The 72089-nt window shown below is 44.8% G+C and overlaps 2 protein-coding genes across 3 annotated transcripts in view; both read left to right on the top strand.

The window, feature by feature from the left end:
- The window catches only part of Eef1e1 (eukaryotic translation elongation factor 1 epsilon 1), a 10790-nt gene extending 3984 nt beyond the window's left edge, over window positions 1-6806 (top strand). The window contains exon 4 of the mRNA XM_032884834.1: window positions 6126-6806. Within this exon, the coding sequence (XP_032740725.1) occupies window positions 6126-6266 (141 nt within the window). The 3' untranslated portion in view covers window positions 6267-6806. The remainder of the gene's footprint in view (window positions 1-6125) is intronic.
- A 12680-nt stretch (window positions 6807-19486) lies between these two features.
- Bloc1s5 (biogenesis of lysosomal organelles complex 1 subunit 5) lies at window positions 19487-46714 on the top strand. 2 transcript variants are annotated; one of them, XM_032884855.1, is made up of 6 exons: window positions 19502-19669; window positions 25322-25404; window positions 31940-32069; window positions 35290-35348; window positions 35922-36053; window positions 45385-46714. In XM_032884855.1, the coding sequence occupies exons 1-6, from the start codon at window positions 19558-19560 to the stop codon at window positions 45562-45564; spliced, it is 696 nt and encodes a 231-aa protein (XP_032740746.1). In that variant the 5' UTR covers window positions 19502-19557; the 3' UTR covers window positions 45565-46714. The 2 variants fall into 2 exon arrangements, with proteins under 2 accessions (XP_032740747.1, XP_032740746.1); XM_032884856.1 differs by lacking the exon at window positions 35922-36053 and having other exon boundaries at window positions 19487-19669.
- The last annotated feature ends 25375 nt before the right edge of the window (window positions 46715-72089 follow it).

Here is a 72089-nt window from a genome sequence, read left to right as displayed (position 1 = left end):
TCCTGTGCTGTTCTCTGGAGAGTTGGTGTATCCTGTCTCTGACTCATTCTGTCAAATCTAACTCTGATTCATCATTTTGTCTGCACCTCAGTTAGAGGTCACTTTCAACATGGCTGCTTTCTTCTACAAACCATTGTTTTGGATACTGTGTATTAAAGACATGTTTGTATTCTAACCAGAGGGATTAAAAGTGTGCCATTTCAGCCAGATCATAAACCCAGAAGGTGTTTGGATGTGATCCCTTGCTTTAGCAGCCATTTTGCTGAATTAAAATTCCTCTACAAGAAAGGAATTTTCTAGTCTCTTACCTCATCTCCCTTCAGTGCCAGTCCTTTCTGGGTCATCTCCCAAACTCTGTGCTCTGTGGGGGGGTCTCTCTTTCTCTCTCTCTCATCTCTCATTCCTTTAAGGACTTGGCTAGTCTCTACACTTTTCAAATACATGTCGTCCAAGTTTTATTACAAGTAGACACCCCGTATTTTCTTCTCGTGGTTCTTTATTATGTACAAGTGTCAGCGCCTTGCTCCTTGCACTATTCCTAGGTGAGCACTGTTCGCTAAGTTATAAGTCGTATCTTACAACTAAGTGGGAGGCTGAAGTCCTAAGCTCAGTCAGTGTGTCATGCCTTAGACTTTTCTCTCGGCCCACTCCTCACACCACCACCTCCTCCTTCCACTGTGAAAGACGACCATAACATGTTTCTGTATTCTCCGCTTTGTGTGTAGAAAAGCCCTTTATAAGCCATAAGCTCCCAGAGTAAGAAGCAGTGCCGCTAGATTCTGCCCTCTGCGTAGCAGGTTCCATATTACCAAACTGAGGCAACCACAGAGCAGAGATTCTAGAACAATTCACATCTGCACGGAACACGCGCAGACCTCCCCTGCCCTTCCCTCCACTGAGCGTAACATGCACTTTCTCCAGCATTTGCATGGTACTGGGTAGCCAGCCTCCTGCAGACATGTGGAGTCGTTACCTTAAGCCATGCTTCCCAGTTTGGATTTACCTGATTTTATTAAGTTATTCCTCAAGTTGGGTGTGGCAGCATACACCTATAATCCCAGAGCTTGGAAGGCCGAGGCCCAATGGTTGCCACAAGTTCAAGGCTAGCCAGAACTATATAATGAGATATGGACAAAGGAGGCTTTTTTTTTCCCTCAAGAGGATGCAGTCAGGCTTTCATAACACCAAATATATGCAACATGGAGTGGCCTAGTTGATCAGCTTAGCACAGCACTCCCTATTATACACATAAAACTGTCCAGAGCCTCCTGTGCATGCCCACTATTCTGTATTTGAGAGTCATAAAAGGAGTATAAACCTTAATTTTCAAGGAACTACTTATCTCATTGGATAGACTGTTTTACATAAAAATAACAAATTCGAGAAATAGAACCAGTACTGGTTTCTGCTCAGAATATAATTTAATTACTTAAAGGGTCAGGTAATGCAGGAAAAAGACTCATGACACTTGTGGACAGAGTACGATTGTCCTTGACCAGCTAAAGAATTTGTCACTGCTATATTTCTATATCAGCTGTCAGTATTTCTAACACAGAATGGCCATATCATTCATTCCTCACCAAACAGCAGCATGCCTGCTGTGGAGGAAAACTTCTCATCGCTCTGCTAGAACAGTGAAATGTAGTGGGTGAGTGGTCCTGAGCTTCAGGGACATGGGACTTTACACAAAGCCAAGAAATGGGGAAGTGGGTGTCTTATTTCTTAGTCCCTGCCTGGTTTATCCAGGTGCAAGCTTTGGGATTAGCAGGATTCAGTATCCTGTACCATGTGCGTTCCTGTTGCGGCTGCAGTACTGTGGTTTTGGTTGTGTTCTTCGGTATAGTTGAGTGTGTTTGTTTACATGCGAAGAAGGCTTCCTTGGAGCCGAGACGTCCATCACAGCTGCCTCTTTTATCCCATTCTAGGTTTAGTCTGCCTTAGCTTTTTGAACATAGAATGGTGACATGGCACAACTTCCCTCATTTCAGAGGAGAAAAGCCTCCAAGGTAAAGAGGGTTTGCTGCTCAGGTGTCTAAGCATCCCCTGGAGGCAGACACGCCTACCGTCTTTGAGCTTGGGCAGCCTGACTTGACCTGGACAAGGCTGGGATATTTTGGTGTTACTTAATATTGAAAGCTTGATGCTGGGAGAAATGTGAGGTGGCTCTCAGTAAGCCAGTGATTGTCTGCAGGGCTCTAGGGACTGGCTTCCTGTCATTAAGAAGGAGGATTTCTCCTAATCCAAACCCAAGGTGACAGTAAGTGTATGGAACTCTTAGGTGTTTGTGTTCTCTCTGCTGGCTCAATGCAGATCAGAGAGAACCTGTACAACATTCTCTGCTGGAGCAGGCAGTACAGTCATCATTCTGTAGTGCGAAATGCTCGGCTCCGGCTGCACTTGCTTAACTGAGTCAGGCAGCTTGGAAGACCGTGGCTTTCAGGATACTGTTTCCCCAGGTTCTGAGTATTAAAGTCAGGGTTTTCTTAGCCGTTACCCCTTTATACCTACTTACATTTTCTACTCAGGAGTATGTGCCTTCTATACATGTAGTGACTGTTGTGATTAAAATAGTTTTTTTGGGTGTTTTTTTTGTTTTTGTTTGTTTTTCTGTGTAGTCCTGGCTGTCCTAGAACTTGTTCTGCAGACAGGATGGCCTTGAACCCAGAGACCTGCCTGCTTCCTGCCCCAAGTGCTGGAATCAAGGCATGCACACCATCCCTTAGCTTATATTTATCATTTTCAAAGCAACATTGGATAGAATAGTTCCTAAATTTCTTTGTTGGTTTGAGTTTGTACAAGTCAAAGTGCGAATCTTCTCCCAACTGAAGAACAGGCAGGGTGTCCACAGGCAGAAAAGCCTTCTTAAGGAGTAGACCTCCTAAACTGAAACCTTCCAAGTGACAGGGTTGTAGCATGGTGTTAAGTGACATTGGTGTTGACTGGATCTGAATAGACACAGGCATGAGAAAGGTGACTGCCAGGTAGTAGGTTTGTGTACAGAGACGTGAGGTCTGGCTTAGCCACCTGCTTGTGTCTGTCGGCTTTTCCACCTTCGCTCACTTGAGCAGTGTACTGATGCTCACCAGTCCTGCATTCCTTCTGATGTTGTTAAATCCTTACTGTGTGATCAGCACAGGAACCTTTGAGTCATGAAGTCACCCTTAGCTTGTTCCTGTTGGAAGCCCAGAGTTACAGCTATGGCTGGGAAGTTCTGAGATCAGGTCTGCAGTGCTCATTACTGTTTGTGTTGATTCCAACACTAGCACTATGACTGCTTTCCACTGAGTCCAGGGAGACTGGACCTTGAGAGTGTTAGAATCCTTTTTAATGCTGTGGCTGGCCCGTAAGATTGTTTGAGCGGAAATGCATTTGGTCTGAGCCTGCAGCACCAGTGGAACATGGGGTCTTTGAAAAGGAGAAGGGCAAGAGAGACGGCTGTGAAACAGCCCCAGTCACCGACCATCCCGACTGTTCTTAGATGGCCTAGTGCCAGTGGAAGGATGAAGCCAGCACTAGTGCCAGGCTGCAGAGAGTGAACTGGAGTGTTTCCCACACGCCTTGCTGGAAAGTAAGCAAGTCAGAATGTTATCTGTTTGGCTTTAAGGTTCGAAGTAAGTACTGAGTTCCAACATAAACAAAAGTGAGTAAGTAGGAGAACGAGCCGGCACCACCAGACAGACACTGGTGTCTAGACCATGAGAAGCAGGAAGCAGCACTAGTGTTGTCTTCCTCCTTGGAAAAAAAGGTAAAATAAAATAACAGAGAGGATGCTGGAAAGCCAGTGATAATGGAACAGCCATTCTGACAGCATCACGTCAGAATCATTTTTGAAAATAGTTTGGTAAAGAGAAATATCTCTGACTTAGTTTGTCGATAGTAACTTTATGTGCACAGTGTTATAATAGGTAATAGTGTTAAATAGGTAATATGCATGTTCAGTCATCATTTTCTTAGACTCAGGCCTAACCTGTCAGAGGACATTAGCTTAAGACAATGAGAATACTGTGCAATAGACCACTGTCCAGAAACTGTTGGATCATTTTGGGAAACATGAGGAGATTGAGAAGCTATTAGAATAAACATCATTTTATCCTTCGGTTGGACTGTAGCCCTTGGAGACTGCAAGTGTGACGCTGTAGGTTGGAGGATGTTTATTTTGGTTTATGCCCTCAGTTGTTCTTTTGAATAATAGGCCTGCTAGCCACAAACACCAGTTCTGTGTGTCAGCAAGTGCTTCACAGTAGAGATCTGAACCAGACCTGCTGCTTCTTACCTGGTCCAGAATCTCAGTGTGCAGGCCGAAGACAAATGATTATTCCTGCCTTAGTGTTTGGAAATGTGGTGCTCTATATTTTAGTTCATCCTGAAAAATAACTCCAGGGAAATCGCTAAGTCGAGTGTTGTAATGAAATAGTTCTAAAATCCTAAGGTCATTGTTCTTTGATTTTACAGTCAGATCTGGGAAGGGAACCCAGGACTGGCTAGACAGGAGGGCAGCCACTGAGCTACACCCCATCCCTAAGCGCTTATAAAACCTTGCATTTGGGGGGTTAGAGGCAACTCGGTGCAAAGTGCTTTCCTGCCGTGTCAACTCCATGTCTACACCAACCATACAGCAGCGAAAAGAGCAAACAAAACCCAGTCTTCTCTCGAGGTCTGTGGTGATATCTATTAACAGAGTAAAAAAAAATTAATCTACCAAGTATTTTCTGAGTGCAAACTAAGTCCCACAAGTGACTGCCCCATCTCTGTGTGAATGTGTAAGATGCTGCTTTTATTTCAGACCTAAGAGTCAGGACTGTGTGGAACCTAAATTCCCGTATAATGAAAGTGTGCCTTACACGAAAAAGACTTTCTTGCTCAGTCTTCTGGAGTGATACTTAGGGAATATAACCTCCATGTGACGAATTTGTCCCGATGGTGTGGGCAAGTGATAGGTCTCTCTGACCCACTTCCCAGGTGCCGGGCTGTGGTGCGAGAAGCTCACGTGCGCAGGTAATAGAGCGATGAGACTGGGCAGCTTAAGTCAGCTGAGTGACACATACGATGTGTGCTCCTTTATCGTCGGTGTTTTGTTCTGGAAGTTAGTGCACACTAGATGACCGTCACTTGCTGGGTCCTGTGACTTAGCAGGTGTGGCCTACGGGCACACCTACCCACAGCCCTCACTCAAGTGACGGTAGGCATGCAGACCTCCTTGGGTGTGGGCCTGTGGGTCCCAAGCTGGCTGTGTTTCTGTTTTCTTTGTGTTATAGAGACTGAGTGCCCTTTCAATGAATGTTTAATTAGCCACAGGTGAAGGGTCTAAACCACACACGGGAGATGACAGTTTCCAGTTAATTCCCTGCCTGGCTTCCGCTTTACTGAACAACTTAATCCTAAACTTTGCCTTAGAGAAAATCTTGGGTCACCACCTTCTTTGGAATCTGATCCCAGGAGAATGCTAGGTGCCTCTCTTTGCATCCGAGACACTAAGTGCTGTGAATCTCTGCTGTGCCCTCAGAGAGGGGTGTCGTGGATTCAGTCAGCTGACTTTTCTAAGTCACTGTCACTAGGCAGAGCCTTTTCTTCTATTAAACTGTAAGCACTTAAAACTAAGCAGGTCACTTTGAGGGCTGTGTTTCTCTCTGAATTTGAGAAGTAGCAATTGTCTGTTTCTCCTCTCTTTGTCTCTCTCTTTCTCTGTATACATAGTTTTTCATTTTCTATTAACAATGTCCCCTTGTTAAGTATGTTAGATGTCAAAAACTCTTCATTTTGGAGGTTTACTAAGAAGCCAGAGAATGAATCATATTTTAGTTTTTTGAAAACTCTTATCTCTCGCTTTCTTTTTTCAGTAAAGTGAAAACCCCTTTGGGCCTTTGAATTGTATATTAATGTCAATTTTTATATTTGTGGAAAGCTTGATATTTTCTTAGAAAGCACATCTGGTTCTGAGCTGCGCACTAAAATATTAAGCAAATATATTGCTATCACAACTGTCTGCAGCTTTCACTTTAGTATAAATATGTTGGCTTTGAAGACGGGGATTAGGTGTTTTTAATTTCTGTCAGTCACCTCCTAGTGCTGACAGCTCTGCTCATGTACAGTGGATATGATATGTTGTGTTTTTAATCTCTACTTAGGTTGACCTGACAGTTCAAGAAAAGGAGAAGTATCTCAATGTGTCTCGCTGGTTTTGCCACATTCAACATTACCCAGACATCAGGCAGCATCTGTCTAGTGTTGTCTTCATCAAGAACAGACTCTACGCCAACTCCCACTAGGAGCCCCGCTGGGCAGCGGCAGGATAGAAGTGAAGGGGAAAGTGTTCTGGACCATGGTACTAATGTGAACTGATATGACGTCATTGTCCCTTGTGAAAGTGTAAGCTCGAGTCTGAGTGTTTACTTGTCCCTTAGTTGAGGCTTTGTAATTTTTAATGTAAAAGTTCAGCTGTTATCCAAGCAAATCACGATCAAATTACAAATCTCGCTTTTTATGAGCGAAGTTGATTTTAATAACAGTTGCAAATCAATGGCTCAACTTTAAAAAAACATTGCTGTTGGTGTCACATCTGGCTGTTCACTTTTTCATGTTTTTAAAATTCATTTTTCTCTTAGGTATTTATTGTAGTTTATTTACTAGAACCTACAACAAATTTTGTTGAGGAATCAGAAAGGGAAGATAGATATATTTGTTCTCAAAATATTTATGTGAGCTAGTAAATGTGGTTTTAAAAATCACCTTTTGTTTGTTATCTTTCCTGTAGTCAGTGTTTACTGAGCCCCCCACTGCTAGGGAATTAAATGTGTTTGTTCCTCTTACGCCAATGCCTCCTTTCTCTTGTTGGGCGATTGAGTGATGCAGTGACCTAAGAAATGAGGCTTCACCGTCTCATCTCAACCAAAAGCCAGCGAGCACGGAGTCTGCCATTGCAGCGTCAAGAGGAGCGGGGCCCTGTTAACCACAGCTCTGCTCGTGCTATAATTCTCACCGCTTTAATACCAAGAGATTATTGACAGTTAAAGAGCTCACCTTTCCAAATGAGAGGGCAACTCAGACATGCCTTGGTGAGGTCATGGTAAGGTCAGGGTGGCTGAATGAGAAGGACCCCAGATTCAAGGCCAGCCTAGACACGAGGAAACTTGGACTTAAAACAATGAAGGGCCAGGGTGTGACTCAGTGATAGAGTGCTTGCCTAGCATGCATTAGTTCCTGTGTTCAGTCACCAGCACCAGGAGAGGCAAAGACAGGAGGGATCCTAGGTGGTATGATTCAGGGAGAGAGCAAGAGACTTGGAAATATAAGTATTTTAAAGTTTCAAAGAATGAGTGAAATGGTTGTATACGTTAGCAATTATACTACAGGGATTATAGCTCGGTAAAGTACCTAAATCAGATTGAGAAGAGCACTTACTGGGTTAGCAGTGACACTGGCTAAGTCGGTGAGATTAGATTCCTCCCAGAGGTCCCTGGTCTTCACCTTTGATGGTAATCATAAAAACTGCACATCGGTCCCCACTGCCATCCCTGAGATGCCAGCCTGCTCAGCATGTGAATCCTCTGGCATAAGACAAAAGGCAGCAGAACATCATCTAATTATGGAAAAAAACAAATTCACTTCACTTTTACGGTTCAGCCCAGTCCTTGTTTCCTTCAAGATGTTGAGCAGGATTCCATTGTGCTTAACTTTGCTCCTGAGACATCTGTGAGATGCTTGAAAATCTTGACCACTCAGATGTGTGCCGTTGTTTTTGAGAAGTGGATGCTTCTTTCCCACCTCTCCTGTCTCTGATGCCCCCACATCTGTTCCCTGGCTGCAGAGTGCTTGCCACAGGTGTATTTAACAATCGGCCGTGGATGGGCTTCAAGACTTGGACACAGCATACAGCACATTCTTGGTTTCAGAGACTGTGACAACCTGTGGCCAGGCCCCTGAGGCAGGGCACACAAAGTGTTCTTTTCGGGGCTTCCTAACCCCACCATTCTCTGGAAGTAAGTACTTAGTATTAAATAGAACCTAGACCTGCCTGCTGTGTTCTGGGCCCCTCTACTGGGAACTTCATGTTAACGCATACTGACGTACAGAGCAAGGAGGGCAGACTGCCACTTGCTAAACAGCACCTCAGACAGAAATGTAATAAATGAGAATTGTATGACCTTTCCGGGTGGTGACAACCTGCCCGCCACATTGTTCACTGATTCTCTTGCCCTGATGGGTTAGTTTCATGCCTCCATTCCACAGGCAAACAGAGACAGATAAACTCCAATTAGGAAAGCATTGCGCTTCAGTCAGGAGCCCATGACTTTTATTCATTCATTAAAACAAGTACTAGTTTAAAATAAGGAAGTGATACCAAAAAGGGCCATTTGTTCATAGTCATGAGCTGACTTCCCTGCTAAACACGTCATCCAGTTAATGGATTACTTCAGTAAGGTTTTTACAGATAGCTGTTTCCCACCCTCTATCTGCTAAGAAGGCCCACTTAATGACTGAAACGACAGGTCGTACCAAGCTCTACATATACTCTGCTTTTTCCTATATATGCATGTGTTTGATGAAAATTATAAATTAGATAAGGTAAAAAACCAATAAATGATAGAATAACATTGAACAATTACAACCATGTATTTCTGCCACAACCGGTAATCTGGCAACCAGCGTAGTTACTAAGTGACTAACGGGAAGGTAGAATATACAGTGTGGATACACTGGACAATGGTAATTGGCAGGGCAAAGTTAGGGCAGAAGTTCGTTGTGCTGCTCCAAATCATTCACAGTGTAACTAGTCAATTGTTTATTTCTTCTGATTTCCACTTACATCTTTGGAGTACACTTGATAGTGGGTAACTGGAACCATAGAAAACGAAATCTCCCGTGAAGTGAAACTGCTTTATACGGGAAATTTTACTTTTCATTCCCTGATTTCACCTCTTCATGCCTGTAGTTAGGGTCAGAAACAGGCACCATATGTTTTCTACAAGGACCAAGGCAAGAAGGTGACGGCAGAGTGAGTGGAAACATGGTGTTCACTGCCCTTACAAGGGAATCTAATTTATGAGATCCTTCCTTGAAGTCTGTCCAGAATAGCTTCAAGATACGATGATAAAATTTTAAACAGATCTAGGATTAGGAAAGTATAGAACTGCCCTGTAATCAGCTATACATTCATCACTCCAAGAGATAAAGCACACGCTGTTTGACAGGTAGTCACATTAGAATCACTGTGAACTGTGTATGCAGCCGTCTCAGTTATATTTTTCCTTAACATTTGACTTTTCCTTTAAAAAAAAAAAAGACTAATGTTAGAAGAACTTTAATATTAATCTCTCTTTGGCAGAGATGTGGTGAGTTAATGGATTAGATTTTTTACCCCAGAGAGCAGTATTTCTTCTTTCGCTCCATAATTAGATAATCTGCTGCTACGCATTACCAGGGCACTAAATTTCAAATTCTCTGTACACCTGAACAGGCTGCGCCAGATCCGGCCATCTTAATTTTAGTCTTGATTTATGGAGGCTGAATTGCATTCCTAGCCCTTCCTGGAGCCCTGGGTAAATTTTATTGCAAAAGCAGTGGGAGAAACGTTCCCATCATAGATCTCTCTTGCTGGGCAGACTTTTAGACACAAGGGACCCTGCGTCCGCTGTTCTGTGTCTTGTCTGGATTGATAACACTGTGACACTCAGCTCTAGGGTTACACACAGCATATCACAGATGAGACGGAGAATTTATTTTTACAATAATGATTACTCGTAGAGCCCGGATTCCTGCAGGCTCTGCCTCTATTCCCAATTCTGCCCGTGAATAAAACTAATTCCCACTGCTTTGTAATTTACCCAAACTCCTCTTTCACTGAGCAGACGGAGGCACAAAGATGGGGTCAGGAGATGCTAAAGTTGACCAGTTTTTGCTGCTATGTCTCAAGTCCCCACCTCTGTGACCATACTTCCTTTGAGAATATTCTGATTTTTAAGATGTTTGCTTCCTTGTGAGGGAATAGAAGCCCTGAGTCTTTTCCAGCTCAAAGAGTTGATTTGATAGCTCCTTCGTGCCGTCGCTTCCAGTTGGACAAAGCCAGGTCCCTAGGGCTTGCCCGTTGTATTATGGATCCTGCAGATTTGGCTTGCCGTTCCTACTGAGTGTCATCTGTCCTTGCAGTCTTGCCATGGATAAAATTTATTCTCCCTCACATCATCTGCTTGAGAAGTCTGTGCCTGGCAGGCCTGTCTGTCCACATTAAGTTTGAGCTATGGTAGCCACACAACTAATCTGACAAGGCATAGCTTTAAATAATAAGGCTCCAGGCTTGCATTGACCAAGTCGAGAAACTTCTGACCCCCGGATTGCAAATTCCAAAGCTCGTCTGGTGCGTTCTCAGTACTAGACTGTTCCTGTGATGTGAGCTAACTGCGTGGTCCCACTTCTGCCCTTCTACAGTACTGTGTTTAAAGGTCCTTAGCGGCTTTGACTTGCACAGTGGCCTCTCCTGTTCCTCTTTGCAGCATTTGAACCTCGTTTGTTAGATAACAACTCCATAGAGCAATGTCCTTCATCCACGGAGAATAGGTTCTGAGCCTTCTAGTGGACGCCTGGAACCCTAGATAGTGCGTGCGTGCGTGCGTGCGTGCGTGCGTGTGCGTGCGTGCGTGCGCGCGCATGTATTAGCGCATTAGCTTTCCATTACAGAGAACAAAAGCCCCAGGATCCTTAACTCAGAGGATAGATTTTACTGCGCTTCACAGCTTCAGGAGTTCCTGTGCCTTAGCATCAAGGGTAGGAGCGTGTGTGTCCAGCTGCTCGCCTCATGGCCAGAGGGGTGGGAGTGGGGTAGTGAAGAAAAGAAGGAAGGAGAGGCTGACATCCCAAAGCTTATTTCAAGGTCATACCCCCAATGACCTAACGACCCTTCCCTAAGGCCGTCCATTTAAAGGATCCACCTCCTGGTAGCACCAAGCTGAGACCCAGGTGCTTAGTGACACACAGGTATTTGAGGGACATTCCAAACCCCAAAATAGCAATACCATGTAGACTAGGGTTTCCCTTTAATACAGATACATACCTGTCTTAGGGTTTCATTGCTGTGAAGTAACACCATGACCACGGCAAATCTTAGCAAGGAAATCATTTCACTGGGGCTGGATTACAGTTTCAGAGGTTTGGGCCATTATCACCTTGGGAAGCAAGGCAGCATGCAGGAAGACAGGGTTCTGCATCTTGATCTAAAGGAAGCCAGAAGGAGTTTGTCTTCCCTAGCCAGCCAAGAGGAGACTCTCACACTGGCAAGACTTGAGCATAAGTAGGAGATCTCAAAGACCTACTTTCACAGTGACACATTTCCTCTAACAAGGCTAGACTTCCTTCAATAAGGCCACACCTCCTTATAGTGCCACTTCCATGGGCCAAGCATATTCAGACCCCCACCATACCTGTATTACAGTCCACGTTATAAATTAGACATTAGTTATTTTTTGGTTGCTGTAATAAAATACCATGACCAAAGTTTTATTTTAGCTTATGGTTCCAGAGAAATAAAGTCTTCATGGTGGGAAAGGCACAAAAGCAGGAACAGAGAGCTGGCTGATCACATTTTATCTGCATTCAGGAAGCAGAAAGCAGAAAATGGAGTGGGGCTTTAAACACATGCACGCACACACACAGCCCAAATCTGACTTTTCTCCAACAAGACCACATCTCCTAAATATTCCATAACCTTACCAAATGACATCACCAACTGGGGCCAAGTATTTAAATTCATGAGCCCATGGGTCTACTCAAATCATCATAGCCATGGCAAGAAATTAATAACAATTAAAAATGTTTAAATATTGTAATTAATTTGAATCATGAGCTATTTATCTGTGGGACTTTCAACTTTATATTTTCTGCAGCTGGCTTCACTGAAACAGTGGAATAGCCACAGGTAAAGAAAACACTGGTCAGCCCTCACTACCAGATGCATAGGGAATGAGTAACAGACTTGGCACTCTGCAGTGGGTCTCTGACTTTGACAGGCTCAGAAACCACCTGAGGCTTCTTCTAATGGATTTCTAGGTTCTTGTTCAGGTTTTCTATTTATGAGATCTAGAGCAGGGGCTGAGACTCCGTCTATCCAAGTGATATTGGCGGGATAACTATCCTATGAGAACCTCTTCCAGCCGTGAGAATGGTCAGACTTCAAGGGAGGCCACCCAAAATTCAAGCCTTCCTCTTTATGTCTGGTGGAGCTAAGCTTTATTTTTTTTCCAGTGTCATTGGGATGATTTTGTGGCTTTGTTCCTATGGAGCAACTGTCACAGGAGCTTCTACACAACTCATGTAGCATCCTCTGGATCTATGGGATTGCTGCCACCACAAAGCCTGGTGACGCTTGTTCACAGCATGGTCCTCCACAGCACGCTGACATTCACACTGAGCGTGCCATATGTGTTTCCTAAACTTCGGGAAGTTAATACATCCAAATGTATAGGCTCTAAGACCAAAGATCCTCTCATCCTCTCCCTTGCGTGTACACACACGCACACAAATGCAACGAAATAAAATGTATATTGACATATATATATATATATATATATATATATATATATATCCATTAATCCAGAAACACACACTCCTGTATTGAACCCTTGGTCCCCAGGTGATGCTGCTCTTTTTGGGGAGGGGAACTTTAGCAAGTGGGGTTTGGCTGAGGAAGGTGCACCTTTGAAGAAAGTGTGCACAGCCCCACTCCCTTCCTTGCTTGCTGCCTATCTCCTGTCTGCCGTGATGTGAGCTGCTCTACTGTGTGCTCAAATTAAAAACTTCTGCAAAGTGAAAGGTACAGAGGCTTATGCAGGCCTTGAGTGTCCCAGAGAACAGTACAAGTCTATGACATAATAAAGTCTGACCTGGGGCTGGAGAGATGGCTCAGTGGTTAAGAGCACTGACTGCTCTTCCAGAGGTCCTAAGTTCAATTCCCAGCCACCACATGTTGGCTCAGAGTCACCTGTAATGAGATCTGATGCCCTCTTCTCGTGTGTCTGAAGACAGCTACAGTGTACTTATATATAATAAACAAATCTTTTTAAAAATAATAAAGTCTGACCTGATGCTCATAGGTCAGGCTGATCATGAGTGTCAATGCATCAGAATTGCAGGAAAGCAGGATGTTCTCATTGAGTGTTGTCTCCACGGGCAGATTGCTCTGTGAAAGAAGGAAGAGGTGGGGTCAGCCTTGGTCACCACTCTTCAACTCTTGACACTGTATTGACACTATACTGGCTGGTTTTGTGTATCAACTTGACACAAGAGAAAGGAGCCTCAGCTGAGGAAAGGCCTCCATGAGACCCATCTGTAAGACATTTTCTCAACTAGCGGGGAGGGCCCAGCCCATTGTGGGTGGTGCCGTCTCTGGGCTGATAGCCTTGGGTTCTACAAGAAAGCAACTGAGCAAGCCAGGGGAAACAAGCCAGTAAGTAACATCCCTCCAAGGCCTCTGCATCAGCTCCTGCTTCCTGACCTGCTTGAGTTCCAGTCCTGACTCCCTTTGGTGATGAACAGCAATGTGGAAGTGTAAGCTGAATAAACCCTTTCCTCCCCAACTTGCTTCTTGGTCCTGATGTTTGTGCAGGAGTAGAAACCTTGACTTAGACAAGCATATAGTGGGTGTTCAATACATATTTATTATGAATTTTTAATAAAAACATGAGTTTATATAGCCCTTTAAAGTAAATGTGTTTACTCTCCATTCTTCCATTGTCTCCTTCCCCATCATTCACCCACTTCTCACCCACAAACAACGTACACACAGACAATTGCTGAAGTAGTTGTTTCTGCCACATAAAAGTCACAGCCATCTGGCCTTTTTGTAAAGTGAGAAAACTGATGCCTATTTCAAAGGAGTGCTAGAGGATGAAATGAATTCATATTTGTAGGGTGCTTACCTCAATAGTTGGCAGGTAGCAAATGCTGTGTAAGTGTTTGCTCAGTGGTGACCCAATTCTGCCCCTCACTGTCCACCATTAGCAATGACTTCAGAGGTAGAAACACACCTTCCACGTGTTTTAGACAGAAGCCACGGACTCCAGGGTTCCTTAGCCATGTGTGGATTTACTATTTCACTAAAATAACTATGTAACTCAGGAACATGCTATATTTACACTGAGTTTTATTATAAAATTGCACCAGATTAGCAGCCACAGGAAGAGACACATAAGGAGACTTGGAAGAGTCCCAAACATGCAACTAGGGCATCCTCAGGAAAGCATCTTCCTCTAGGCGCATGGATGTACGTGTGCAAACAAGAAGTCCACAGAGCACCAGTGTCTAGGGGGTTTGGGGCACCTTACAAAGGCGCAGGCAACCAAATCATTGCTTATGTTATTGAACACAACCCCCTCCCCAGTGTGCCCTGTTCAGAAATGGAGCAAAGTATGTGGCTCAAAGTCCCAGCCTTCTAATCATGTGGCCAGTCCTTGTTAATTGTCCTGTGAGCCCACCTATGGCTAGCTTGCTAGCATAAATTCAGATGGGTCCTGGGTCTATAATAAAGACACTCCCATCACTTGAAAAGTTCCGGAGGTTGGGGATTTAGCTCAGTGGTAGAGCACTTGCCTAGCAAGCGCAAGCCCCTGGGTTCAGTCCCCAGCTCCGGAAAAAAAAAAAAAAAGAAAGAAAGAAAGAAAGAAAGAAAGAAAGAAAGAAAGAAAGAAAGAAAAGAAGTTCCAGAGACTTATGGAGCTATCTCCAGAAAAGGAGACACATCCCACAATTTTTTAAAATTAATTTTATGCCTGCTGATGATACCTGCATGGAAGTTCTGTGTACCACATTCATGCTTGGTGCCTAAGGAGGACAAGAAGAGGTGTCAGATCTCTTATGACTGGAGTTACAGACAGCTGTGAGTTGCCACGTGAGTACTGGGAATTGAAACCAGATCCTTTAGAGGAGTGGCCAGTGCTAACTGCTGAGACATCTCTCTAGGCCTCCAGCCAAATTCTTTACTGTACAACTTAGTTGGGGAATGAATAGGTAGAGGGAACAAAGAAAGCATCCCAGAGAGAGGGAAGGTTAACAAGAAATGTGGAGAAATGGCACAGTAGGAAGACTTCCCTGCTCCTACCTCATTGCTTTGAGATTTTTCTAGTGACTTGAGAGTTGAGACCACTATTTAGTCCTTGGCTCCTCTCTCTCTCTCTCTCTCTCTCTCTCTCTCTCTCTCTCTCTCTCTCTCTCTCTCTCTCTCTCTCTCTTTCTCTCTCACACACACACACACACACACACACACACACACAAGCATGCATATGCCACAAACACATTGTTTAAAATTATAGATTTTCCTCTTCATAATACATGGGTCGATCTAGCAGTTTCTGACACAGGACCCAGCTCATGTGACTGCATTTGGCTGGAAATGTCTCTCACATCTCTGGGACAAGAATGGGGACTGCTGGGGTGCCTCAGTTCAGCCTCTGCACATGTGTCTAAATTAGCATGCTTCTACACTTGACAGCCTCACTCCAGCAGGAATTTCCTGACAAGAAAACAAAGCAGGATGCTGCTGGGTCTGCTGGGGTCAATTCCTAAGTGCTGTGTGTTCCGATGGTCGAAGGTCAAGTCACAAGGTCAGCCCCAATTCAAGGTGAAGAGAAACAAATTGGTCTCCTAACAAGAGGTGCTGATAATCCCATGGGTGAGAATTAAGAATACTACCAAAAATTCTAAGGCATATTTGAAGCTCGCTTTATTATAATACTGACTAGGATAATGAACCCTCGGCAGGTCCATACCAAGGATTCCTAGAGAATGGTAGTGAATTACATTAGTCAGAGGCTCATAAAAGCAAAACCCACAGGGCTATGTACTTCTTCTATCTTCCAGTCAGGAGCAAGCAGATGTCCTGACAGACATCCTGCCTGTGCACCTCCAACCTATGTCTGACCAAGCATAGCCTGTGCAGTTTGGGCAACCAAGCTTGTTGGAAGAAGCAAGAGCATGTGGTTTGTTATCTTACATGGGTAACCACCCCAAGGATTCCAGGAGGCTATCTGTCCTTGGGCAAGAGAGGCTTACAGGCCTTTTTGGTTTTTTTGTTTGTTTGTTTGTTTTTTTGTTTTTTCTTTTTTTCGGAGCTGGGGACCGAACCCAGGGCCTTGCGCTTGCTAGGCAAGCGCTCTACCACTGAGCTAAATCCCCAACCCGCCTTTTTGTTTTATAGTTCCCTTAAGCACAGTAATTTAAACTTAAAGCATAACATTAGCCCTCACAGTCTAGCATGCACCATGTTTCCACTGAGAAGGCAGGACCTGCTGTGGATGTTCTGACTTTAGGTCTCCTCCTCTGAAAATGGGGATTTTCCTAAGTCAGCCCTCCTTATATTCTGCATCCACAGATACAGTGATAGAAAGTACTTTTTAAATGTCACATTGTTTATGGCAGGTATCCCACAAATAAGCCTGTAATGACTGCAATCAGAATTCTTGTTACTCCAGAAGTAACAATGTATTCCTGGTGAGAATGGGAATAGGGCAGGGATCCCAGAACTTCTAAGAATGTCCTTGCTGGAGGGCAGGCATGCTGGGAGGGAGCCAGGTTCCTGGTTCTTTGCCATCTCTGACCCTTTTCTGGAAGCGGTACTGAGGACCCCAATGAAACAGTAGAGAGGCCATTGGGCCTTCTGGACTGACCACCCCACCCCTATCATGTGCTTCACCTCCATTTCTACTATAAAATCCTTAAAAAGAAACAGACTAGCCGCTCAGTGTTACTCTATTTCTTGGAACTCTCTTGTTACATAGGAGTCTGTACTCTCCCTCTCTCCTTCCCCTGCCCTGGCCTTCTTCACCTCTTCTCCCCACCCCTTTCTCTTCTGTCTCCCTTCTTTCTCCTCTGGACCTGTAATAAAATTTCTCTCTCGGAAGCTCACCTTCAATAGTTCATGAATTTCATTCTTTGAATTTGAGAGAAAAGAACCTGGAGGTGACAGATTCAGTAGAAGTTTTGCGTGACCATGAGCCTCTCATGAGTTTAAAGCCCAGGGAGCCTTTTCAGTTCTCAAAGACACCCCAAAAGTTTCCCATTATCAGGGTAACAAATAGCTATTTACAGAGCACTGATATTGTACAAGGCATTATAAGCCATCTGGAGAAGGTTTAAAGACTACAGAGTGGTATGTGCCAGTTCTGTGCAAACACATCATTTCCTACAAGATACTCAAATAGCATCCATTTCAGTTCTACATGGGGATTCTGTAACTGATCCTCCTAAGCTTCCTGATTAATGGCCGGCTTAAGAAATATACGGTGTGTGATGGAGTTTTATTTATTTTACCAGGCTGAACAAATAGAAGATATTTTAGTGGTAGTGATAAAGAAGGGTTAAGTAGAACAATTGAAGTAGAATACGCAGTAACCTCAAAGCAGACAGAAGTTCCTGGAATGATGGGTACCCACAGCAATCCCAGTACTTGGGAGACTGGCACAGCAGAATCAGGAGTTCAAGGAGTTTAAATACACAGCAAGAGCATAAGAGTGTAGAAGAGGTGTTTGTTTGTTTGTTTGTTTGTTTGTTTGTTTTGTGGAGCTTGGGGAAGCAGGGTCTCTATGTATAATAGCCTCAGCCTACCTGGACTCCAGTTGTAGACCAGGCTAGCCTTGAACTCACAGAGATCCACTTGCCTCTGCCTCCTGAGTGCTGGGATTCAAGGCATGTGCTACCATGCATGGCCTTAAAAGAGGTTTTTAAAAATGAAGTATTTTTGATGTTTATTATGTGCCAAGCATCATAATGATTGCTTTGTATTATTTTTCTTATTATTTGGTTGTTTCTTTTTTTTTCTTTGAGACACGGTTTCATGAGCTAGAATTTCAGATCTATGTACTGGGATAACAGGCGTACATGACCTTACTAAGCTATAGACATTATCTTTAATTATCACTACATCCCCAAATATGTGGTACAGCAAGAATCTGGACCCAATTCTGTCTGTTTCCAAAGTATTAATTATGGAAACCAACAATTCTTTATCATTTATAACACAAGGTTGGAAAATTTCAGAGGTGAAATCCAGAATCAACCATTTTTTTTTAAAACGGACACATTAATGTAAGAAAGGCATTCAATTTCAGCATATTGTAGTGAGTCTTCACAGTACATAGTCTTAAAGGAAATTATATCTACAGTGCAGAAAAAAATGATTGAATAGGAAACTTCTTGAAAGTGGGGAGAATAATAAATGCCTTTAAGAACTATGATTTCTACATATTGATTAAAAAGCTAGGAAATGAAATTTTTTATTTGTCCTTCGTTTTGGGTTTTTTATTTCTTCTGCTTGGAATCTCCAAGTTTCAGTTTTGCCTAGTTGTTTTCTCAGCGTTCCCATGTCTCATTTCAAGACTGGAGACAAACACTTGTCTTTTCTATGAAGTCTTTCCTGACCCCTCAACTGCTAGTGTACACAGTGTGTATAATGATTTCCCCTTCCTGTGGTTTATGAGACTTTACATAAACTTCAGCACTGGACTAAAACCCTTTAGGATAACATTGTTCAGAAGAGAGGAGCAGAGGGAGAGGTCACAGCTGAGTCCTTAGAAAGAACCTCTGGATGAACAGGAGGCAAAAGCTACTGGGAGGTTGTGCATTGCTCTTTGTGAACTGTGAAAATTTGTTGAGAAAATGAACATTATGGAATTTATCAAATGTTAGGACTAAATTGTGTGGCAACTGGGTGCTTGTCTCTTCATTTTCCATCAACTAAAGCAGTCAATTCTTTTCATAGTTAACATTTTTACTCTGTATAACAATGGTGGAAATTTTGTAAAAAGAAAATCCTCAGCAGATATATATATATATATTAAGCAGGATCACAAGTGAACCTGGTGAAAATAAAACACAGGGGCATAGGGTTGTAATTCCAGGAAGCAGGAAGCTGAAGTAGGAGGATCCTCAGTTCAGGCTAGTCCAGGATGGTTAAGTCAAATTTAGGGAGGCCATCTCAAAAAACAAAACGAAACAACAACAACAAAAACTTAAACAAATAAACAAAAAAAGAGTTACTTAATCTCTAGCCATGTTGCTTCATTTGTTAAAAATTATGAGCTGTTTCCTCACGTTGCTATTATGACCTTAATGTGACAATTCATGTCAAAATGCTTTATAAAATAGTGGTAGCCAGTAACAATGTAGAAAATATGTATATACTACTACTAATGTTATTCTGCACGCTGCCCCCTGCTCCAACCAGTGAGTTAATTCCCGCAGGCATAGGAATTAGACGCGGGGGGTTGGGGATTTAGCTCAGTAGTAGAGCGCTTGCTTAGCAAGCGCAAGGCTCTGGGTTCGGTCCCCAGCTCCGAAAAAAAAAAAAAAAGAAAAAAAGAAAAAAGGAATTGGACGCGGTAACTTCCAAGCACCACCCGTACTCAAATCATCTGCCCTAATCCAGCATGGCCCCAACCGCTATACCCCGAGCGCCTTTCCGGAAGCCAACGTCTCCGACGCCCTGTGATGACGTAACACCCCGCGAGCGTCGGTCTCCCTTAAGAGCCTCGGGGTTCGCGCCTGCGCCGCGGAGGCCGCGGGTGGGCGGAGCTGTTCGGGATGAGTGGCGGAGGGACAGAGACCCCGGTAGCATGCGAGGCCGCCCAGGGCGGCGGCGGCAAGAAGCGAGACTCGCTGGGGACTGCGGGTGCGGCGCACCTCATTATCAAGGGTACGGAGTGGAGGGCGTGGTCCTCCGTGCTGGGTGGGGGAGCGTGCTGGGGACCGCCCCTCCCGGTGCTCCCTGGCTCTCCCGCTGCCCTCAGCTGCCTGGCCTGCCTTAAGTCCAGCTCTCAGGACCCACTTAAGTGCAATGGGCGAAGGGCGCGCAGGTGGAGAATGGGAACTAGTTTGAGTCCCACAGAGTCACATAGTAGGATGACTTCAGTCCTTCACTCTCTGGTTCTCTGCCCTCTGCGCCTGGGTCACGCCAGGAAGAAAGGACACTTGGGGAAACGTCCTGAAACACAGCGCACAGTACCATACAGTGTACCGATCTGACTTGTGTCCTTTGAGCCTTAGAAGATTTCGACCTAAAGTATTACAGTAACAACTAGGTTTAAGTCCTAAACCTCAAAAGTCCCTGTTTCCCGCAAAGAAGCCAACAGTTGCAGTTTTCACTACTTCCCTTAACTCTCTGCTAATCCGCCTGTCCCACCAACTTTCAGCTACAGTCCTACACTGCCTAGAGAGTGGTGTCTTACCGTCGCTGCGGTTTCCATTTTAACCTTACTGGTTCTGTGTGCAGCGCCAGCTGAGCTGCCTGTGACTGTTTAAACCGTGTTTCACATTGTCTCTTACGTTTAATTTGGGGTCAAATAGTATTTGTGTGTGTGTGTGTGTGTGTGTGTGTGTGTGTGTGTGTGTGTGTGTGTGTGTGTGTGTTAAGACTAAGAATTATTTTTCTGTGCAATCTTAGTGAAGATTAGTCGTTTTATGGCTGTTATTGGGCTATGGAGTGATGACTTCATCCACAAATGTTTTTCATCTTGCAAAACTTTGTACCATAACTCCTCATTACCACCTCTTTGACCAAAACCGATCTGTGAATTTAACTGGCCCAGTGCCTCTGAGGACTTGGACAGCTCCCCTCTTGGAAATAATGCTGCTGTAAATATGAATATACAGACATCTTTTTGAGGCCCTGTGTTCTGTCCTTGGGAATATATCTCCAAAAGTAGATAGATTTCTGGGTCATATGCTGAGTCTTTAAAGTTTCTGAGGAATTTACATGTTCTGTATTCGTTACACCATTTTCTATTCACCTGTCCTCACCAACAATTTTGTCTGTCTTTGGTACTAGTTATTCTAATGGGTTAATGGATGTGAGATATTTTGATTTGCATTTCCTGTAATATTTGGTAGTAAATGGTTTCTTATGTACTTATTGAATACCTATTTTTTTTTTTTTTTTTTTTAGGTAGTCATTTAATGTCCACTGAAGCCCCTGTTTTGTGTAAATTGGTTTGGTTATTGAGTTATAGTTCTTGATATATTCTTGGAAGGAAGCTATGCTGGCCACTCTACCATTAATGCTACTTGCTCTCTCTCTCTCTCTCTCATATATATACACACACACGTATATATTCACATATATATTCAGTACCCTTGAGCAAGAGTTTGCAGGCATTTTTTCCCCACTTGCCTGATTGCTTATCATTGTGTTGACTGTGTCTTTTGAGTCAGACATTTTACATGTTGTGTAGTACTGTTTTTTTTATTAACTTGAGTATTTCTTATATACATTTCGAGTGTTATTCCCTTTCCCGATTTCCAGACAAACATCCCCCTCCCCCTCCCCCCTCCCCTTCTTTATGGGTATTCCCCTCCCCATCCTACCCCCCTTGCCGCCCTCCCCCCAACAGTCTAGTTCACTGGGGGTTCAGTCTTAGCAGGACCCAGGGCTTCCCCTTCCACTGGTGCTCTTACTAGGATATTCATTGCTACCTATGAGTTCAGAGTCCAGGGTCAGTCCATGTATAGTCTTTAGGTAGTGGCTTAGTCCCTGGAAGCTCTGGTTGCTTGGCATTGTTGTACATATGGGGTCTCGAGCCCCTTCAAGCTCTTCCAGTTCTTTCTCTGATTCCTTCAACGGGGATCCTATTCTCAAATCAGTGGTTTGCTGCTGGCATACGCCTCTGTGTTTGCTGTATTCTGGCTGTGTCTCTCGGGAGAGATCTACATCCGGCTCCTATCGGCCTGCACTTCTTTGCTTCATCCATCTTGTCTAATTGGATGGCTGTATATGCATGGGCCACATGTAGGGCAGGCTCTGAATGGGTGTTCCTTCTGTGTCTGTTTTAATCTTTGCCTCTCTATTCCCTGCCAAGGGTATTCTTGTTCCCTTTTTAAAGAAGGAGTGAAGCATTCACATTTTGATCATCCATCTTGAGTTTCATTTGTTCTAGGCATCTAGGGTAATTCAAGCATTTGGGCTAATAGCCACTTATCAATGAGTGCATACCATGTATGTCTTTCTGTGATTGGGTTAGCTCACTCAGGATGATATTTTCCAGTTCCGACCATTTGCCTATGAATTTCATAAAGTCATTGTTTTTGATAGCTGAGTAATATTCCATTGTGTAGATGTACCACATTTTCTGTATCCATTCCTCTGTTGAAGGGCATCTGGGTTCTTTCCAGCTTCTGGCTATTATAAATAAGGCTGTGATGAACATGGTGGAGCACATGTCTTTTTTTATATGTTGGGGCATCTTTTGGGTATATGCCCAAGAGAGGTATAGCTGGATCCTCAGGCAGTTCAATGTCCAATTTTCTGAGGAACCTCCAGACTGATTTCCAGAATGGTTGTACCAGTCTGCAATCCCACCAACAATGGAGGAGTGTTCTCTTTCCCGATCCTCGCCAGCATCTGCTGTCACCTGAGTTTTGATCTTTGCCATTCTCACTGGTGCGAGGTGAAATCTCAGGGTTGTTTTGATTTGCATTTCCCTTATGACTAAAGATGTTGAACATTTCTTTAGGTGTTTCTCCGCCATTCGGCATTCCTCAGCTGTGAATTCTTTGTTTAGCTCTGAACCCCATTTTTTTTTTTTTTTTTTTTTTTTTTTTTTTTCGGAGCTGGGGACCCGAACCCAGGGCCTTGCGCTTAGGCAAGCACTCTACCCTGAGCTAAATCCCAACCCCTGAACCCCATTTTTTAATAGGGTTATTTGTCTCCCTGTGGTCTAACTTCTTGAGTTCTTTGTATATTTTGGATATAAGGCCTCTATCTGTTGTAGGATTGGTAAAGATCTTTTCCCAATCTGTTGGTTGCTGTTTTGTCCTAACCACAGTGTCCTTTGCCTTACAGAAGCTTTGCAGTTTGATGAGATCCCATTTGTCGATTCTTGATCTTAGAGCATAAGCCATTGGTGTTTTGTTCAGGAAATTTTTTCCAATGCCCATGTGTTCCAGATGCTTCCCTAGTTTTTCTTCTATTAGTTTGAGTGTATCTGGTTTGATGTGGAGGTCCTTGATCCACTTGGACTTAAGCTTTAGTACTGGTTTTTTTGTTACTTCCCCCTCCCCCAGTACTGGAGATGAAGCCAAGGCCTCCCACATACTAAACAACTACCATACCACTAGAGGCTACATCACCAACACCCTCTTCTGTTCTTTATTTTGAGACTGGGTCTCACTTTTACGCTCAGGACCCACACACAGCCTTCCCTTTATTAGGTACTGAGAGAGTTGCAGTTCTGTTTGTTCTCATCCTGTTGTCCCATGGATCTTTCATCAAAGTGCTTCTCTGTATCTTTGTGAAAGATATTTGTCTAACTTCCACATTAGGTTACAAACAAGTAGAGATCAAAGGATTATATATTTCAGTACCATTTTTTTTATATACCAAACAGTAAAAGAATGCATACATCCTGGCTAGAGTTGAATATCTGTAGAAATGTATATTTTACACATTCATGGTTAAACTAGCAGAATTTATATTTCATGTTTGGACTCTTACAAACTGAATTATTACAATGGACTTGTGATAATGTCACCACTCAGCGTAACTTCTGTGGTAGTGTGTATTTCATGGTATGACCCCCTCCCCATAGTTTCTCACAGTTGTGGTTTTAGAAGTGACCGATAATCTACTTCTGTGTAGAGCTAGCTGAATTAGCTGCAGAGTCTTAAGTGTGCTCCTTTTAATCGTCAGGCTGCAGAAGCAGATGCCTCCAAACCGACAAACCTTAACTGCTTCTCAGTCATGTGGGAAGAGATAGCAACTCACGAGTGCTGTGAAAATATCACAAACAGCTCGCCCTAGGAGATACTCACTGGGGAAGAGGTGATTTGAGGACCTTGTGGGACATGGTACAATAGAAGTAGACCCCCTCTGGTGCTTCAGGAACACAGCATGCAGGCTGTTCAGAAACCTAGGAAGAAGCTGGTGAGAATGAAAGCCAGAGTCGGGGAAGAACGCGGCTCAGATGTTGTAGAAGAAAAGGGACATTAGGCAAAGTGAGAAGTGGGGGTATAGGGATCACTGTGTGGCACCTGGAGGGGCTGCATCAGGAAGCCTGAGGCAGGTGGTGGTGTTTAGAAAACTGCAGCTCATTTGGAATGGAAGACCTCAGATGGACTTTTGGAGCTGAACTGTATGTCCTCTTGGCCAGTTGTGCTCTGTACAGGGTCTACAAAGTCCTATACACGCTTGGTCTTACTCAGTAAGTCCTAATTCCTAGTACACTAGATCCGAGATCTGAATAGTGAAGTCCGCATACCCTGGTGCATATCATATTTCCCAAAAGAACTTTCTTCTTGAAAGAAAACTCCAAATAGCTTCTTACAGAAATGATGTGGATAGTAACCTACTGAGAGATTAAACAGAAAGTGTCCTGTTTATATTGTTTTCTTAGCATATTAGCATGATACAGCTCAATAAAACATAAAAAATAGAAGATAGAATCAGATTCACTTAAAAATTATATATATATATGTATACATATATATATATATATATGCATGTGAATATAAGGTATACATGTTTTTATTTGGGCATTTAATTTCTCTAGCTATTTTGAGGTTTTTATCTTAAGCTAGTTGTTGCCAGGAAGAAGGAATAGACCCATTCACCCAATGGGTTAAAATTCAGAATTCTTTTAAAGGTATGGCTTTTTCATATCTAGTATAAAGTTAAGATGCTTAACGCCAGCACTCACCACTCACCTTCACAGACAAATCTCTAACAGGCCCACAAGAGAAACTGACCTAGAATGTGCAAAGCCCCAAGTTCAATCCCCAGTGCTTAAAAAGCCCCACCTTGCTCTGCTGGACTTTCATCACCCTCTCTATATATCACCCTCCATCTTGAATTTGGTGTGTACCAGGGGAAGTGTCATTTTGTATAGCCTTAGAGTTTATGCAAATGGTTTATTCCTTCTGAAGCTATTGTGAGATTTATCTATGTTAATAGGTGTCAACCTGGTATGTGCATTTTTAACTCTCCGTTTATCGAACTTCATTGTGTAGCTGTTTAGAATGTTACCTTTTTAAATTATTCTTTTGGTAGTACACATTTGCCTCAGCAGACATTTACAGATGTCATGCTCATTGGAATGAGTTTATTTTTCTATGTTATGTATCTCAGCATGGAATTGCTAAGGATGTGTGTCTCCAGCTCTGTTAGATATTGTTAGATGGCTCTCAAAAGTAGTTCTGCCATCTAACACAGGCTGGAAGTGGAGGAGATTCCCTCCTGATCCATGCTCTGAACTGGATTTTAACCTCTCTTCACCTGTTCACAGAGAAGGGGAGGAGTGAAACAGGCCAGAGATTGCACCGCCGAGTGTGAATTAATCCTTGATTCTACTTTGTCTAGATCTTGGAGAAATTCATTCAAGACTGCTGGATCACAGACCAGTTACCCAAGGTGAAATCCGTTACTTTGTAAAAGAATTTGAAGTAAGTATCTAAAACTTACTTTGTTAAAAAGCATTGCCCCAATTGGTAATGACATCTACGACACTGAAGGGTAATTCCTAAGGTCTAAAACCTGCCTTAATATTTTATGTCTTCTTAAAATATATGTAGTAAAAGTTAGGAAAAGGTAAAAAGTACTTATTAAATATAAGACCAGACAACAGGAGATAGCAGGCCATATCATGGTACCTACTCTAGACTATTTCTTATCTGTTAATTGCAAACTGTTTTTCCCTATGAAATTAGAGAGAGTGGGGGAAAAAACTCTTAGGGATTGATGGCTCTGAGTTTTCAGATGCATTTGTTGGAGCACGAACAATCAAGTTGAATCCTAAGAACTCCACATGCCTCTCCCATTTCGTTCATACCTGCCACAGTGACCCAGCCTTCTGTATGGCCCTCATCTAGGAAGTCCCACTGCTTCCGATTGCTGTGTCTGTTCAGATTCAGTTTTCACTGCCTGCCAGAGTGACCCAACATTATCTGACTTTCTAAAACCCTTTGCCAACTCTAGGATGCGTTTGATACCCAGAACTTTGAAAAAGAAAAATTCTACTAAACTATAAGTTTCCACATTGGCCATGACAGATGTAACCATATATACAGTTAAACGAAATGTGTTGAGAATTTGTGTACGTCACATATTAGGAAATGGAATTATATGGTAAATAAAACAGATGCAGACACATGGCAGCCTACCCCAGGAAATAAGTCGTATCTTGAGGACTTCTCACTTAAGAATGTCTCTAAGGCCCAGAGATTGAGTCCTGGCCATGTCTGAGTTGCTCTCTTTGACAAGCACTCAGGCAGTTCTTTTCACACAGTCACCTCCGTGATTCTCCTCCCAAGGGCTCACACAGCATAGCACAGCTTTCCTGAGTGTTGGAATCCGCCCCCATCCCTGCTCCACAAATAAGGAGAAGGCTGGGGGCTGGATGGTGACTTAGCTGTTCAAAGGTCTAAACTGCTCTTGCACAGGATCCAAGTTCAGGTTCCAGCACCCGCATGGTGGCTCATGGCTGTCTGTAACTCCAGTTCCAGGAGCCCAGTGCGCTCTGCTGGTCTGTGTGGGACTCAGGCATGCATGTGGCACAGGTACTAACAGCAAACAGGCAAACACTCAAGCCTGTGACTTCAGGACAAATCCAAAAACAAACAAACAGGAAAGGAAGATGGAATGCAGTCCAGAGACGTGAGAGCCCAGCACCGTCCACAGCGTCACACACAGACAAGTGCCCAGCAGGGCTCTTCTCCATCTCAATGAGGAGAACAGAGCAGAGCCAGCCTGCGCACCTCTGCCCCTCAGGTGGACTTCACCTTAGGAAGAGCTGACCAGACGCTCCAGCTCATTTTTTTTTCCCCCCCGTAAAATTTTCTCTACCAAAGAGGGAATAAATGCCACACGGTGGCAGTGTTTCCCAGAATTCCTCAAGCATGGGTAGACTGTGACAGGCTCTGTCTTCTCTGGTGTTTAAAAACAGTTGACGGCCTTTCTCCTACCTTTAGAAAGTTTCTCCCTGAATTCCAGTGAACACGACAGGCTCAGGTCGGGCTGTGTGCAGCCTCTGTTAGGGCGCGTTCCCACCCCAGCACTTGTGAAAGGCAGTGTGGCAGCTTCCTAGGGAATCAGTGTTGCCCTTTAAGCCCTTGTGGTACTAGCTGTAGAGGAGACACCATGGTCTCTCTGACAGAGCGGAGAGGGTAATCCCAAGTTATTGTATGAGAATGTGCTTGGCACACCCCCTTCAGTGCTTTACTGAATACTTGCCAAACACCCAGGCACCTCAGTGGGAATGTGTTTATCACTAGTAACAGATATGTGGAAAAGAGGCCTCAAAAGGGCTTATGTTTCTTGCATAGTCCTGGGACAGCTCGAAAGTCCAGGGCTGGCACGGTGAGTTTACGATGTAAGCTGCTTCCGGCCTGTCTCCTTGGCACTAGTCCTAACACTTAAACGTGGCTATGGAGCCTCCGTCATCATGTCGCCACTTTGTGTGTAAAAGAGACAGCAGGCAGGAAGCAGCAGCCAGCCTCTGTCAGAGACACGTGACCACCCCAGACACAGTGCGAGTGTTGGTAACATGGAATAAATAGGAATGATGCGGAAGTGTCTGTCTGTCTGCCTGTCTGTCTGTCTTCTTACCACACATGGGAAAGTGAGTGACAGATAACCCTCACAACCAGAAAGCTTCAATTGCAAGTTCAGAATGTGTTCACAAAGAAATGCACGCAGATCACGAGCTGCCCTGCTACAGACCCAAGTCCCTGAGAGAGGGCAGGACTCCAGGAACCGACCCCTGAGGGACTCCACAGGAGACTGCTCCAGAGGGGTGACATCTGAGCAGAGAAAGAAAAATAGGTACTAGGAGCACATAGAGAACTGGAAAATGAAGAGGCCCTCCAAGTTGGCAGAAATGCTGTAACACAGGAATCAGAGAGAATCGCCTTAGTGGGCATGGCCGTGGGGTAGTGGACATGGCGGTTCACTCTGTAATCCTAGAACTTGGGAGGAATGCAGGACAGTCGCTGAGCTCAAGGCCAGTATGGAGTATCTAGTAAAACTCTTGTCTTAGGAGACCAAATAAATACATTCAAATGTGAGATGAACTGGTCCAGAGAAAACTCTTAAGGCGGCGCCAAGTACAATTTCATAGTGTCCTGACCTTTCAACCCATGGGCTGATCAGTGTTGAGATCGAGAGAAGGATTTAGTTGTCAGCCTTGTTTTCCCTCTGATGCCATCGAGTTACGTCTCTAGGATAAAGTTCTATAGCAGCATCAGTAGTTATTAACAGAGAAGTGCTTACGGCGAGGCACTGTTTTCAGCACGTTACACTTGTCACTCATTCCGACCTGAATTAAGGGGTTAGAGCACATGTCGTTTATGGGAGGCTACACATCATTATCTCATTGCTGGTAGGCATTATCCGAACAATTTCACACCTGGGAATGAGATGCAGCTTTCGGTGAGCATGTGCTACTGTAGCTTTCCCTTTTGAGATTGATGTCGATTATAGTTGTCAATCAAATACACCCAGTTAACAACAAGAGACCGCCCTTACAGCAAGCCACTCCACAGGCCTCTTCTTATGTAAGCTAGATTCTGTCACCTGTGGGCTCAGACTACTAATTCACTTGGTAGAGCTAGGGAAATACTTCAGTCAGCAGACTGCTTGCCTGCTGTGCACCTGATCTTCAGGGCTGCACAAAGCTGCCGGTATAATCTCAGCAGTCAGAGGCTGAGGCAGGAGGATCAAGGCAATTCTCAGCTATAAAGCAAACTCAAGGCTATCCTGGACTACATGAGACCCTTTCCCACCACCACCACAACACAACAACAATACAGGATGTAGTGGTTGCATGCTTATAATTTTAGTCCTTCAAAGATGGAGGCAGAAGGAGGAGGAGTTTAAAGTCACCATCAGCTTCGTAGTGAGTTTGAGGCAGCCTGGGTTCTGTGAGACTGTCTTAAAACACAAGAAAGAAGGAGAGGGAGGGAGGGAGGAAGAGAGACACACACACAGAAAGACAGACAGAGACCCAGAAAGAAACAGAAAAATAAATAACAAAAATCTTGCTACAGAGTGATCGGCAGCCGGTTGTTTGACTGTCTCCCAAGGGATCCTATTACTCCCCAAATCTCCTGTGGACTAAGAAGAGGCCCCCTCCAATCCCCCTGTCTGGAGCTATAGAGCTCTGCTCTTTTATTTAGATGCCTTTGTTTCTGCATTGACAGAATATTCCTCTGCCTGATAAGAAATGAAGTTACCACAAGGGCTGAAATATTCCTCTTCAACTCGAATCTTCCCAGTTCCAACGCCATCCCGAAACAGCAGCATAATGGCATAGTTTTTAACAGCTTAGTTTTTTCTTCATCAAATTTTGTCTCTGGGAACATGCAGTGAAACTTGGCCAGCAACACAAGCAACAGCAATAATAAGGCCAAGTGGTAAGAGAGCCTCAGAATAGCAAATGACCAAGCCACCATAGCCTAAAGGCTTCCCTGACATCAGAAATGCCAGAAGTGGGGGAACAGCAGGGAGCTCGGGAGGCCAGGGGTCTCGTACAGACTCTCCAAGCCCCTCAAAATTCCCGTCAGGCCTATTTGGAAATCCCATAGGCCATCTGGAGAGCAGCAGAGCCCAGCAGATGGCATCATAGGCTCCACCTCCACAGAGTGAACACCACGGAGGCCGAGGCCACACTGGAGAAACTACCGCTGAAGACAAGAAAGAAGAAAGCTATAGGAAGGGTGTAAGTCAGGATGGGGAAAGTGTCCACGTGATTGGATAGAATGAAATAGGCAAGAAGTGAGGTGAAAGAATCTGGGAAAATGAAAGTTTGTGTTTGTTTTGTTTTATTTTTTTCAGGACAGGGTTTCTGTATGTAGCCTCAGCTGTCCTGGGACTCACTTTGTAGACAAGGCTGGCCTCAAACTCAGAGATCACCTGCCTTTGCCTCCTGAGTGCTGGGATTAAAGACATACACTACCAAGAGCCCAGAAATAAATAAACTATCTAGTCCGAAAATAAGACTGAGAAGATTTAACATTGACAAGAGAGGGACTGGGGAGGAAGGAGTGCATGCTGACGATGAGTCCAGATGACACAAGCCTGGGACAAGCCTGGGGAAAAATCAAGGCACCGAGAAGAACAAAAGAGAATTCAGGAAAACTTTCCTGAAATTGCTATTGGACTCATGCTGAAGTATGTGCTACTTTCTGGGAAGGTTAACCTAGAGTACCCAATCCTTGAGACTGTTTCTAAAAGAAAAAAAAAACACCTTGGACTTTATAGGGAGAAAAATATCCTCTGGGCACCCAGGCTAAATGAATAGGCCCTTTGTAAAGGGAAGAAAATCCAACTGTTGGCAGATTTGTCTGTTATGCCAGTGGACTTTGTATCTAGCCCATCTGCACCTCGCTGTAGAGATGACAGACACACGGTTAGAACTCCGCAGGGCTCTTGGAATGGTATTCAGATGAGCTTTTCCTTGGGGCCATTGCACATCAGAGCACACATCAGAGAGTTAGAGAGACACCTTCCTATCAGCATTAACATGTGCTCGTGAGGCCAGAGATATGGTAAAGGCTAAAGGTGCTTGTTGCCAAGTCTGATGATCAGAGATTGATCCCTGAAACCTACATGGTGGAAGGAGAGTCCTGGATCACTCAAGTTGTCCTCTGGACTTCACACACACACACACACACACACACACACACACACACACACACACACACACACACACCTTGGCATGTGTGTGTTACCCTATCAGTAAATAAATGAAACGTGTGTGTGTGTGTGTGTGTGTGTGTGTGTGTGTGTGTGTGTTTGTGTGTTTGAGACAGGGTTTCTCTGTGTACCCCTGGCTGGCCTGGAACTCTGTGGACCAGGCTGGCCTTGAATTTAGAGATCTGCCTTCCTAGTGCCTGGATTAAAAACATGTGCCACCACACCTGACTATTATTATTATTAGTAGTAGTAGTTTGTTTTTAGAGACAAGGCTCTCTGCATTGCCCTGGCTGGCTGTCCATATCTTTTTTACCTGTTTAGTCCTAGAATCCATACTAAGCAACACAGAGGGTTCAAGCACAGTAAGCAAGGGAGATGATGGAGGGAGGAGTGCTCCTGGGACAGTAGGACTCCACAGCAACAGCTGACTGCGGGCAAACCATGACGGCCCAGAGCTCTTGGGTAGAGGAGCCCGGTGGCATCATAGGGGGTTGCACACACGCCTCTGCCTAGCATAGGCCAAGGTGGCACAGACACTGGCATTATCCACACTCAGTGCAGAACCTTCGGCTCACTGGACTACATTTCCAACTCGAAGCTTGATTCATGCCAGTTAGAGATCTGGTGGGTCCCGTCCTTGCAGGCCAACACAGGCCTTGCTAAGGATAGCAGCCTTCACTGCTCATTTTCTGTATGGTAAGGTGTCCGTCTGCCATTGCTTGGGCCATTACACTGACCAAATAAGGTTATTTTGCAGAGGGAAAAGGCAGACATAGAATCTGTAGCACATGAGAACAGAAGCACCAGGGCTCGTTCTGATGAGATATGTAGCCATGAACGTGCCTTTCTTGCCTCTCTAGTGTTTCTCCTGTCTGTTTCTGAACACTACCCTAAAAATATTGTTGTTTTTTAAAGACTTATTTATTTATTCATTTATTCATTCGTTTATTTAATATATGTGAGTACACTGTCACTGTCTTCAGACACACTAGAAGAGGGCATCAGATCCCATTACAGATGGTTGTGAACCACCATGTGGTTGCTGGGAACTGAACTCAGGACCTCTGGAAGAGCAGTCAGTGCTCTTTACCTGCTGAGCCATCTCTCCAGCCCCCAAAACATTATTCTTATTACGGCTTTTGGAATGTTGTATAATAAAATGCTACCAGGTTTTGACCTTTTCAGTGAGAGATTTAAAAGGTGTGTGTGCTCACAAGCCTGTCCTCTTGGAACTACAGACAGTAATTGCTAAGACTTGAGATACTAGTAATTTATTGTTCTTAATAGGAAAAACGTGGTCTTCGAGAATTGCGCGTTCTTGAGAACTTGAAGAATATGATCCAGGAAACAAATGAGCGCATGCTTCCCAAGTGCAGAGAGACCATGCAGGGCGGCCTGGAGGAGACCCTGCAGAGACGTAAGTCTAGCTGCTGTGCAGCCTTGACCTCCTATCCCATACCCAGGCGTGTCCTCCTGAGTGTTGCGGGGAGGGGGGTTGGGAGCAGAGGGGAGCTCTTGACTGGGGCTAACCAGGGGAGGCCAGCTACACAGAGACTGTCCAGTGTGGTCACTCTCCTGGCTTCAGGATCCAAAGGAAGACATATGCACAAGCATTGCACAAGATGAGCTCTTTAGCATAGGAGAAAATTCTTGCTTTGTACCTTTAAATGTTTAATTTTATCCATTAGAAAGTATATGATGACCAGGGAAGTAGGGACTATAGGAAAAGTAGGATTCCACAGCAACACCATTATTTATATTTTATCAGTTTTCTCATTAAGGAGAATATTTCAATGAGAAGAGGTAGCTGACAGAGGAATGCTTGTTAGTGTTCTTTAGTATTCGACTTTAACAGAAATGAAAGTTGATGTTAGTGTGATGTTAAAATTAGGATGTCAGAACATCGAAGCTTTTCCTCAGATGTGTACAATAAGAACATGCAGCTTGTCCACAGAGGGATGACAACTGATGACTGAAGCACTAGGCGCAATCAGCCTTGAGGGAGGAGGACAGGGCTGGCCTGTGAGGGAAGGGGACAAAGCCATTCTGTGAGGGAGGGGGCAAGGCCAGCCTATGAGGGAGGTAGACAAGGCCAGCCTATGAGGAAGGAGAGCAAGGTCAGCTTATGAGGAAGGGGGGCGAGGCCAGCCTGTAAGGGAGGGGGACAAGGCCAGCCTGTGAGGGAGGGGGACAAGGCCAACCTGTAAGGAAAGCAGGAAAGAGGCCTTAGTTAGCAGTTCAGTCCCATAGGGTCATGTGTACTCTGACACAGAAAGAAGGTTTAAAAGGCTAACTCTGCCATGATCATATTTGATTTCTTCAAGTAGAACTGGCGGGAGTGGGGGTCGTAAAAATAAAAGACGACATTGGGCTTTTGTATTGTGCTTGTTTGTCCACAGAACTGAATTCCTAGGTGACAAGCATTCTGTGAGTGTGTGTGTGTGTGTGTGTGTGTGTGTGTGTGTTTGTGTTTGTGTGTGTGTGTGTAGCACACACTTGTAGTAACAATGAACAAAGAGGCTATGGATTTAAAAGAGAACTAGAGGGGTGGATGGGCAGGTTTTGGAGGAGGAAAAGGGAAGGGGAATGATGTAATTATCATCTCGGGGCAGGGGCGCTGTGACAGGTGACAGCAGAAGTGACATGCTCCTTCAACTTTCCTTTCAAATTGCATTTGGGGTGATCCAAAAATGAAAATGACCTGAGGACAGAAAAACAGATTTTTAAGATCAGTCACAGAGCCAGGAAGGAAAAAAAAAAAGACAAACAGGACATGATAGCGCCATGTTTAGGAACGGTGATGTCATACTCACTGCCGCAGGAAGGCAGCAGATCTAATCAATTCCTCTCTTGTTTTGTTTTCCTACTTTTGTTAAGGAAAAAAAAAATGATTGGGAAGCCAATCCTTCAGCCTTAGATGCCATCTGTGGTCTAGGAACGGTTGTTAATGGTTGCCGAGAATAAAGCTTTGAAAATGAGATCTGTGTGAGGGCTGCATCTGGGAGGTGAAGACTTCCTAGTATTCTGAAAGAGAAATCACTGTCCCTGCCTGACGTGGACCTGGCTGGGTTAGCCCTAGGCAGGGAAGGGAGACAGACAATTAGCCACTCCAGCTTCAGAAGACTTTTATAACAGAAGGTGGTCCTGTAGAGGTCCCCCTCTGCTGAGGGAATTTCACTACTGAAAGCACTTCATCAGAGGACAGGGAGAGTGAGTGCAGGCTTTGTGTGGGGCAGCACAGTGAACAGGGCCCTCAGTGCACCATTACACGACACTGCTCATGCGTGAGGAGCTGCTGTTGAGACAGGGTCTTTCCTGTGGCTTAGGCTGGTCTGGAACTCACTCTGTAAACCAGGCTATGCTGTGGGTCTCGCACTGAGCCTGGGTCTTGGAGTTTTGGCTAGACTGTGTCAGTTTAGCCAGTATGGGGCTTGCAGACACAGCAGCTGGAAATCCAAACTTAGGTCCTCACACCCGTATAGCTGTCTCCTCATGATTCTTAGAATGCTACTTAATCTCTTAACAGGCGCGTTTGCTGTGCTTTCTCAGGAACCATCATATCCATCCTGAGGTCCTGTTGTTAGTTCCTCATTTGTGAAAGAAGACAGACTCAGACAGACACAGGAGAGTTGGGAGAAAAGTGTTCTAGGGGAGCAGGAAGTGCAAACGCCTTCGGTGGGAGTGCGATGAGCACAGTGGCAGGCAGCACTTCTATGCTGAGGAGGGAGGGGGGGAGGGAGGAGGGGGGAGGGAGGAGGGAGGAGGGGGAGCCCAGCAGGAGCAGGACTGGGCGTGTAGCAGGGTTCTGCAAGCATGTCAGGAGTCAGTGGGCAGCAAGAAGGCGGAGCGGTCACAGGTGGCAAGGCTGGCCCCTGGCCTGCAGACCAATGGCCTTTGACAGAGCAGAAGTAAAGTTCAGCTGGTGATGAGAGGTCTGAGGAACTCAGGGTTCACACCAGCCTGGGAGTGGTTTGGAGCAGTATTTTATGACCGGAGCCTTTCCTGAGACCCAGCACATGAGGTCCTGGTGTGGAAGCTTCCACTTGTACCATCCCACCAGCTCTCTGAAAGTCTTAGATTTTAAAACATCTTGAATTTGGGGGTGTTCACCCTACATTAGAATGTTGTCTCTTAAGAAACGGAAATGACTAGTGAATTCTCAGACCCGGGAGAGGTAAATACTGCAGCTATATCCAGGATGAACTAGTTAGAAGGCAGGAGCAGAGGCAAGAAATGAGAGGAAAGCTGACTGTGGGGGCCGTCTAGCTGTCGGGCCTTGCCTCTGAGAGAACAGCTTAACAAGTGAGAGAAAATGGGCTCAGACCACGGGCCTCATTGCTCTGAATGCAACTGTGAGTTCATCTGGTGCTGTCCCATTTTAGAGAACATTGACTGAGGTTGATGCCGACCTGTCAGGGGGCTTAGTATCTCTGTGCTCTTTGGATCACAGCTCAAAGCTGTCATGGTTTTCCAGCTATGCCATCCTGATCGTGTTGACAAATGTACTTTTCCTCTTAGCCACTCCTCCAACTGGAACTGATACCCGTCTTTAATCCTCTCTCTTGAGATCTAAAGAATCCAGAGGTGTCTTCCTGACAGACACTGCCACTGAAATCCCACCGTCTGTTTTATTTCAGTGCAAGCAGCTACTGACTCCATCCATAGACTCCAGCAGAGAGAACAGGAGCGGAAAAAGGTGAGAATGGGCGACTTGAGCGAAGGGGCCCAGACTTCCCAGACCTGTTACTACACTATCACCGTTGCTTCTAATCCAGTGTCTCTGAATGATCCAGAGACTAAAAGCCTGAAAGCTGAGGCCGGAGAATGGCTCAGCAGTTAGGAGCACTGCTCTTCCAGCAGACTCCGCTTCCGTTCCCAGCAACACATGGTAGCTCACAGCCATCAGTTACTCCAGTCCAGGGGATCCAGTGCCCTCTTCTAGCTTCCTCGGGCACTGCGTGCACATGATGCACAGACATGCATGCAGGCAAAACACTGATACACATTATAAATATACAGAAATTAAAAACGATTTAAAGGAGGCTAACATATGTTGAAAACATCACGACACTGTCATCTTTTTAAATGTTTGTGTGTGGTGGGCTGTGCAGTGTGCCTGTGATCTTTTTAGGTGTGTGTGTGTGTGTGTGTGTGTGTGTGTGTGTGTGTGTGTGTGTGTGTGTGTGGTGATGGTGGCCTGTGCAGCGTGCTTGCGGCCAGAGCTGGACATGTGGTGTCCTCCTCAGTTCCCGCTCCCTTGCTTTTGGAGACAGGGCCTCGTGACCCTGGGCTCGTGGATTTGGGTGCATTGCTGAGCAGTGAGCTGCTGCTGAGATCCTCCTGTCTCTACACCTCCCCAGCACGTAGTTACAGCGGCCTGCTGCACCCCCACGATCTGTGTGTAAGTACTTCACCACCTGAGCCATTCCCAGCCCCCGGCCATTTTAATAACTCAAATAGAGTCTGTTTCTTCAACATTTCCATATTTTTTTCTGAAAGTGTTGTTTGTCTCACAGAAAAAGAAAGGAAAGACGCATGGCTCTTGCCTGTGAGCCCACAGCTGTGTTCTGTGTGGTATTATGCATGTCCCTTTAGAACAGACGGACAGCCACAGGAGGCTGGGAAGCCTTAGCTAGACAATGCTCTGCTTAATTTGAATTGCATCACAAGTCAAATGTGGAAAAACAGGGTAAAATGGAAGGTAACGAGATAATTTGGTGTTTTTACCTGGAAATTTCTTAGTGTTTCTATAATTTATTCATTGTTCTAAATAAATAAAAATACACATCACATTTACTAGTACAGATGTTGAAACTGCTATTCACTCTGAATGCAATGTCCCTTTCCTGTGTATTCTCATTATCTGAGGTCTGCCACAGCACAGGTAGGCAATGGGATGAATCTTTCCAGAGTTGTGATTTCACATCCTTTATTCCATTCTGGGTGCCCGTAGAGAGTTTTGAAGCTCAACAATTTGATGGCATAAGCTTTACTGAAAGGACCTGGTGTTTAAGCCAGATGGGTAGGCTACCCCAGGGTTCCAGGGCCAAGCTCTGGAAACCTGGCTTTGCTGAGCACAGAGGATATAAAAGTGTTTTTGGGAGACCTGTGTCGGGTGGAGGCAGACAGCACTGAGAACTGCAGGCAGGGGCCCAGTAGACAGGCCAGCCTGGGCAGCAGGTGCTTTTCAATCTTGTGCTTTACCAGTGGCCACCAGGGGGAACACTTTCTTGTTTGTTAAGGTTAAGGCAGTTTATAGACCTAGGGAGCTAAAATGTAGGACTCTTAAACCACAAATACTAATAGAAGACAGGCCAAAGTGCACACTGTGGTCAAGTTACGGTGCCTTGTGTGATCTCAGCAACAGGAATGAATAAGAAGGTGTGGCTGTCCGTGTCTGACCCCATTTGGAAGCAAGGGTTCTGCTGGTGGGTGTAAGGGAGCTGAGGGAGGGTGAGGAGAATGGCAGAAGCAGAGACAGATGACGGGAGGAGGCGAGGCAGTGAGCACTGGCTTCACTGTCTGATGACTGCCCTGCCCTGGGTGAATGCAGAGGACCCTGAGGCCTGGGCCGCACACTTTGTAACTGGGACAAGAGCGCTTCTGTTTGTGAGAACAGAGTATCTGGTAGAATGCTGGCTGCAGTTGTGTTTGTTTTTTTATTTTGAGACGTAATCTGATAGAGCTTAAGCTCAGCTTGTATTTGCTCTCTAGCGAAGGCTGGCTGTGAACTCCTGGCCTTCCTGCTTCTTGATCCCAAGTTCTGTGAGAGACTTTGGCACTAGGCCTGGCTCTGCCTGGGAGTGGGACATCCCGCAGTGCTCTCACCGTGGGCTAGCGGTCAGTGGCCTTGCGTTTGTAAGGGGTACTCTGAGTCCCCTCCAGACATTTAATAAATTAAGTCTTGACATTATGAAAGATGGGCATTTTCAGAGACCGGCAATAAGTGAAGATTCCTTCCATGCTTGCCATGTTAAAGGGATAAACCTTTAGTCTGAGTCCTAATCTCTTCAGTTTTATACTCACCCAGTTATCAGAGCATTGGAAGCGCATGGCTACGGGTCCTAACAGTTGCTGGATTTTACTGCCACCCTCCTGAAAGTTTGACCAGGCTGAGGTTTTAGTACTAAGATACACATACACATGCCATACACACAACACATACATATACACACACATACACACACATACATACATATACATACATATACACACATACACACACATACACACACATACATACATATACATACATACATACACACACATACATACAGACAGACAGACACATACACACCACATGCACACATGTGCACACACATAGACACACACATTTGTCATAAAGGTAAAATAGGTCCTTGTACCTCAAGTATATACAGATGAAAAACGACCCCAATTTGCACTTTCCTGCCTAATAGTGGTTGTTGCCTTGGGTTGTCCTGTTGGCCACAGTTTGTATATTTGAAAGGTGGAAGTAGTAATGGGATAAAATGGCTGTAACCATTAATCAGTAACTCTTTTATGTTAAGACAATTTGTGGAATTTTGTGGGAAGTAAATTGATAAGCATCATTTGTCCAAATCACATTTCCCACAATTGATATCTAAAAGAACATTCAAAAGAACAATATATGCCCATTCGGCTGCTGTTCAACTTGTCTTAAGAGCTACCCTAATTCAGAGTTGCGTTCTTGGTGCTAAGAGAATGAACTGAAAACAGTTGGCTTGTGAGGTCCACTTACTCTAAAGACAGGCCATGGGAAGGTGAGGTGGCCAGGGTCAGTGGTCAGAATACAGATGTCGCTCCATGTGTATGAATCTACTGTGGCCGCCCTGTCCAGCCACCCCAGTAACAAGGAGTGACCACGAGGGCTTCTGTTTCATATTGACCAGACATTTACTAGTTCTAGCTAGCTTCCTTTATGATATTATCATGAGAGCAGTGACATCACATGAAGCCGACATGAAGTAATAGAGTTTGAATATAACCATTGTTCTTGATAGAAGTAGAAAGCACAGAATAAATGAGTACATATGGCTCTGTGTAAAATAATTTTAATAGGTTTTGTACTGATACTTTTTCCTAAAGTCATTTTCCTTATGCCCGTGTAAAGCACGTGAAAAGCTAACGTCATGTGTGTTACTTTCTAATAGATACTCCGAAGCTTCCTGATGCAGGAGCTCATCAGTACCCCTCAGGCTGGCCTCGGCCTCCAGATGCTAGGATAACAGGCAATACCCACCATGTTGGCTTCCCAGAGGCCTTCCTAACCTCATTTGGCCTATTCAGAATTTTCCCTTAGTAGAGTCCCTCAGCCTTGGTGCTCCTGGCATTGTAGACTGGATGTGTAATGGGGTTCTCTATAGGCTGTCCTTGGCAATGGCTTCTGTCTGCTAGATGCCAGGGGCATCTCTCCCTTCCTGTGTTTTCATGCCAAACATCTCTTCAAGATGAAGAGAACTACTGGCTTAGACTAATATATGCAAAAATATTTCTCCCAAGTATATAGGCTTCATTCATAGTCTTGGTTCTAGATGTAGATTAGTTTCAGGATCATTTTCTACTTAAATGTCTCTAATGTGGTACTAGAGGAAGCCAATCTAATATTAATCTTACTTTCCCTGTTGTAACTTAATTTGCTCATTTGACCAAGTAGATAGAAATGTAAGCATTATAGCTACTGACTTTGACTGCACAATTGTAGCCCATAAACCAGTTTCTAGGGCCCTGAAACGAAGTACTTGTTAACACCAATTCATCCTTTATCCCCATGCCTGGCATCCAGCATTCTACTTTCTGTCTGTATGAATTAGACTCAGACGTGTCATGTACATGTACTTAGGTGGCCTTGAACTCACTCCGTAGTTATGTGTAGCAGAGGATGACTTTGAATGTCTTCATCCTTCTGCTCTACCTCCCGAGTGCTAGAATCACAGGTCTGATTTCTTGTTCGTTTTTGTTGTTACTTTGGTTGTGGTGGTGCTGGAGATTAAAGCTAGGCAAGCACTCTACCAACTGAGCTGTTTCCTAGCCCAAGATGGCTTGTCTCTTCAGAGTCTGCTTTTCAAGGCTTGTTCACAGGGTGGTATGCTACAGAATTTTTGTTCTTTTAAAGGCTGAGTAGATACACAATCATGTATGTATAACACACACATATTCATGCCCTACATTTGCGTGTAGATATGTGTGCAATCACACACTACACTTTATGAATCTGTATAATCTGGACACCTGGATCACTTTACCTATGGCTGTCCCAAAGAGCACTGCCTTTGACATGGGTTTACAGATACCTGTTTGTGCCCTCCTTTATTCTTGTGGGCAAATAGCCCAAAGGAGAATTGCTAAATTATATGGTAATTCTACATCTACTTTTTTAAAGAAACAACCATATCCACACATATATATATACATGTATGTATATGTATATGTATATGTATATGTATATGTATGTATATGTCAGAAAACGGCAGTATCCGTACACAGACTGTGTCACTTCTTTTTTTCCCTCTAGTTTACAAGTCAAAATCCCAGTAAAGCTTCCCTCGCTGACGTTTCTGGGTAGCTCAGTTTTATTTACATGTGTGTACACTTATAGTGTTGTCAATACATGGGCATAAAACTAACTTAAAACTGATGATTAAGCAAGGGGAAATGGAGTGACTTGAGGGACATGGCAGGAGAGCCACGGTTCTTCGTTGGGGTGGGAGTTTTCAGCTTTTCAACCTAATGGTCACTTGGGCTTTGAGTTCAAGGAGTGATTTGCCTGATAGCAAAGTGTTACCTGGATAAGTACATACATACATACATACATACATACATACATACATACATACATACATACTTAGTATACAACATTCTGCAACTAGAGAACTTGGCTGGAGAGCTGGGTTTATCAGAGAGAACTTACTGCGTGTGGACCGGATACGTCAGGTGGAATGAACTGAACTGTGACTTTACTTAAGATACCTGTGTTGTTTGCATTACTAAAACCCTATTGCTAAAACCCATGTTATTAGAATGAAGAAACAAACCCTTAACTGACAGGGGGATAAAAGCGGTATGGCATGCTTTTACCGTGCTTACTGTGACTTGTATAATAATATTTACCTTTTATTAAGTACCTCAGGCACGGAGTAGGAGCTTGACAGTCACTGCCTCCAGTCTTCATAAACTTTATTTACGAACATGATTTTCTTCAGTTCTTTAGGCTAAAGAAACATTCAGCTTGCTCAGTGTCGTGCAGCCCGTGATGGGTGACTGTAAATTTGACATGAAGCTCCTGTGCTTCTTCTCAGACCTGCGTCTCTCCCCATTGAGTTACACTGACTTGGGTGTTGTTGGTACATAGGGCAGCCTGGGCAGCTGCGTTATGGAATAAATCAAAAGGCCAGCTGAGCCAGTCGCAGAGAAAGGAGAAAACCGACATCTGAGCATGTGTGTTACTATTCCCTCTGTATAAAAGGAAGGCGAGGGCTGATGTGTGGCACACAGCGAGTAAGGAAATGAGTTGAACAAGGTGCCGTTTTTATGACGTGTGCTTGTTTTCTCTTCTTGCTATGTGCCTTCCCATCCAGACTGTCAGTTTTTGTGGTTTTGTTTTGGTTCGGTTTTTCATTTTGTTTTGGTTTGCTTTAAAAAATTTCTTAGAAGTAATTTAACAAACTCTTCATGTTTCATTCAGTTTCTGGAGAATTCCAACCCGTAAGACTAACAACTTAAAACAATAACGTGTTGTGGAAATGGGTAAACACTGTCTCAGATGCATCCGATGCTGGAACCCTGTGTAGCCTGTCTTCTCGCCTCCCGCTGCCTGCTCACACCCAGTACACTGCGCTCCCACTGCCTGCTCACACCCAGTACACTGCGCTCCCACTGCCTGCTCACACCCAGTACACTGCGCTCCCACTGCCTGCTCACACCCCAGTACACGCTCCCACTGCCTGCTCACACCCCAGTACACTGCGCTCCCGCTGCCTGTTCACACCCAGTACACTGCGCTCTCGCTGCCTGCTCACACCCAGTACACTGTGCTCCACTGCCTGCTCACACCCCAGTACACTGCGCTCCCACTGCCTGCTCACACCCAGTACACTGTGCTCCCACTGCCTGCTCACACCCAGTACACTGTGCTCCACTGCCTGCTCACACCCCAGTACACTGCGCTCCCACTGCCTGCTCACACCCAGTACACTGTGCTCCCACTGCCTGCTCACACCCAGTACACTCCCACTGCCTGCTCACACCCCAGTACACTGTGCTCCACTGCCTGCTCACACCCCAGTACACTGCGCTCCCACTGCCTGCTCACACCCAGTACACTGCGCTCCCACTGCCTGCTCACACCCAGTACACTGTGCCCCACTGCCTGCTCACACCCCCAGTACACTGCGCCCCCACTGCCTGCTCACACCCAGTACACTGTGTACCCACTGCCTGCTCACACCCAGTACACTGTGCCCCACTGCCTGCTCACACCCCAGTACACTGCGCTCCCACTGCCTGCTCACACCCAGTACACTGTGCTCCACTGCCTGCTCACACCCCAGTACACTGCGCTCCCACTGCCTGCTCACACCCCAGTACACTACACTGTGCTCCACTGCCTGCTCACACCCCAGTACACTGCGTTCCCACTGCCTGCTCTCACACCCCAGTACACTGTGCTCCCACTGCCTGCTCACACCCAGTACACTGTGCTCCACTGCCTGCTCACACCCAGTACGCTGTGCTCCACTGTGCTCACACTGCGCTCCCGCTGCCTGCTCACACCCAGTACACTGCGCTCTCACTGCCTGCTCACACCCAGTACACTGTGCTCCACTGCCTGCTCACACCCCAGTACACTGCGCTCCCACTGCCTGCTCACACCCAGTACATTGTGCTCCCACTGCCTGCTCACACCCAGTACACTGCGCTCCCACTGCCTGCTCACACCCAGTACACTGCGCTCCACTGCCTGCTCACACCCCAGTACACTGCGCTCCCACTGCCTGCTCACACCCCAGTACACTGTGCTCCCACTGCCTGCTCACACCCAGTACACTGTGCTCCACTGCCTGCTCACACCCCAGTACACTGCGCTCCCCCTGCCTGCTCACACCCCAGTACACTGTGCTCCCACTGCCTGCTCACACCCCAGTACACTGCGCTCCCACTGCCTGCTCACACCCCAGTACACTGTGCTCCCACTGCCTGCTCACACCCCAGCTCCCACTGCCTGCTCACACCCCAGTACACTGTGCTCCACTGCCTGCTCACACCCCAGTACACTGCGCTCCACTGCCTGCTCACACCCCAGTACACTGTGCTCCCAAAGCCTGCTCACACCCAGTACACTGTGCTCCCACTGCCTGCTCACACCCAGTACACTGTGCTCCCACTGCCTGCTCACACCCCCGTACACCGTGCTCCCACTGCCTGCTCATACCCAGTACACTGTGCAGCATATACGACCCATTTGAATTCCCACTTGAAAACTCTCGAAAATGTTCTTTAAAATGTTGGGAAGCTTGGCAGAAAACCTATTGCCAGAGTTTTGTTTTGTTTTTTTCCCCTCTTGCAAAAGAATTGTGTAAAACTGCCTTTCCAAAGACCTGCTATTCAGTGCTCAGTAGGAAAGGCAGGGTCTCCATGCTAAGCAGACCTGAGTTTGACTCAGGAGCCCACTTATTAGGTGAGAGACAATGGAGACGCAAAGCCTTGAACCTTCGTTTATTTGTTTATAAAATGAGATACTGTTACAAGGCGGACTTTTAGAAGTGGGTAAGCTACGCTGAGCAGCTCCCTCTGGAGTGCATTTCATAGGCACCGAGAGCATGTTGGCTTTTCATAGGCACCGAGAGCATGCTGGCATTTCATAGGCACCGAGAGCATGCTGGCTTTTGCAGAGCCCCCAAACATATAGACTGCCAGAAACAGTTTTACCTTTGCCAAGTGCTGGTGTTGGCATTCAACTTCAGTCTATTTGCTGACCTTTTAAAAACCATTTTTTAAGTTAAAATATAATTACACCATCCCCCCTTTTTTCTTCTTTTTAGCCCCTCTTACACCCCCTCATTCCCTCTCAAATCCGTGACTTCTTTTTCTGCTCTCTCTATGTAAATTAATAAATACTTCCTGCTAGATCCATTTAGTGTTGCTGATTTCAGGGCTCACTACTGGGTGTTGAACTACCAGTTACGGGGCTCATCCCTGGGAAAGGCTAGGTTTCCTACTCTCAGTAGTTAGGGTGGGACCCCGTGACATTTTCTCCTTCCATGTTGGCATGTTGATTGATACTCTTGTTGAGGTCTTGTTTAGGTAGCCACGTTGTTGAGATCTCATGGAGGCACAAGTCATTTGGCTCTTGTGATCTTTCTGCCTCTTTTGAGACGTTCTGAGTCTTAGGTGTAGAGGTTGTGCTGCGGATGGTTAATGGGGGTTGGGCACCCCATGGTCAGTTGTTCTCTTCCTTTTGACCAGCTGTGCTCTGTAAGTTTCCTCTTGCTGCAAAGAGCGCTGCTTTGATCCGGAGTGAGAACTATACTCATCTGTGGGCACAAGGATAGGGTAGACAGCGATTGGTTACTACCAAGTTATGAGTGCCACTATGCACTGTGGGGATGTCTTGCTGTACTGATCGTTGTTGTGGTTCTTAGGCATCAAGTGCGTCCCTCCTCTGACAGCTTGCGTAGTTCCTCTGGTAGACCTCAGGGAGGAGGCTTTCAGGTCAAACCCAGCTCAACTCTTCCAATCCTGCCTCTGCAGCAGCTCAGACTTACCTTCGACCTCTGGGAAGGAGCTACAGGCGACAACAGTAGCCTGTATCCTTTTGGGAGTCTCTTAGACTCTCTAGAGTTGGTGTACAGGAGTTTAGAAGGGCTTCACATGTTCTGTTCATTTGTCAAAGACTCTGGTAGCTTGTTTTGTAGAACTTAGTCCAAATCCAAATCCTTTTTTTTAATTTCTACAATATTTTATCTGTAATTTTTGTACTCAGAAGAAGGCAAACCTTTGTTGGTGTAGAAATGTTAAAAACCATCTTGAAAATAACTTACATACTTGACCAGATGGAGATAGCACTTAAAAACTAGACTGAACAGAAGATACCTTGAATTCCCCAGTGACTGGTAACCTGTGGTTCTTTCTAATGTATCAAAAAGAAGATGCTTCAGAAAATGTAAGACAGTAATTTTACTTCTTACAGTAACTTCAGTATTGATTTTTAGACTTGATTAAAACCATGTGTAGTTAATCAGAACTTTGAGAGAAACAGAAGCATGAAAATGATGAGTTTTTGTCATGTAATGGCCCTGGACACAGCTGGCGATTGGGCACTTGCCCAGTGAGCTCCAGGCTCCAGGCTCAGTCCCTGTACCAGTTCAGTCACTAGCACAGGGAAGACACTGAGCTTTTTAGAAATTCTAGAAATGTGAGCATCTATGGTCACAAATAGTAAGAACAGTTTCTAACATCACACATTTGTTTTGTTTATTTATTTGTTTATTTGTTTGGTTGTGAGGCAAAGCCACTCTGCATCCCAGCCTGGTCTTGAACTCACAGCAATTCTCCAGCCTCAGCCCCACAAGTGTTGAGGTTACAGGCTCCATGTATAGTGTTCTCAATGGATATTAAAATGGTCATGTAGTTTACACTGACTATCTGCTGGTTGCTGCAGTAGTGGTCGGTGGATAAAGTTCTCTTGTGTCATTCTGTATGTGCCATGTGGCTTTCATGTTTTCTTTTCTCAGGTGATTAATGACCACTTGACAGCTAGTGAGAAGCAGCGTATGCTCCAGTGGGAGGAGTTCCTGAGAGGACAGCCGCAGCGCAGAGCCGAAGTGGATGCCGAGCACAGAAAAGCCATGGAGAGGCTCAGAGAGCAATATGCAGCCATGGAGAAGGACCTAGCCAAGTTTTCCACCTTTTAAGAATTTGATCTTAAAGAGACAGATGAATGGGAACACACCTCATCCCCCCAAATCCTCCCACCAACCATGTATCCTCTCCTTCAAGCTTCGCAATACACTCAGGGGCACTCTTAGGTCTGAAGAGAGGCACTGCTGGAGCCAGATACATGCCCAGTGGAAGACAAGTGCTTGTGTACTCAGCTGTGGTCATCTGAGGAAGAGGAGGGCATGTGGGATGCATTCACTGCTAAACAGATTGGCCTCTTCAGGGGTTAGCTTAGAGGGTTCTGAGAGTAGATTTCTTCAAGGGTCCACTTCATTGTGCCAAGGGTAAATGGTTTGACGTTGTGGACTAAATGGCAGATATGACAGCTGCCTGTCACAGCATCCTGTGACAGAGATACCACAGTAGGCTTTGAACAGCTTGCTTGGAGACACCAGGTTTTGCAGTGCAACACAATGCCATGTGTTTCAATGGGCGACAAGACATACTTGATCGGTAGCCTTGTAGCACTTAATATTTTCGTTTTCTAAGCTATGCTTAGGAGAAATAACAAGTATTTTGACTTTTTCCTCTCAAAGGACCATCATCTTGCCCACAGAACTTACCTTGCTTTCCTGTCCATTTCACTCTGGGCAAGCGCTCCAAGGAATAGCATCTATGCATGTTTCAGTTGTGAGTGAGTAGTCACCAGAATCTGCCAAGAAGTCACTCCCAGGCGTGTAAGATGGGCTCTGGGTGGGTCAAACATGCTGGCCCACACAGCGGGTGATCTGAGTCAGAGATGAATCCTCTTTGTATTAGCATCTGACCTCCAGCAGCTGTGTCCGGATGGAACAGCACTGTCCACCACCACTGTGATCTTTCCGTGCCTGCACTTAGTCTAAGGAAGGACTGCGTCAAATGCCATTTGCTGTAAACTAAACAGAAATTCCTGCAGTCATTGAGGAGATGCATAGCCAGTGGATTTGAGGTGTGGACGGGTCTTTCTAGTATTTTCTGTTCTTAAGTAAAGAAGGGCAAGGCAGAAAATTCCTACCTGCCATTTTCTCTCAGTGTTCTTACTGCAGAAAATTGACAATGTGTGCCTGTGTGAATGTATGGCCGACTGTGAAAGCTTCATTCTTGGCTCATGTTGAAACGTGATTAAAGCTAATAGAAGAGATGAAATAAGTATTTGAGATTTCTTTCAGCAACACTGAACTTCTGCCAACTTTCTCTGTCTGCTACTGTAGGCCTGACAGGTTCATCAATCACCCCGTGCTCCCTGGGCTGAAAGAGCGCTGCTGACACAGAAGCATGCTGGAATTTTCTTAATTCTCTTTCAGCGGATGGAAAAGAACACTTCCAAAAATATCCCACACGTGAAAAGGGAAGGGAGGAGCCACAGTGAAAATCCCCTTTGTATCACAGGCACCTTCTGGAATGTCCTTAGTGACCACCACACCATTAATAGCCGCCGTCACTAAATCAGAATTCCGCGTGCCAGAGGGCACACAGCACAGCAGCAGCTTAGGGTGGCTCGTGTGTATCACACACAAGTAATAGACACATTACCTCCTAAATTTGTACACGACAGATTCCTTTCTGAGGGGTGAGGAGGACAAAGTTTCTAAGGTTTACACGTTAATGTTCTTGGTTTTGTGCAGCACTGTTAAGTTTCCACAGGGGTCTGTTGGTTTGCCTTCCTGCTGTCGTGTTCAGTGGCAAACATACACTTGCGCCTGGGTGTCCGTTAGGGCAGGGCTGTTCTAGGAGGATTTCTGTTCCTCCTTTCTCATGATCTTTCAGATTCTGCAACGTATTAGAATTTCCTTTTCTCCCGGGTTTACTATTTTATCCCCAAAACTAATAATGTTTGTTTTATGTGATTGGGGCTTTGTGATGGGTACATTCAGCCCCCAACCTGATTGTTTCATAACCGAGGGGCTTTTTTTTTCCTGGTTATTCTTAGCTAGAAAGTATAATCCATTTATTTATACCTCTTAAAACTGGTAATATATTAGGATTTCCTTATATCATTTTGAGCTGTTTGACACTTATTTATTAGGGGAGAACAAACCACCACGTGTGGAGATCAGAGGATAATTGGTGGAGTCAGTTCTCTATTCTGCCATGTGGACTCTGGGGACCAAACTCAGATTACATTATTTTATTTTAAGTGTTTCGTCCCCGCTCTCCTGCTTTTTCACATGCATTCCTTTCACATGCTTTTCCATGTACTTCTCTTGCGCTAGTTTCAAAGTTGGACACTCACTGTTTACCCTTTGTGCTCACTAGGACATACAACATGCATTAGTAGACAAAGCCTGAATTCCCTGATCCTCCCCCTGTTAAGCATGAGAGCTTTTGAGCAATGTCTGATTTCCTCCCTCAACTTACAGATCTAGAATTTTCGCTCCATCTTGTTTGACGCCTGTAGTGGTTTTGAGCACTGTTTGCTCAGGCATAAAATAAAATAAAACCTTAGGTTTTGTTTCCATGGAAAGTTGCCGGGCTGCAGTCACAGGGTGAGAATGTTTTCTCTTCCCCGCCTTCCTTGTTTCTTCTGAAGTGACAGCTGACTGGTGTGATAAGCCTTTGTCCTCCCGGGTCACTCTCAAGGTTCTCCCCTTCAGTGATAGTCACACGTCCCACTTTCCCAGCACTACCCATGTGTCCCTCGTAACACTGCAAACCCTGGACCGTTTCAGAGTCGCTTTCCCCTCGGGCCAATCTTTGACTCTCACTGTGTTGGGTGAGAATCGCTGTCCTAAACCCGTGTAGTGTGATGACAAGACCGCCTCGGACTCTCCTTTCTCTCTGGATGTGGGGTGAAGGAGCGCACAGGTTTGGATGTGCCTGACCCTTCTGAGTTCTCAGTCCTGCCAGTCCTCCAGCTCAGTCTTTGTTGCGGACAAACTCATGTCCTCCCTGACACTCAGCAGCTGGAGCTGAAATCCCATTGTGACTCCATTTAGAGGGGTGTGGGTCAGGGTGCAGCAGGACTCCACCATTGGGATGTATTTGGGGACCTTCCTGGCCACCATCTTCCTGGACATCATCTACCTTTTTATCAGTACCCAGGGAACTGGCCTCTTATATACAGTCTGCTTCATGATAAGCATGGCTACCTCAGGCCTTTGTCCTGCTGCCTTCTCTGTCTCCTGTACCATGGCTGAGGCATGTTCCCATTTGGACTCCACTAGACCTTCTCAAGAGCAGAGGACTTACCAGGTGACTGACACGCCAAATGCCTTCAGAGCCTTGGCAGGTCCAGAGGACTAGGGGTCAAGCCACCCATTGCCCCTGGTTCCTGGACCTGCATGATTTCTCTGTCACCTAGAGGATACTCTCATATTTCTTGGACCTAGAGTAGAGTATCTTTCATCTCAGGAGTCACCCAAATCAATACTCTAGTTAAAAGTTGGGAGTCCTCCAGGCCTTCCTAGCTGTAGGAATATCTGTTCCACTTAGATTTCTCTTGCTGTGGTAAAACGTTGGCCAAAGGCAACTTGGGGAAGAAAGGGCGTTTTTCAGCCTACAGCTCTCAGGTCATATTCCATCGCCGAGGGAAGTCAGAGCAGGAAATAAGACGGGGCGTGGGCCTGGAGGTAAGAGCTGGTGTAGAAACCATGTAGAATGTTGTTTATTGGCTTGCTCTTTATGACTACCTCAGCCTGCTTTACACCCTCCATGACCACCTGCCCAGTGCTGGTACTACCCACAGCGAGCTGCCTCTTCCCACATCAACTCTGCCATCAAGAAAATGCCCTACAGACTTAGCTTTAGGCTGGTGTGGTATGGACACTTTCTCAATTGAGGTTCCCCTTTTCAGAATGGTTAGCTACATCAAATTGACAGAAAACGAGCCAATACAATATCTCAGCCATAATTAACTGAGCCCCCCTCTTTGCAAGGCACCATCTTGGTCCACAGGCTAAAACCATGGTCTCCTTTTCCCACCCCGTGACTGTACCATGAGGTCCCAACAGAGCCTTGCTGATTGTGCAGGAGAGGGCCTTGAGGATCAGTAATGACATTACTCCCGCGCCCCTAGGTATATACTGGGTTGTAAGTTCTGACCTGTTCCACAAAGGAGCAAGAACTGTTGCCTCTCATTGCCTGATTCATTGGTGCCCGAGGACCCCAGGAATAGAGGCTCCAAGACCCACAGTACTTAGCAGCTGCCCTTTCACAGCCACGGCATGAAAGTTCAATTATTTTGTAGCAAAAAGGAAAGAAAAAGAGAAAGGCCAAAGAAGAGCGAGAGACAAGCACCAGAGAATGTGTTCTTGATTTTGCCTTTTCTAACCCCATGAACACGGGGAAAGGCCACATGAGGGTATCGAAAGAAGACAGCCTGGCTGTCTGACAGCCAGGAAGAGGGACCTCATCACATGCATTTAAGCAACTCGATCGTGGACATCTTGCTGCTCGAGCTGTGAAAAGCGTAGTTTCATTTGGTTGAGCCACCCACTCTGTGACAGTGCAACTGGCGTAGACTGATAACCATCCCCACCTTTTGTTTTTCTCACTCATAGAGACACGGCTGCTTGAAACACACACCCTTCTAGCCAGAATGAGTAGGGACACATTTAGGGTGGCTCCAATACCAGAGCTGTCACCCTGTAGAATCCGCTGTCTCCCAAGTTGTTTTCGTTAATTTCCCAACAAAATTCAGCTATGAATAAAGAATACAGCTTAAACCGTTTCTTGTAATATTTTTGGGGGGTGTTCTGTAACCCCAGAGATTACTGTGTATGGAAATCGCTAAGGAAGTGTGTGGCAATTTTACTGCATGAAAATTTCCTACAAAAAGAATATGTTCGTGTCTTTTGATATTCATGCCAAGTATTTTCTATTATTTTGCTTCTTATTCATGAACTGATTTGATTGTATCTATTTCTACTGTACTTTTTTTTTTACTATTCATAAGCTAATGAAAATCAAAATGAGCACAATAGTCTTATTCTAAGTTTCCATAATGGGTCGGCGATATGGCTCAGAAGCAGGGCGCCAAGGCTGTTTGACCTGTGTTCAGTCCCCAGGAACCATATAGTAGAGGGAAAGGACCAACTCCTAAAAGTTGTCCTGTGACCTGCACACACACACACACACACACACACACACACACACACACACACACACAAATAAGTAATATTAACCATTTTTTAAACCTACATAAATTACCCGAATACTTAGTCCTAGATGCCTTCAATTTTTAGGACTTTATTGTGGTTTGTAGAAATGTCCTGGGCTACTATCGCCAGCATGAAAGTAAAGGGCTTAGATCTATGCCTAAGTATGCTAGAAAAATACTTCAAATATTAGTCGATCCAGAATCACGAACCTTTTGTTTGTTTGTTTGGTTTGGGTTGGTTGGTTGGATTGGGAGTTTTGTTTTGTTTTAAGACTGGGTTTCCTAGAGCCCAGGCTGGCCTAGAACTCACAGTGTAACTGAGGATAGCCTTAAACTAATGCTTCTTTTCTTTTCACCTCCCAAGTGACAATGATGCAAGTATATGTCGCCATACTCTGTCTATATGGCACAGGGCAGCCCAGGGCTTCATCCATCCTGAGCAAGCATTGTGCTAACTAAATTCCAATGTCAGTCCCTGAGACTATCATCCCTAGTACGAATTTTCTAGTAGTGTGGTCTCAATCCTTTATGTTCTAGCTTCACTCTGTGGCTGGGACGAACACTTAGAAAAACAACTTAGGGGAGAAAGTGTTTATTTCAGGCCACGACTCCAGGTCACAACCCATGTCTCTGAGAAAGTCAAACATGAGGAACTCATGGAGCTAGTCACACCAGATCCCCAGTTGAGAGCGGAGACAGGAGTACAGCCACACTACCTGCTTGATTTCTTCACTTGAGTAATTCAGAGCCTGGCCACAAGATCCCACAGACACACTCAGGCAAACCTGGGCTAGACAGTTCCTCAGTGGACCTCTTGGTTGATTTTGCTTGTGGCAAGAGAACTTTTAACACTAAGCAAACCTTTATTTTATGTTTGTCAATTGACTTGATGTAGCTCAAGGTCTACCCGTGAAGAGGAGAAAAAGTGCATCCCTTTCTGCTCTTGCTAAAAACGGGGCTTCCCTGGGACTGGACCAATGAGAGGAAGGCAACATTCTGATGGTTGCACTTGTAATCCAGGGAGGAAAAGGCTCAGATTTTCAAATGTGTCACTTTTCATGGGGCATTAAGCCCACAGGTACACCATATACTAAGGTTCTGTCCTTACTGAAACTCAAGGATCAGGTCAAACAGTCAAAACCAACTCGAGGTAAGGAAACACAACAACTGATTTGTATAGCAGCTCCAAAAACTTTTCAGTGCCTTCTATGTAATTTAATCTCATCCTCATACACAGGAAGTACTCACTTGTTCCTTTAAAGAAAAAACCTCATAGAAGAACAAATACCATGTCAGATAGACTATTTCATTCTCTCTTTTTTAAACATTTAAAAAAAAAATCAGAGGGGTTGGGGATTTAGCTCAGTGGTAGAGCGCTTGCCTAGCAAGCGCAAGGCCCTGGGTTCGGTCCCCAGCTCCAGAAAAAAAAGAAAAGAAAAAGAAAATCAGTAAGTTATATCATAAAAGATCTCTATAGGTGGATTCCATTTTTTTTCTTTATATAACTTTCATGAAATTTGTATGAAATTATGTAAGCCCAGTTTGGTCATCCTACAGAGTTCATACATACATCAAAACATGCTTAGCTGTGAGTATTGTCTTGGTTAAGAGGTGGTTAAGTGCTACAGTTGTTAAAGACCCACACATGAGTCAAAGGCACCAAGCACAGGCAATCCCTTGATGGCACCACATTTACTGACAAGAATGAAAGAGAGTGAGGGATTCTTCCTTGGAATGCATGGTTCCTAGGGCCACCACGTTCCCTCTACAATCAACAAGAACAATATTGTCCATCTTAAAATGGAAGGGGATGGAGCTAGAAAGATGGCTCAGTGGGTGACGCTGCTTGGTACCACACCTGGTCACCTAAGATCAAAGCATGCGCTGAGAACAGGCGTGACGGTCGACATCCACCAGGACACCTGCTATCACCACGTAGAACTGAAACATCACTCTACAGGAAGTCAGCATGTGAGGCTCTCCAGCTGACTCGTGACTGACACACGGTTCTGACTTGAGGAACTTGCCCTCATTGGTAACATTAACTTCATTTCTGTTTTTACTAGGATGCCAGGGAATCTAACTAGGCAAGTAGCTATAAGTAGGTACTACTGAATTATAGCCCCAGCTCCCAATATTATATTCTTAAGAGAAAATATTCCACAAATGGTAAGATTTAATATATTTCCATTAAAATAGAAATTGTAGAAAAGAAAAATCACAAAATTCACATTTTTAATTTTTGATGTATCAGAAGCCTAATCAGCTCTTTAAAAAATAAAAGATTTATTTATTTGTATGTGCCCTGATGTTCTGCCTGCATGTACATCTGTGTGAGGGTGACAGATCCCCTAGAACTGGAATTACAGACAGTTGTGAGCTGCCATGTGGGTGCTGGGAATTGAACCTGGGTCCTCTGAAAGAGCAGCCGGTACTCTTAAACACGGAGCCACCTCTCCAGCTCAGAGATAAGTACTTTGAAAGAAAGGGGTTCATGTAGTTACAGTGAGAGCACTGTAAAATTTAGAAATCCTCCATGCTACTATTTGCATGGTGTCTTCTGTGATACTGTAAAGGTTTTAATTAGAAAACAATGCTTTAGAGATTAAATCATTTCTCCTGTCCGTTTCCTTCCTCCTGTGTCTCTCTCTTCACTCTTTCAAATTAATGATGTCTTTCCCTTTAATGTGTGTGTGTGTGTGTGTGTGTGTGTGTGTATGTGTATTCCTAAATATATAGATACAACCTTCTCAGTCTGTATAATGTTACTCATATGTGTGTTTTCAAGGCATGTGTTCTTCATGAGGAAGACTATTTCTCCCAATCACAACATTCCTTCATTCCCTGAAGGTTTTGTGTAGGGTTGAGGCCTTGTGGCCCTGTCATTTCTCACTCCCACCCCCACCTCCCTTTAGCATGTCTATTGTTGTTTTGTTGTGTGTTTAGTTTTATTTTGGGCAGAGTCTAATGTATCACAAACTGGTCCCAAACTTGCTACATAGCTAAGGATGACCTTGAATGTCTGATCCTCTGCCTCTGCCCCCCCCCCAATGCTGGAATTACGGGTGTGTACAGCATTCTCAGCTGCTAAGCAGTTTTGACACCAGACAATGTCTTCCACTTAGAGTCTAAAACTTCTACACTAAGACCAGCAGGTGTCACTGCAATAAAAGATTCTTTTCCTCTTCTATTGACAAGAATCTATGACATAAATTCATATTCACATAGCTGAACAGAGGTAGAAAAGTGTAGGAGCTGATGTGTAATCTGGTTGGTTCGCAGTGTTTTGCAAAACTGTATTCTTTTCCCTAATTTTCTTCATGTCTTTTACTATGTAGTTGATGTCAGAGTTTGTTAGGAGGGAAAAAAAAGTAAAGGTTAGAAAACAACTGTATATTTTCTGAACTTTGTATTAAATTTAACAAAGTACACATTTTACAGGGCTCCAGTTTGTATAACCAAAACTGAATTGAGAATGGTATTCATAAAGACCTACACAGAGGCTGAGAAACTCGGAGTGCTTTCTTTCAAACTAAGGAAGAACTATAAGCCCAACGCATCATTCAGAGACATTAACAGTTTAATTGGTAGAATATAAAAATAAGAGTCAGAAAGCTAGCTGTTAGTATTTTATTCCTCTCGAATAAGGAAGCCAGAGTGGAATCTGGTGGTCACTGGAGCATTGAGCTATGTCCGGATTAAAAGAAAACTAGGCAAGAAACTGTGTCCCGTCATTAAGGAATTTGCAGTTGATTTGAGTCCATGTAGTAATAAAGTAGAAAACAAAAAGTCTGTAACATTTCAATGACCAGGATTAAACATGGACCACATGAGAAACATTGCAAGCTCCGTGTAGGAACTATCTCTGTGAACTGCGATAGCGAACCGTTTGTACTGTAGGGAAAATGTGAATCCATGAGGATCTGGGTCACAAAAGGATGGTCATGAAATTCAGTAACCACCAGATCGCCTGTATTCTAGGCATCTCACTCATAAGGAGAAATTGTACATAAACACACATACAAACACACACACGAGAGAGAGAGAGAGAGAGAGAGACAGAGACAGAGAGACAGAGACAGAGACAGAGAGAGAGAGAGACAGAGAAAGAGAGAGAGAGAGAGAGAGAGAGAGAGAGAGAGAGAGAGAGAGCGCTGGTAATAATCCTGATTATAGGTGATATAACTTCTTTGATGTTGAAAATAGTGGATAAGGTTGGAAAGGAGAAGCACCCCTGTAGAGTTGTAATAAAGCCCCTAGAACCTTCCCACGACTGACTCCACGATGGAGGTACCCTTCATGTAACAGGTAGACAGCACCATCTGTCAAAAGGCTTGATCCATCAAAGTCCATGCAGTTCTGAGAAAGTCTCTAAATGTACTGACCTTGCTCTTTACCTTCCGTAGTTCTGCTTCTGGCCAACTGTCCTTGTTGACTGGAGTCTGTCAACCCAGTATATGGGTTTGTGCTTAAAAGTTCACCCTGAGAAAGTCTCGATGCTACATTGGGATCCTGAACATCCATTGCTGTCATCGGCCAGCTAATAAGACTTTCTATTGCCTTAAACCCATGTCGCAGCAGTCTTCTCTGGCACTAACTCCACAACAGAGTTAGAAATCCCTTTTTAGCTGTGCACTATGTCTAAATTTACTCATGGACTTTAAGCAGCCCCCTTTGCATCATTTTCAACGTTGATAATCCGTGCTTATCTTGATAGTACGTCATACATTCTTAAGGTGTGCACTATGTCTAAATTTACTCATGGACTTTAAGCAGCCCCCTTTGCATCATTTTCAACGTTGATAATCCGTGCTTATCTTGATAGTACGTCATACATTCTTAAGGTGTCTGAGTCTCTGTGGACTCAGATGGGTCACTGGTGGAAGAAAGTGCTAACCTGTGGGCAGATATTTTGGGATGTGACTGGAACTAGCAATTCCTAGTCAAGACAGATGCAGTCCGGGGAGGGGGGGTGCGTGTGCACACATCGCCCAGGTGCTAACAGTAGGCAGCTGCACTCCATACATTTACTTGTTACACATGTATCCAGACCGGATCTCTACTTCACCTTTGCTACATACACTCTGCAGTAATGCTCCCAGGTGGAAAACATTTGCTCTTCCTTCACCCTTCAGGTCTAACCCAGGTGTTAGCTAAGTTGCCCACTGGCTTCATAACCACCACTTCACCAACTCCCCTCCCCCAAGCCCAAGACATCACCTCTTCACCAGATTCCTCATTTTTTGCTGGTCTATCTCTGTCCATTTTACACCACAGTGAGTATTTTGCAGTGGGTACCATCTACTTTCTGAAAACACTCCAGTGACATATCCCATACCATGAAACCTGCCTATCTCGTTTCTTGTCTCACCCGAGCCCTTGTTTATTTTCATTTAGCCATGGGGCCTTCTTGATGCTCCAACATTCTTTTCTGCACTAGGAAAACTCTTCCCTATCAGCTTTCTCCCCCAGGTTCTATCAAGAATCCATCTCTCACTTTCATTAGCTCTCTTCACAAATTCGACCTCCCTAGACAGCCTTCTCAGACCCACCCCCCAGTCCCGTGGTTCTTATTTACTATCTCAACCACTAACATATCAGCTGTATGAACAGCATGCTTGTCTGATCCACTCCGTATTCTCAATGCCTGAAATACGGTATTCATTGTGTGGGTTGATGTCAGGAATGGGGTGGGTGGATTGATAGATGGATGAACGAACACCTGGGTATCAAGGTGGACGGATGGGTGAGTCCTTCGTCAGGTGAATGGATTAGTGAGTAAGTGGATGGGTAGAATATGCTGTAACCCAGCATTCCTTTCACCTAGACATCTTCACTCCTGCTATTTATAAGTGTAATACAAAAGAATTGAGGCATTTCTCAATAGCGTGACTACATTTGGTAATGGGTTTTTTTAAAAGCATTGGAAGATAATGCATTACAACATTGAAAGATAAACTGTTGAGTGATAGTTTTAGGCAGAGATCCTTAAAAGCAACCCCTTCAAGTAGTGGAGCAGATAATAACTTGCCAAATAACAGTAAGCCTACTGCTTGAGGGAAAACAGAGCCTCCCCACAGCAACTGCATGTTGAGTCGGAATAGGGCTGTGCTGATTCTATTAAAAATAAGTCTCTAGGTTAAAAAATCAGTACTTCTCATTTCTTGACAGAACACAGTTAATGGCCTTGGCTAAGACAATATTTGACTAGTGTATTATAACTGAGTTAAGACAAAACTGAGAACCATGAGAGACGATATAGAGGAGGAAATCATGTGAGTGGGAGCTCAAATCCTACATCTGTTCTTGGCCGGTTGAGTGACCGTTGACAAGTCACTTAACCTCTCTGTGCCTCGGTTTCCTCCTTTGTACACTTGAGTTAGCAAAAGAACCAATACATAATACATCACAGTACATCATAAATTTGACGTTTAGATGAGCTAATGTGTATAAGTTTAGAAGGATCTGACAACGTAGGTGTGATATGTATGTTTGCTCCATAACAATTTTATCATCACAATCATGGGTTCCCGGTGCCCATTTGGGAATGACTTTGTAATAACTATTGAAAGGTTGATAGATCACAGCCATAAGAACTTTAAGCTTCTTAAGTTGAAGTCTGTAACAGTTCCCCTTGGAGCACTTAGCTGGATTAGACTGCTTTCTGCAGTCTTAAAATACACATTAAAGCTGAAGAAAGACGAGTTTTCTAAATCCTTAGATGGCACACCCACACAGCTGGTGCCACAAATGAGGTCACACTCCAGGAAGATCGGCTAATATGTTCCATAGGATCAAAGGTATTGCTCAGGACAAAACGTGTTTTGCTTCTAGTTTCCCAGGCTGGCTTTTGATTCAGACCCAAACGAGAGAGAAGTTTGGCCTTCCAAGTAAGTTTCTGCTGAAGCCATTTTGATAGCACTTCATCTACCAAATGTTTTGATGACCACATTTAGCAATTTTAGTGAAATTTCTCGTTCCCGAAAACAAGTTGTGCTTCCACCCTTTCAAAATAACGAGGTTGGCATGTGGTCAGGTTGTCTGGGGCTGTCTTATCTGCAAAGTGGACTCAGAAGTCTGAGTTCAAGGAGGTGACTTACTTACTCCTCGCTCCTGGCTTGGTTTCAACGTGCTTGGTATGTCTGGCCGAAACGCAGCACCTCCTCCATCAGAAACAATGCTGCACACATCACTTCCTGAAGTAATGGAGTTGGAAGGCAATTATCTGCTCACAAAACAAGCTGAAACAACAGTTCCTGATATTCTCCTCAAATTCTTTAACTTCCCCAGGAATCCGGAAAAAATAATTCCACGGGACAGCGTTATGAATGAAGACATGGCATTCCAGTCTCCTTGACTGGGTTCCAGTGAGCAGAGCCCGAGTTGCTACCCACCAGTGATGGAGAGGGGCTCTGGGTGTGCAGGGCCTTTTGGGATTATTTAAGATGAGGGTCTGGAGTCCCTTTTTGCCACCTTTGGAAACAATCCAGATATGACTTACAGTTTATCGGATTGTATTCTGTAATAGTGCTTTCCTTTTGTTTTAAAGAGAATTCAGGGCTTCTGTGTCAAACACCCAAGATTTTTTTTAAATGCTTCTGACAAAGAGTAGGTATCTCTTTCTGTCAAACAACTTGGATGACAGTGCGAGAGGTTTTTTGAACTTCTTGTTTCTTTTGTCTTGAATGTGGCCTTAAAAAAAAATATCCCTGAGAGCTGTCTTCTTTATGATCCTTCACAACCCTTGATGGTTAACTTGGTGAGATTTAGAATCACCCTGGGATGGGGAGGGGATCCCTGGACATACCTGTGAGTGTTTCTAGGTCGAGTTTACTGAAGTAGGGATACCAACCCTGAACACGGGTGGTGCCACTCCAAGGGGTGAACTGCATAAAGAAAGCCCACTGAGCAGCATCCTGTCTCTCCCTGACTACTGACTGTGGTGGTGTTGGTACCAGTTGTCTCCTCAAGCTCCTGTCTCTGTCGCTTCCCTCCCGTGGATGACTATACCCTACCGATTCGATCCAGTCGACCCCTCTGCCCTAAGTCACCTTTGTTGAGTGTTTCATCCCAGTGACAGGAAAGTAACTTAATGCACAATGGAAACAACCACAGTGGCTATGGCATCATTGCAAAGCACTAATGGCCTGGTGGTGATGCATTGGCCTTTACTGAGTTCTCTGTATTAAATGGGATTGAATTCTAGTCAGAAGGAAAGCAGGCATAGTGGACATTTCACCTTGGATGTAGGAAGTTTCCTTCTTGGTGTCTTTAGAAAGGCTGGGGACAGTCACTGGTTTTCTGTACAGTGCCAGCTCTGAAGTTATTTGGAAATGTCTGGATGGCTGTTCAAACTTCATCTGAATGTTTGGCTTTGTGTCCACATACCTCCACCCCAGCATAAAATCCAAAATGTGCGTGTCACAAAAGGGGATCCTGAACAGAGTGAAGAAAACCAAGACACTGTGGCATTACTGTGGCATTGGAATCAACCTCTATGACATTTCCCTCTGATAAAGTATGTGGATGAACAGTGTAGAGTTGGCATTTAAAATGGCTTCTCCTTGTCTATCTCAGAAGTCAGTCAATTGTGTGTACTTTGTGGAAGTCATTTTGCGGTCTGTATGAGTATCCTCCAAAGCCCTGGTGCTGAAAGCTTGGTCCTCGGTTTGGCACCACGGGGAAATGCGGGAGCCTTACGGGGATGGAGACTGGCCCGAGGCCTTAGACCACTGGGCATATGTCCTCTAAGGGCATTGTGGGATTCTGGTCACCTCAACTTTGTCTCTTCTACTCCTCAAGGAGCACTTTCGCCACAGCAGTTTGTCCTGCTCTGTGACAGGCTACCTCATCAAAGAAACATGGCCAATGAATGACTTCTCTTCTCAATGAAAGACCACGTCATGCATTTTATTTCAGTGGTGGAGTGCTCCTTTGAGCCTAGCCTTGAGAACTGAAGAGTGAACCATGTCTTCTTCGTTTGGGTTATACTGTAGCAGTGGAATCACTTGCGGCTTCTGTATCTTAGTTCACCCCTAGGACTGGTTTAACATAATCATTCCTCAGTTCTATAAATTGTAGCTGCCTCTCTGTGCTCTCTGTCACTTGCCCCAGAAGGGACCAGCTATGAACAATCAACACTTCCATTGTTTGTTCTATTGGTGGTTGGTTGGTTTTAAACTTTAATTCTTGAGACAAGGTCTTGCTATGTAGTCTCAGCTTGGAAATCCCTCTGTAGACCAGGCTGGCCTTAAAATAAATGTGCCTTCACACCCGATCAAAGCTCCTTAACAGATTACCACATGTATCCAAGCAAATGCATGTTTTCTAGTATAGATGTTATTTTCCTGGTAATGCAGAAATTCAAGATAGAGTAGTATAGTTTTTAATGTAAATACCAGAAATCTGTTAGCCTTCAACACGAGGTACATCCTAGGCTATACACAGACGTAAGTAAGGGTTATTCTCTTCATTCCTTATTCATATTCTTTCTGAGTAAATAGGTTTACTATGTACCTATTTATAAACAGTGTTAAAATAGAATGGATTTTTCCTAAAGCCACAGCTAATTTCAATTGCATCCAGGGGCCTTTCTCTGTGAGCCTGTCAGCATCTATCTGGATATTTCCATGTGCTATACTAATTAACATCCAACATAAGTGGGGTGTGATATATGACTGCAACCCCCTGAGATCCGTCAACTGAAGAAACCGTGAGGGGCTAAAACTTAAATAGCTGAAAAATGATTGAAAACTTTTCCCCCCTGAACTTTTGGATTCTGGAAGAGAAGAAATCTCTAGGTTAAAGTAGGTCTTTGTTCTTCCCAGAAACCTTCACGGAAGAAGCAGGTGTGAAAGATGGGTGCATTGTAACTGGGCAGAGGCGCAAAGAGAAAGATTCAGGAAACTCCCATCAACTCCAGAGCCTGTAGCCTCATGTACACACCTGTGTTAGCGCTGCAGAGTGGACGCTAGCTCCCTGTTTATACCTGAGGGTGCTAAGGACTGGAGACAGTAAGTCGTTTGCTCAGGTTTACATACTCTGTGTGTATATAATCTTAGACAGCTCTGAATTTGAATCCCGGCTCCTTTCTTGACTGTCTACCCTCCTTCCCTTCCCTCCTAACTTTTTTTAAAAAAGATTTATTTATTTATTATATATGAGTACACTGTAGCTGTCTTCAGACACACCAGAAGAGGGCGTCAGATCTCATTACAGATGGTTGTGAGCCACCTTGTGGTTGCTGGGATTTGAACTCAGGACCTCTGGAAGAGCTGTCAGTGCTCTTAACCACTAAGCCATCTCTCTAGCCCCCCCTCCTAACTTTTTAAAAAGAATCTCATGTAACCCAGGCTGGTCATGAACTCACTGTATAATCAAGGATGATCTTGAACTCTTAATTCTCCTGCCTGTACCGGCCAAATGCTGAAATCCCAGTCTGTATAACCGTCCCTGACATTACATGGTGCTGGGGTTAACCCAGGATCATACTGCATGTGAGGAAAGTGTTCTCCCAACTGAGCTATGCTGCGACCCAGCTCAGTTTCTCTGTGCTTTGCTCATTTGGAGAAATTATAAGAGCTACCTCAAAGGCAACGAGTAAACTACTTAATGAGATAAAGAACAAAGCAGTTTGTGATGTACCATAGCCACTCAAATGCTTGAAGTAGTGTGTGGAGTTAGACCTAGGCAGAATAGGCCTGTAATCCAGCCAGCGGGAGGTTGAGGTAGGTAGACTGTGAGTTCAAGGCAACTTAATGAGACCCTGTCTCAACATAAAAAGTAAAATTATCTGGGATTAAAGGTCAATGGTAGAGCTCTTGTGTGGTATGCGTTATGTCCTGGGTTCAGTTGCCAATGACCAAATTTAAAAGCCCAATTACATATGCGTGTGCACACATGCTCACACACGTGCACACACACACACACACACACACTCTACTGGAGTGTTGAAGATGTCTTTATGGATGACTCATGTATACATGAAAGAGTCAGCACTCCCTCTCAGCCGTCATAGCCAGCCATGCCCTTTGCACCTCGTCACTCTGCAGAGAGAACAGGAGGGTAAAGAACACATGGAAGGCACATGCTCTGCTCCGGAGGAATGAAGGCTCCTTTGTGCCCAAAGCGGAACTAGGAGAAAGGCACTTGGATAGAGCAGATGGCGGCTAACAATGAAGGGCTGTGAATGGGGGTACTGGAGAGCGAGCAGCCTAGGGAGCAGGCAAGCTAGTCCCCGGGCAGCAGGAGGGAGCTGTCAAAGTGTCACGGTCGGTGGTGAACGAGGTGCTGGGATGAAAATAGGCTGCCCAGGTGGACAGCAATCAATCCCAAGTCAGCTAAAGGTCATACGTCTCATTGGTAGGACAGCTGAGGCCTAGCATCTCATTCTGTAGGTCAGTTCCCCACGCCCTTCCTGTACACCTTCACCCAATGACACCTTCACCCAATCCATTTCCAGAACAATACAGACGACCTACCGCTTTTGCCTGCCTGGTCATATGTTCATCTGGGAAGGCTGCTTAGCATCTCTGAGCACAAAGCCCCAAGTGTCGTCATGGTTTCTGAACAAACTGGTGTGAAACCAGACCTGCCACCTGTAAAGGTCCCGATACCACTTCAGGAGAGCCCAAGTCTGACCAACTGTGAATCCTTATTGTTACGTTTGGCCAGTCGCTGGACTTCAAAACATAGTCGTTATAACAATCATAGCAATAGCTGTATTTTCATTAGGAAAATGGGGATAAGGATTAAGACTACGACATTGGAACTAATCACAGCACCCAGGCCTAATCTTGCACTGCCCTGGTTGGATGAATTTAGCCTGTTACCTTAGCCTCTGTGAGCCTCAGTTTCCCCCTTTGATTGCCCGTATTCAATGCTTCACAGGCTTACTAAACGTTTATCAGTACTCGCCCCTCGCACTGGTTTTCAAAACCTGCTCATTTAGTTCCTTTGAACTCCCGTGAAGTGGTGGGAATCCTGTCATTATCCTCATCTGATGCTGACAAATGAGCTTCAAAGAAGCCGGGCTAGGACTCCGGGCCCTAGACCTCCTCCCTTAGGACTCCCACGCTGCACCCATAGAAACGGTAGCAAAAGTGGGACCGTGAAGCCTTCTGGGTAGTGGTTTCTGAGTACAGAGCTGCACGAAACTTAAAATCTCCGGCAGCACAGTGCCATGAGGAGTCAGCAGAATGAGATTAACACAGTCACATTCATCCAACTCAAAGAACTGCCTTTTACTCCCAGATTTTAGCTTTCCTGCCTCTTGTACTAAAATTATGTTATGAGATAATGACGAATGTGGTAGCTACCTTTTCTCTTTTCTTTCTTTCTTTCCTTCTTTCTTTTCTTTTCTTTCTTTCTTTCTTTTTTTTTTTTTTTTTGGTTCAGCGTCCGTACTTACAATGGTAGAAGTCTGGAAAAACCCAAGTGGATCACTAATAACCCAAACTCCGCGAATGAAGCCGCGTGTTCCACATGCCAATAATCCCAATCCCAGCATTCAACAGATGGAGGTAGTTTGGCAATGGTCAGCCTGAGCTATAAAACTGGCTCAGAACACAAGAATAACAAGAGAGAAAAGACATTCCTGATCTTCAGTGGTATTGTTATTTACCTGGTAGTAATTTAAGCTTACAGTGTCACTTAGCTTATCCATATTAAGCTTAAGTATTTGTATTTTTATGCAGTTGAAATTTCATCTCTCATTTCTTTATCATCCAGGCCATGGATCCATGGATACTTCGTCGTAGTTTTCTTCTTCTTCTTCTTCTTCTTCTTCTTCTTCTTCTTCTTCTTCTTCTTCTTCTTCTTCTTCTTCTTCTTCTTCTTCTTCTTCTTCTTCTTCTTCTTCTTCCTCTCCTCTTCCTCTCCCTCTTCCTCTTTTCCTCTTCCTCTTTTCCTCTTCCTCTTCCTCCTCCTCCTCTCCCTCCCCCTCCCCCTCTGCCTCCCTCTCCCCTCCCTCCTCCTCCTCTTCCTCTTCTTCCTCCTCCTCCTCTTCCTCCTCCTCCTCCTTCTTCCTGAGGTTATACAGCATTCCTGGACTCTAGTATAGTCTATAGATTTCTTACCCCACCTCTACCCATAAAACACACATACACACACACACACACAGACACACACAGACACACACACACACACACACACACACACACAATTATGAGTGCACATTGGCTCTGGAGTATAAAATCATGCCAGAAAGTTTGCTAAAGTACAGCAGGTTGAGACCCAGAGACTTGGTGGGCACACACTGGAGGCTTAGTTGACTCCCAGCTCCCTGCCAGATTCCTGAACTGGAACATGTGCCATGTTCCTCACACAAAAAGAAATGTGTCCTATGGTCACATACACCCAAAACAGAGTTCTCCGTGCTAATGAAGTGTCTAGAGCCCTGGAGGGCTTAGCCAATAAGCTTCCCTTCCCAGACATTCCTCCCTGCAAAAGGTATTTAATCTCAGGCCCACCCTGAGAAGTGGGGTACGGTTTTATACATCCATTTTCCACCATGAATGACCAATAAACAGTTTAGAACCATGGACTTTCGTTTTCACCAAGATCCACCTCGGGGAGCCATGGGGAAGGCATTCACCCACAGATCTGCAGCTAAATTCTCCTGTAAATGGCTTCCCTGCACCCCAAGCCACAACTGCCCCCAAGCCTGCCTCTTCCAAGCTAAGATCAATCGACACTTGGATTAGCCAGAGCTCCCCATTTCCCCAACCCTAGGCTAGATGCTCTTCCCAGGCCTCGGCCCCAGACCCCATTCTCTGCTCTTCTGCAACTCCCATTGGCATCTGGTGTCCAAAAGTCTGAGAACCCCACGGCCACAGCCCTCCTTATATACCCATACCGACTGGGGGCAGAGTCGACATATAATAAACAATTGTGGGTCCCTTAGGATGAGTGCACTGTCTTAGTCAGCAAGGGAGGGGGACAACCAACCTTTCCATCATACCAGTGATGTGCGGATCTTGTAGCTCTCTGGTGGGGCACCACAGAGACATCTGCCAGCATTTAAAAGGCATGTGCTTTCATTCAAATACAAGAGGTATGTGACACTCAGTGTGGTGTCCCATGCTTATAACCACAACAAGTTGGCTGGGTGGGACATTGCCAAAAGCTTGAGGTCAGCTTGGGCTTATAGTGAGTTCAAGGCTAATGCTATTCTGCTAAAAACAAAACCACAAAAAAACAGAAGAGGAGGAGGAAAACAAGATGTGTGGATGTGTATAGTGAGTGGTGTATTTCAGGCCAGCTTTGTCTAAGTGAGACGTTGTCTCAAAAAAAAAAAAAAAAAAAAAAGCAAATATGCGAAGTTCTTAGTGCTTTTTGCATATGAGCAAAATACAGGAAACATCAAAACAATGCCCACCAACATGACACTGATGAACTCAATTGTGCTGTATTTAAAACCATTATGCAGACACAGAAAAGGACAAGGTAATGCCGTTCAGTAAGACCTGCTGCAATTTTCAATATATGAAAGAAAAGCTCAGTGTTGGATTAGTGGGTTTAGATACTTCTGGAATGTATACCAGCCATTGGTACTAACACCTGCCCAGGGGTGGGGGTGGGGTGGGACATCCAAGGGTCTACAGGGCTGCGGGGAGAAATGAACCTTGCTTGTTTTATTTCTTGCAGTGCGCCAATATTTGCAGTCAGTTGTTTGTATTACCTATCTGAATTTTTAAAAGGGTAGTTTTCTTCTTTTTTTTTTTTAAAGATTTTATTTATTTATTATATGAGTACACTATAGCTGTCTTCAGACACACCAGAAGAGGGCATCAGATCCCATTACAGATGGTTGTGAGCTGCCATGTAGTTGCTGGATTTGAATTCAGGACCTCTGGAAGAGCAGTCAATGCTCTTAAGCACTGAGTCATCTCTCCAGCCCTAAAGGGTAGATTTCGATGGAAGTTTTTCAGCACAGGCTATTACCATTGTTCTTAGTGACCCACCGGGACTTGGTAGAGAACCGATTGTCAAAGACATCATTGATACATTGATTACCTGAGATGAAGAAATCAAGTTGGTACTGACCAGAATGCTTCCTCCATGCTGGATAGCTTTTATGGTGTTAGAAGGTCTTTGCTATGTAGGCTACATAGAAAAGAGAAGTCATCAACCATCTTATCCAGCTGTGAACCCTGTGGGCTACTATAGTGGCCCAATGTGTCATGAGGTGCTCATGAGTTCAATTGTGCCAATAGGGTAACCAGCCACCTTCTGATTAGATTTAAGGCCCACTCCACAGGAAGACATGTGTATGAGATTGTAAAATTGGCCAAGAACTCATGATTAGGAACTCACAGGCCCTACTGGTTGAGCCTACTATTTTTCTACTAAATGAACATTGTTATCAAGCTGCCCTCTAAGTTCTCCATATCCGTAGACCAGTACAGTGCAGCTCTTAGATGTCATCCGAGAAGTTTCTTTGTGCAATGGGTAGTGTGGTTGGTAGTTAGTGTGGAAACCTACAACTGGTCAAAGTGCAGAGAATAAGTATCAAGGGAGTACTCAGTCACAAATGGGACATCCTTATCACACACACATACACACACACACACACACACACACACACACACACTCACACACACACACACACCATACGCTCGGGGACCATTGTGAAGGAGGGGATGAAAGATAAAAGCCAGAAGTCAGGAGGACCTGAGTGGAACAGTGTCCTCTGGACATTGCAGACCTCATGAGATCACAGCAGATGTGGCCACTGCCACAAGACCTGTACAGGATCAAGCCAGTCAGCATCCCCTCATGGAGGGCTTAGGGGTTTACAAGGCCCTACTCCTGTCTGAGGAGTTATGGACAGTTAATAGCTTCTGGGGAAGGAGCCTCAGTTTTCTTCAAGGGTGTGGCTCCTGGTAGGTCAGTCATACTCCAGGGTATGCCCATGCCCAAGTATTATGTGGGCAAAACAAATTGGGTACAAAAATGGGTTTTAAAAAGGGCACAAAGATGGGGGTAGGTCTGGGAGGACAGGGGAGCAAAGCAAATGTGAGTATGACGAAACTTTAAAAATGAACTAAAAAGTATTTTTAAACAGACGTTTTTAAGTGACGGCAGAATGAGAAAAAGCTAAAGGATATTCAGGTTAAATATCACAACCGAAAAAGGACAGTGAAAGAGTGAGTTTTCATCGTTCTGGGAAATGAACAAAGGAGAGAAAATCGCTTTTCTCACAGCATGTAGCTAGTCTGTAGAATTTACCACTATAGGCGGTCATGAAGTCAGATACTGTGGCTGGATTCTTTTTTTTTTTTTTTTTTTTTTGGAAGTCTGGTCACTGTGATATTCATAACTAAGTAAGAAAAGATTAAGACAATAAATACAATCTGTTGGGGCGGGATGTAATCGGATCACTCCAGCAAACCAAGGACTCTTCTTGCTGGCTTCTCCCAACACCTCCAGATGTCATTATACAATTAGCCAGGGCTGCTTTGAAGAGCCGGCCGTCTTTCCTCCGGATCAATGGCCTCTATCTGTGGCCAAGCGAAGGGCTGCAGGCCCGTAGAGCCTGGAGCTCTTATGTCCTTCTGCCCCAGAGCCATGGCCCTTCTGTTCTGAGTTTGGCACTGAGACAGGAGACAGCCTCCCACCGTGGGGCTCCTGGCCATTTAGGAAGAGAATTTTCAAAGGGGGATAATGGGCTTCAGTTTTTCCTCTGCTAAGCTGGCCCTAGTCCTCTGAGACCGAATGGATACCTGGGAAATTGCTCGCTCTCTCTCTCTCTCTCTCTCTCTCTCTCTCTCTCTCTCTCTCTCTCTCTTTCTCCAGCTTTAACTAGTAACTTCTGTCCACTAGGAGTGGACAGAGGACACAAAGAAAGCAGTGCTTGCCAACGTCATTCATGCTGCTCCTGTTGGCCAATGTCATGCTGCTCCTGAAGCAGTTTGAGCAAGGTCTCTCTTGCCATCACTGTAAGTTGTGGAATACCACACATGTATGTATGTCTGTCTCCTGTTGGGAAAATGAGATCAGGGTGTGACAAACAGGCTCCTCTTAAAACAAGTCATTCATGTGGAACAGTGTCCATATGAGCAAGATAAATTGTCCTAAGTGAAGTCCACTGCATGTGGACAACCCAGGATAACCGAGTGACCCAAAGCAAGATAGGAAGGGGAGATGAAGAGACATGGGAAGGGGGAGAAATCTGGCTGAGGGTCAGAAACCTAGCTGAGGGTCAGAAACTTTAACCCAGCTGACAAAACCCGAGATTACCTACAGAGATCCTGCTGTCTTCCTAAAGACATCTCAAACCAAGATGAGAAAAATCACTGCTTGCTTATGGCAGGGTAGCCTTGACTTTTACAGTCTTAGCATATCTCACCTCCCCTAAACTGAAACTGTGTGCTTATAATCCCAGCTCTGGGGAGGCAGATATAAGAAGATCACTGGGGCTTAATGGCCCCATCTCAAACACACAGGTAGATGGTACCTGAGGGATTCCAGCTAACATTGTCCTCTGCCACCCACCCCCACCCATGCATTCCCACTGTGATGTTACATTTTGATTACATTTCATTGTAATTAGCTATAATTTCTCTCTTTTAACTTCTGAACTCATCAGCTCTGTGTTCAACCCCAGCTCTGAACCTCTATAAGAGACATTTTGTAGGAGCATGGTTCAGAAATGAATTCTTGTGAAGAGAATTCTGAGAACTTGTGAGAACACTACAAGACAACAAGATGAGTTTTGTGACATCAATTTTTTTTCAAAACATGGAATTATTGCAGGAATGTGTTTTTGTACTCGTCCCAGGTATAGCAGATAGGAATGACTTTTCTTCAGATTACTCATTGCTGGTGCTATATAATTACATGTTTTTTAAAAAGATTTATTTATTTATTGTATATGAGTACACTGTAGCTGGCTCCAGACACACCAGAAGAGGACATCAGATCCCATTACAGATGGCTGTGAGCCACCATGTGGTTTCTGGGATTTGAACTCAGGACCTCTGGAAGAATAATCAGTGCTCTTAACCACTGAGCCATCTCTCCAGCCCACAGTCACATGCTGAAACTATCCTTTATATGCCTCTATGGAAAACCACATTTCCACTACCAACATGGAGCTTGTCGTTGTGATTGTTTACAGCTTGAGCTCATGAGCACTTTACTCAGGTGACATGCCTTTAACCCCAGAGTATAATCGTCCGATGCTCTGAATAAAGGTTGCTAGTGCGTGAGACCTTGGTCCACATCATTTATGAGCTCCCTTCTCCCAGGTCCCACAGCCACTAGAGTGATGTCACATTCCACTTCCAAAGAGCCCAGTATTATGTCTGGAGTGGAGAAAATGTCCTGTGCTGAACAATATGGAGGCCACTGCCACATATGACAGCTGAGCTGGCCTGCCTGAGGAACCAAGGGTCTCATTAACCGTGACCGGCAAGGCCACCTCAGCTTCCATGTTCCTTATGGGATTGTTTCTTTGTCTTCCCACTCCGAGAAAAGATCTTGGAAATATCCTCTGAAGAGCCTGTAACCTCTTATGTAGCCCAGGTTGGCCTCAACTGCTCAGTAATCATGCCTCAGCCTCCTGAGAACTGGGATTAGAAGCCTGAGTCCCCACACTGGCTTCAACAGCTTGTTCCATCTAGCAAGCCTTCCCAAGTAACGCCATAATCTTCTTCCTCCTGGGGCAGAGCGTTGGCTCTCCTTCTTAAAGACCATTGACAGTGACCCTAGAATGTCATTTTGCCACCCTTTGCTCAGTTGCGGGATAGTGACACAGCTTGTCATTCCCTAAGGAGCTAGTGGCTCAGGTGCTCTCCTGCGGCCATGCTAACGTCTCCACCAGCACTCTCACCCTGTAACATCCACGAGGTCTTTCCCCCTTGCTAAGTTGCATAACCTATCCTTTTTAGATACTAATAACATTTCAAACATCTAATTTTTGCACAGCCAAGAGCAACACGGGAACTAGGAAATTCCACCAGTGAGCCAAACGACTTCTTGGCAGCAGCTGGCCAGGGCTCTTTATCTGTTTCCTTAGTTCTTAGCATTGGTTTGAATACGTTCTTCTCTGGATGGGTGGCTTAGTATAAGAACAACCCAGTCCTCTGTCTCAGAAGTGATGCTGTTAACAGCACAGCAGAGAGTTCCCCTTAAAGTGCCAAGCACCCTGGCAGCTGTCCATATGAGAAAATATGGAAACACACGCTGTACGCCGTTATGTCTTAGAGTTGTAAAGCAAGGGGTGTAAAAACTAAACTCAGATGGGGAGGGGCGCATCTCAGCGGTAGAGCACTGTGTGCTAGCCCAAGCACTGCAAAAAAACAAAAGCCTTCAGCCCCGTCCCACCGGCCTGAGTGTGTTTAAGATAGACGTGGAACCCATAGAAGACTATAGGTTCACAGAAAAGAACATATCCATTTCCCAGAATTTGCACTTCTGCTGCACTCATTAGTTGCAAGTGACGTCATCGTGCCCTGACCATCTTTTCATTTTGTCCTGTTTCTCACCAGTGCACTGGCAGACAGGTGAAATGGCACTGCCTGCTCTTACCGCTACCATGGCCAGGTGCATTGCATTAAAGAACCCACACCCTCCAGTTGCTGCTTGAAGGTGACAGGGCTATGTCAACTTTGAGTTTCCATCTATGTTCCTCCCTGGTCATCTTCCAGTGACCCACCAGTTCCCTCCCTGTCACCTTGTTCAGCCTCACTGTTCAAGCTATAGCTACTCGGGAGGTCCTAGAATCTCACCACCTCTAGCCCCACTTCTTGCTACTTAAAACGCACCTGAGACCCCAGTTCATGGAGAAATACCTGAGACCCCAGTTCCTGAAGATATACCTCCTCCACAAAACCAACATGCTATGGAGGGAAGAACTTGGTGTCCTAGGGTTTGTAGAAATGTCTTTAAAGTCTGTGTGACTCTGGACAAGTTAGCCCACCTTCCTGGGTCTCAGTTTCTGCCATGTGAACTGTCAGGACATGAATTGATTTTTTTCTTTTATACTGTTTGTTTGTTTGTTTGTTTGTTTGTTTGTTTGAGATACTCTGAATCCCAAGTATCCCAGGCTGGCTTGAAATGTGCCTTACTGCTGAGAACTTTAAATTACTAATGTTGCTCTCAAGTGCTGGGATTATAAGCAAGTGTCACCATGACTGGCTCATCGGATCCCCCTTCTTCCTCTTCCTCTTCTTCTCCTCCTACCTCTCCCTCTTTCTCTCCCTTTTTATCCTTCTCATGCCCTTTAATATTTAGTCTAGCCTGCCCTGGAATCCACTATGTACCCAAAATGTCCTTCATTTTGCAATCTTCTTGCCCCCGACCTCCCTAGTGCTGGTAATAGGTAAATGCCAGGATACCTCCACTGTTCTGAGGAGTGTTTGTTGAAACCAAATTAAATGAAAGCACAAGGGATAAGTGGCCCTACCATGAAGCTGTGCTGTTTGTATGGCTCGAGAAGAGGGAACCCTTTACCACCCAAATGAAGGTGTTTTTGGCAAGAAAGGAAGAGAATGTTACCAATGCACGTACTGGGTTAAAAATAGTTTCCTAGAGGAATCAGAAATACAGTCATAACTTATGACTCCCACTGCAGGATTAGTGTGAGATATTCCAAATCGCCCCAGACAGCATTACCCTGTTGTATAATGTTGGTTACTTTTTTTTTTTTTTTTTTTTGGTTCTTTTTTTTTCGGAGCTGGGGACCGAACCCAGGGCCTTGCGCTTCCTAGGCAAGCGCTCTACCACTGAGCTAAATCCCCAACCCCCAATGTTGGTTACTCTTAATTGTTCTTGTTGACTCAGGATCTCTGGGTGGGAAGATGACCAGGAACTATGGTCCGCTCCCTCTCCCTGCAGTACTCCCAGAATCCTGAAGGTGGCACTGCATCTTCAACAGTCGAGTTTGAATCTCATGGGAACCCTTGGTTCCTGCCACATAGTTAAGGAGTGGCATTTGACCCTCCCAGGGTGACTATCTGATATTTGGTATAGGTGCTGCATAGCGAAGAGGCTGCAGAACTGTGCCAGGGGCCAGGGTGCAACATCGCGTAGTGTCTGCAGGGGGCATACACAGAGCAGATATCTCCATGTAGGTGTGTCTGCCTCTAGTCACAGCCGCCCATTGGGGAGGGGTTCCATTCTGTTGCTCTCAATTCAGGAGCACACTGGCAGTTTGCCCTTCCGTGAGGCCACAGTCTGGAGGTTCCCTGATGGCTTGGGGAGACAAGAAACATCTTAGTTGACTGGGGATTTCCTAGAATATGGAGTCTAACAAAGACGCGAACGGCAAAGACAGACATTTTCAACGAACAAAAACAGTACCCTCGACACCAAAAATACTTTCCGAGCGATGTCAGGCAAACATAAACATTACCTCCGATCCCCACTGATAAACGGCTCACTTCCCTGCTTCTTCCATAGGAAGGCTGTGGAGTGAGA

This window comes from Rattus rattus, chromosome 14 (genome assembly GCF_011064425.1).
Source record: "Rattus rattus isolate New Zealand chromosome 14, Rrattus_CSIRO_v1, whole genome shotgun sequence".
Lineage (NCBI taxonomy): Eukaryota > Metazoa > Chordata > Mammalia > Rodentia > Muridae > Rattus > Rattus rattus.
Note: the sequence above shows the minus strand (reverse complement) of the source record. Positions and strands in the feature narration are given on the sequence as shown.

Excerpts from the sequence above, each read along its gene's own strand:
- Bloc1s5 (XM_032884855.1), top strand. The coding sequence starts at position 19,558 with ATGAGTGGCGGAGGGACAGAGACCCCGGTAGCATGCGAGGCCGCCCAG. Across the intron at positions 25,405-31,939 it reads ACTTTGTAAAAGAATTTGAA|GAAAAACGTGGTCTTCGAGA; the intron begins GTAAGTATCTAA and ends TGTTCTTAATAG. Across the intron at positions 35,349-35,921 it reads GAGAACAGGAGCGGAAAAAG|ACAGGGCCTCGTGACCCTGG; the intron begins GTGAGAATGGGC and ends TTGCTTTTGGAG.